The sequence below is a fragment of the Chionomys nivalis genome, chromosome 1 (genome assembly GCF_950005125.1).
Source record: "Chionomys nivalis chromosome 1, mChiNiv1.1, whole genome shotgun sequence".
Lineage (NCBI taxonomy): Eukaryota > Metazoa > Chordata > Mammalia > Rodentia > Cricetidae > Chionomys > Chionomys nivalis.
Window position 1 is genome coordinate 167,295 of NC_080086.1, and position 72,089 is coordinate 239,383.

The following is a 72,089-nucleotide window of genomic DNA, read 5'->3' on the forward strand; positions in this document are numbered from 1 at the left end:
AGTCTCAGGTGGATCTCTTTAATTTTTTATCATGAAAGTTTTGGTTATAATTTTTGAAAAATTAAAACATACAAAGCACTGTGTTATATTTCTGACTAGGACTAGGTTTTTAAGTCTGGAGCAATTTTTTTTGAGTATTTCACTTCTCCATTATAAAAAACAGGATATGTTTTATAAAGTTCTTGTTATATTTTAAAATGAAAAAATTTTCCAACATTTCAGCATATGTATAATGAGGCGTGCTGCATGCTTTCTCAAAGAATTTTCTGTTTTATAAATAGTAGACTTAGGTATTGGAAGCTCCAATAACCTCATACTTTTACAAACATTTAAGCTGAATCTATGATTTTAAAGTGTGTCCTAAAATATTTTGTCTCTTCTGTTGGTAGATGAGGTAGGGCTCTTATCAGTCAATACAAATTTACATTCTGTTCTTCACTCATACCTAGATGGAGGGGGAAGGACCTTGGACTTCCCACAGGGCAGGGAACCCTGATGGCTCTTTGGACTGGAGAGAGAGGGGAAGGAAAATGGGGGAAGGAGGATGGAAATGGGAGGAGGGGAGGAGGTGAAAATTTGTAATAATAATAATAATAATAAATGAATTTCACTGTTTCATTTCAAAAATCCCATAGGGAATGATGAATGCTGACCCTTCAAAGACAGGCTATTGCTGTTCTCTAAGCCAAGTAGATGTTTTAATCTTCAGTATTTTAATGCATCTGTTTTAAGTATTTAAAAATATGACTCAACTTCAGTACTATACGTTATGCATCTCTACAGCTATAAAAGTAACATTTTCTTCTTAATGGCAAAACAATCAAGGAAACACTAACTTGTACATGGTGATTTTATAAACTTGAATGATACATTGTTTTCTCATAATTTCAGATAGAAGTGAAAAGATTTTACTTCAGCATCTTCTTAAGTATAATGCAAAACCAGAGCATTGTCACTGAATTCATACTGCTTGGGCTTTCACAGAACTCAAAAGTTGAGATAATATTGTTTGTTGTATTTTTATTGATATACTTTGCAACTATTTGGGGCAACATGGTAATTGTGGTGACCATCATCTACAGCCCTGCACTGCTTGCCTCCCCCATGTACTTCTTCTTAATATTTTTGTCCTTACTGGATGCGTGCACTTCTTCTACTGTCGCACCCAAGATGATGGTGGACTTCTTCGACGAGAAAAAGACCATATCTTTCGAATGTTGCATTATACAATTGTTTGCTATTCATTTCTTCACTGGGATAGAGGTGATTGTCCTGTCAGCCATGGCCTATGACCGCTATGTGGCCATTTGCAAGCCCTTACACTATACTTCTATTATGACCCGGAGGCTCTGTTGCATTTTGGTGGTCGTATCCTGGGCAGGTGGGTTTTTACATTCTACTGTACAAGTGATCTTCACTTTGCAATTGCCTTTATGTGGACCCAATGTTATTGATCACTACATGTGTGACTTGTTCCCATTACTGAAGCTTGCCTGTACTGACACACGCATATTTGTTATTTTGGTGTTTGCTAACAGTGGATCAATCAGCATCATAATCTTCTTTATTCTGCTTGTCTCCTATGGTGTCATATTGTACTCTCTGAGAGCCCAAAGCTCTGAAGGGCGATTTAAAGCTCTCTCCACCTGTGGATCACACATTACAGCTGTGCTTTTGTTCTTTGTCCCATGTTTTCTAATATATGCACGACCTACATCTGCTTTCTCTTCTGAAAAAAATGCATTTGTATTTGCCACTATCATAACACCACTTCTTAATCCTATGGTGTACACTTTCAGGAATAAGGAAATAAAGAATGCCATCAAGATCATGTGGAAAAGATTGATAATGTTTTCTAATGAGTACTAAAATATTACACATCCAGTGCTGGATAGATAGAACAGTGGAATAGAGCATTCAATGTGCAAACATAAGCAATCATTTCTGATTCCTATTACCAATATCATAATGCAGTCATGGTTGCACACTTTTAATAAAATACTGTTGAAGTGAGGTATTATAGAACCCAAAGGCTTTTAACAAAACCAGTGAAATCAAGTTTCAGTGGAGAGCTTGTCTTAAGGAAATAAGAAAGACTCATTGCCTTACCTTGACTCAACATACATGTGAACAGGTATACATACCATCAACCCCTCATTGTATACCCAGATACACACACACACACACATACACACACACACAAAACAATAATTACACCTAGAAAACTAATCTAACAAATCAAGAAGTCATTATTTATTAGGAAAATTATTTTATTAATTAGTCACTATTTTTTAAAAAGATGACATCATTTTCTATAAGATGCATTAACAATGTGGTGTGAAAACTGTGTTTTTGAAATCACACTTTTACTATGAATTGATTAATTAGCATTAACATGCAAAAATCAAAGTCGGTTTAATTTTATACTTTCAAAATTTCAGTGATTTTTTTAAATATTGGAAGGAATAAATTGGCTTATTAATTAATGTAAATTTGAAATATGGAGAAGAAACATATGGAAATACTTTGAGAGAAAAGGCATCCCTATGTAACATTGTGAAAACTTAGAAACTAGCAATGCATGGGACTGTAGGCAAAGTCTGAAGTCTAAGTTTTGCTGGATCCTTGTACATATTTTAAAGGTGACTTTATTAATTCCTATAGGAAAAATTGAGTTAGATCTTAAATTCTAAAAGAACTAAACAATCAGAATTTTCTTTTGGTGGTGTTACTAACCCATTTAAATGATATTGATAACCTGCTTCCACAGGAGAAACCCATTTTACAGCATAAACCAAAGGCAAGTATAGATTACTTTCTAAGATATTCATATATTGAGTACACTATTCATATATTCCCCCACTATTTACAGAGAAAAAATTCAGAGGAAGTAGATTTTAAATTAATATAAGAGTAGTATATTTCAATTATTTTATGAATTTATTTAGCATTTATTTAGCATTCATTTCCCCATATATATGTGTGTATATATAAATGTTATATGTGTATATATATATTTGTGTATTATTTCATAAATAAATACATTTTTACATCATTTTCTCCATTTCCTACTTCCTTAAATTCCTTGTATGTCTGTCACTCCATCTCAAATGCATGTCCTTTCATTATTCAGTCACTGGTGTTACGCATGTGCAGAAACACACACCTATATGTATATATAATAAAAATGTTTATAAACAGACTGTTGCATTAATTTAGTGATGCTTATATATAAATATATATTTGGGACAGACTTCTTGGAATTAAGTAATATATCATAGACTCATCTTTTGAGAAGACTGGTTCTCCAGATTTTAATATTCTTAGCTTGGTGTTTCCACATAAACAATTACATTCTATAATTAACAATTGATATCAATAATCAATGAAAGTTATACATTTTATGTTTTTTATATCTTTTTATTTTATTTTATTTATTCATGTTTTTGAGACAGGTACTCTATACATCACCTTGGCAGTCCTGAAAACTCACTATGTAGACCATGCTGACCTTAAACTCAGAAATTTGCCTGCCTTTGCTTCCCAAGTGCTTGGATTAAAGGCATGAACCACTATGCCCAACACTTTATATTTTCTTATGCTCAGGTTTCATGTAGAATCTTCAGCAAATTAATTGAATGCAGCATACTTTCTCCCTTTAATCAAAAACTCTAACATTCCAAGGGAATTTTGTCACCCACTGGAAATTCCAGTTATTATAGACATATCTTTTGTCAAGAAATTCAAGAACTAAAATTTTCTGGCATACACGAATGAATTCATTGTAAATGCATTTAGTTCTAAATGTTAATACTGTGATTGTATATCCTTAATTTTATATATCTGAGCTAAGATATAAAATGTGTATGAGATTGTTTTGATTTCCATCAGAAAGTCTATGCATAAAGAATTAGAAGTTGTTTAAAAACCAATATATAAAAAATGGGCATAGATGTTATCAAAACCAATGTGTAGCAAAAGTTTGGATATAGTAGAATGTTTTCCAAATTAATTTCTGTGCTTTTCATTTCTTTCTCATAGCAGGTGAATCTTCTTAATGTCTGTTCCCTACTCATAGATGTTCTTGGTTAAGTCATCCATTTGTCCCTATGAACTATAAATTAGCTTAGGAGATGAAGATCTGATAACAGTGTATTAGGTGTTTATTTGGAAGTTGTGAATGCAAAGATGAAATAAAACTATGAAATAAAATACTGAACACAGTAACTAAAGCACATTTATTTTGTTTCATTATACATTGTATTCAAGAATTATTTTATATTACCTTAAATAAAGTCGCACAATTGTAGATGCTAGTAACGCTATCCTAGGAGGAAAGAAGTTACAGTTTTGGCTATGAAGTAAAAACTGGACCCCATTTACTATTTTTTATTCCTTTTTATTTAAATATTAGAACCTCATGAGCTTCTCTTATACTTTATTAACATACATAAAAACTCATAGAGACTGTGACACACATGGGTTCAAAGAAGATAAAAAACCTCTTTTGAAGATTTTGAAATTAAAATTATATCACTTATACCTTCCCTTTCTATTCTCAAAAAAACATTCTAATATCCTCCTTTTTTCTCTCTCTCATGCTCATGACCTCTTTTTTTTCTCATTGATTTTTGTAAATATATGTATGTATGTATGTATATGCACATATATATATGTATATTCCTAAATACAACATTATCCGGATGTAAAATATTACTTGTATATATGTTTTCAGGGTTCAATATTTGGTATTATAGAATAAGTTTGTGAGATCTTCCCCGGGGAATACTATTTCCCCTACACTCAGCCTTCTTTAGCTGGCTGTAGAGTTAGGCCCAATAGTTTTTTCCCTTCTACTTTGGCATATCTGTTGTTTTGTCTTTGTGTAGTTCATGTCTTTGTGATCATGTTGGTACGATTTTATGGGTTTAAGTTCTGACATTACTAGGATTCACAGTCTTGCAGCCAAGCCCTGATTCTCTGACTCTTACAACGTTGTTGACCACATTAAATTTTTTCCAGAACTCTAGGTGTGAGAAATTATTTTATAGATATACCCACTGAGACTGGGCTCCACAACTATTCATTATGATACCCTTTAATTTTCTTTTTTATTATTATTATTTTTATTCTTTTTTAATTAAAATTTCCACCTGTTCCCGTTTCCCATTTCCCTCCCCCTCCTCCCAAATATTGCCCCTCCCCCACTCCCCTTTCCCTATCCCCACTCCTCTTCTCCTCCCCCCACTCCATTCCCCCTCCCTCTGGAGACTGAAGAGCAGTACAAATTCCCTGCCCTGCGGGAAGACCAAGGTCCTCCCACTTCTATCTAGGTCCAGGAAGGTGATCGTCCAAACAGGCTAAGCTCCCACATAGCCAGTTCATGTATTAGGATCGAAACCTAGTGCCATTGTCCTTGGCTTCTTATCAGCCTTCATTGTCCGCCATGTTCAGAGAGTCCAGTTTCAACCCATGCTTATTTAGTCCCAGTCCAGCTGGCCTTGGTGGGCTCCCAATAAATCAGTTCCAATGTCACAGTGGGTGGGTGCACCCCTCGTGGTCCTGACTTCCTTGCTCATGTTCTCCCTCCTTCTGCTCCTCATTTGGACCTTAAGAGCTCAGACCGTTGCTCCAAATTGAGTCTCTGTCTCTATCTCGATCCATCGCCAGATGAAGGTTCTAAGGTGATATGTAAGATATTCATCAGAATAGGATAGGATCATTTCAGGTTCCCTCTCCTCAGTTGCCCAAGGTACCAGCTGGGGACATCTCCCTGGACACCTGCAAGCCCCTCTAGAGTCAAGTCTCTTGCCAACCTTAAGATGGCTCCCTTAGTTAGGATATATACTTCGCTGCTCCAGTATCCATCCTTCCTATATCCTAACCATCCCAATCCCTCAAGCTCCTCCCATCCTCCCCTTCTCACATTTCTCATCCCATTTCCCCTTAGCCCCAAGCCACCTCACCCGCTAGTTCCCAGTTTTTTACCCTTTAATTTTCTATAACAATCTCCCTGTGTTAAAAAGAGAAACTTCCCTTAAAGAGTCAGGGATACCCTTATCTGCATATAATGACAACTATTTGGAGTGTAGTTAGAGGTTATACTATTTTTTTGTGCAAAATGCTGATATAGGGTCTCCTCCTAAATGAATGACCGTGTAGCTATGGGCATTTGATTAGGTTTGTGATACTAGACATCATTCATCATGCATTGAGCAAGTTTTACATCCAATTAGAGATTTGTCAGTTACTCCAAAAGTATGCACACCACTACCTCACACTTAGTGTAATTTTCCAGACTGGTCATTGTGGTTGATAATCTTTATAGCTAAAACTACTGGTTTTTCCACTCTTTTGGAAGCTTGCATAGTGCCTTCTAGTACCATTAAAACTAGTGTTCATGGAGGAGGTATTTATGTCAGTTACATTGAGGGGTCTTTGAGCCCTGAGCCAGAAATGCATGGTGCCTTCAGCAGTAGGGACTTACATACACCTCTGGGGATAAAAAAGAACATAAGGAATATACTGTATGTTTTGGGAGTATCTTTGACAATTCTAACGAAAAACAAATTGGTAAATGAACAGGAATTATAGATACTAACATAACCAACAGAATACAAGAGATTGAAGACAGAATCACAGACATTGAAGATACGCTAAAGGAAATAGATTCATCGATAAAAGAAATGTTACATTAGTGCCCCACCAGCCTGTGCCTAGAAGAGTGAGTTTCTGGGTACCTAGCTGGAGGGCCCTGCTTTCTAGGTCCTAACCCCTGCAGGCACACCCATTGAAGCCCCTGAGACCTGGCAGCAGCTTGTTCACATCCCTAAACATCCCCATTGCATGAGCAGCCACCTAGTTTTGGTCCCACATTCCTCCACCTGGAAGAGGTGAGTGGAAATATTTTTTTTAATTTATTTTTTTCCATTCAAAAACTTACACTTCCTCCCCTCCTCCCATTTCCCTCCGGCTCCCTCACTCACCCTTCCTCCCTCTCCCTCATTAAGAGAGGACAGAGAAGCCTGCCCTGTGGGAAGTCCAAGGCCCTCCTCTCTATATCCAGGCCTAGGAAGCTTTGCATCCAAATAGACTAGGGTCCCCAAAACCCAGTATATGCAGTAGAAACAAGGCCCAGTGCCTTTATCAACTGCTTCTCATCCAGCACCCATTGTCAGCCACTTTCAGAGAGTTTGATCGCATGCTCATTAAGTCCTGGTCCAGCTGGATTTGGTGAGCTCCCATTAGAACAGGCACACTGTTTCAGTGGGTGGACCAACCCCTCGCTGTCCAGACTTCCTTGCTCATTTTCTCTCTCCTTCTGCTCTTCAACTGGACCTTGGGAGCTCAGTCCGTTGCTCTGATGAGGGGCTCTGTCTCTATCTCCATTCGTCGGAGATTCTATGGTGATATTTGAGAAAATCATCAGTGTGATAGTGGGGCAAGACCAGTTCAGGCACCCTCTGCTATGCTGCCCAAGGACCTATCATGCACAAAACTCAAGTCCAAATGTATTAAAGACCTCAATATAAATCCGACCACACTGAACCTGATAGAAGAGAAAGTGGGAGGTAAACTGCAACACATGAGCACAGGAGACCACCTCCTATGTATAACCGCAGTAGCAGAGACAACAAGAGCATCAGTGAATAAATGGGACCTCCTGAAATTGAGAAGCTTCTGTAAAGCAAAGGACAGTATGATTAAGACAAAAAGGCATCCTACTGAATGGGAGAAGATCTTCACCAACCCTGCATCAGACAAAGGTCTGATCTCCAAAATATATAAAGAACTCAAGAAACTGGACATGAAAATTCTAATTAACCCAATTAAAAAGTGAGTGGAAATACTATATATATATATATATATATATATATATATATATATCCAGTAGCACAGACATTGAGATCAACAATTAATAAATGTTACCTCCTGAAATTCAGAAGCTTATGTAAGGCAAAGGACATGGTCAACCAGACAAATTGGTAAGCTACAGAATGGGAAAAGATTTTTCCCAATCCCACATCAGAAAAAGGGCTGATCTCCAAAATATATAAAGAACTCAAAAAACTAGGAATCAGAATACCAAATAATCTAATTAAAAATGGAGTTCATATCTAAACAGCGAATTCTCAACAGAGAAACCTCAAATGGCCAGACACTTAAAGAATTGCTCAACATCTTTAACCATCAGGGAAATACAAATCAAACAACTCTGAGATACTGTCTTACATTTGTCAGAATTGTTAAGATCAAAATTCTAATGATAGTTTATGCTGGAGAGGATGTGGAGTAAGGTGAGCACTCCGTTGCTGGTGGGAATACAAATTATACAATATTTTTTGTAATACACACATTAATAGTAATGGGCCAGGCAGTGTTTAAAAGAATACAGTTTGTGTGTTGTTATTTTGGGGCATAAGCTAGCCAGGCGGCCAGGTGGCAGGAATGCAGCCCGCAGCTCCCTACTACACAGTTTCTCAGAAAATTTGGAACCAATGTACCTAAAGACCCAGCAATATCACTCTTGAGCATATACACAAAAGATGCACACTCATACTTTAAGGACACTTGTTCAACTACATTCAGAACAGCATCATTTTTAATAGCCAGAACCTGAAAACATCTAAATGCTCCTCAACAGAAGAATGGATAAAGAAAATGTGGTACATTTTCACAATGAAGTACTAGTCAGTGGTAAAAATCAATGACAGCTTGAAATTTGCAGGTAAATAGATGGAACTAAAAAAATAAATAAACAATCCTGAATAAGGTAACCCAGAACCAGAAAGGCAAAGACAGTATATACTCACTAATAAATGTATAATACACATAAAGCAAAGGATAACACTTCACAACCCCAAATAAACTAAAAACGTGTAGGACGCTAAAAGAGACATACATGGATCCCCCTGGGAAGGAAAATAGACAAGATCTCCAGAGTAATTTGGGAGTTGGGGGCCAGGGGAGAGGATAGAAGAGGAAGGGGTGATATAGAAAGGGGGAAGGAAAACATGAGGGATCGAGATGGCTGAGGTGGAGGAAGGACAGAGGTAGAGAACAAGGAAAGAAATATCTTGATAGAGGGAGCCATTATGGGGTTAGCAAGAAACCTGGCATTGGGGAAATTCCCAGGAGTCCACAAGGATGACCCTAGCTAGGAATATAAGCAATACTGGAGAGGATGCCTGAACTGCATTTCCACTGCAACCAGACTGAATGACTACCTTAATTGTCATCATAGAACCTTCATTCAATTAATGATGGAGGCAGATACAGAGATTAATAGCTAAGCATTAGACCGAGATCCCTGAGTCCAGTCAAAGAGGGAGGAATAACAATGCGAGCAAAGGGCAAGACCATGATGGGGAAACCCATAGAACAGCTGACCTGAGCTAGTAGGAGCTCACTGACTCAAGAATGTCAGCTGGGGAGCCTGCATAGGACTGTATGACTGAACTAGTCCTCTGTATTGTTCCAATTTTAGTATATTTTCTGCCAAAGTGAGCAAGAACTAGTTCCTCTGAATGACACTCTCTGGGAGACAATTGTGTGCCTTGGGCAGTTTGTCAGACCACTGGCATTGGGAGCAGGATTTATCCCTAGAGCTTAAACTGTCTTTCTGGAGGGATACCTTGCTCAGTTTAGATGGCATGCGTGAGAGCCTTTGTCCTGTGTCAATATGATATGACACTGTTGACTCCTGTTGGGAGACCTAACCTTCTCTGAGGGGTGGGTGGGGGTGCGATGGGGAAAAGTTGAGGGGAGCATGAGGAAGGGAGAAAGAGGGAACTGGGATTGGTATGTAAAATAAAAGGATGGTTTAAAAAAATAATGAACCAGATTGAAAAAAAAAACTAAGTTGATTGTTTAACATAATTTAATTAAGAACAAAAAGTGTAGATTCTGTGTCCAATAAATGAGAGTATATAAAATATGTCTTGTAGGAAATCTTGTTTTTTGAACACTAAATATTAACAGAAAATCATCTATTTTTTAAATTTTAAAATTGTCAGAACTATTATTTGAAAACAGTTAAATTGTGTATAGAATTGTATACATATGATTTTATGGTACTTACAGTTATTTGTAATATCTAATATACATTTTTATATCTATTTTATCTTTATATAAATGTTTGATCATCCAAAACTTTTTATTTAGATTGATGCCTATTAAACTAAGTAATATACATGTAGAAGTTTGAGTTGAAATATTCTCTCAAAGGTTTAGGTATTTAGATCTTTGGTTTCCATTTGGTGGTCCTGTTTGTGAGGCTTAGGAGGCATAGCCTTGCTGTAGAAAGTATGTCACTTGCCTAGGTTGGAGCATGCTTGGAGATTATGTGGTCTTGCCATAGTTCTGGTTTCCATTCTCTACCTTCTTATTATGTAGAAGATGTGAACTCTCAGCTTTCTGTTCCTGCATTTATACCTGCAACTTGCTTCCAGGTTCCCAAACAAGATGGGCTCTATAGAACCATAAGCTACAATAAATTGTTTGGAAGTTTGGAAAAGAAAGAAAAAAAGTGTTAAATACAACAAATTTTTAGCACATAACCAAAAAAAATTAAAGGAGGGCTTCTCATGCTGATGTTGGGGTTTTTGAGAGCTGGTCTTTGGTTCATGAGTGAGCATTGTCAGCTCAGGTGAGAAAATTTTATTTAAACTGTGTGTGTATTCATATAAAACTTATATGTATTACATTTTGATGGAGGAAGTTCATTGGTTAAATAATAAAGAAACTGCTTGGCCCTCATAGGTTAGAACATAGGTGGGTGGAGTAAACAGAACAGAATGCTGGGAGGAAGAGAAAGTGAGCTCAGACGCCATAGCTCTGCTCTCTGAGGCAGACGTGATGAAGCTCTGACCCAGGATGGACTTAGGCTAGAATCTTCCCGGTAAGCGCACCTTGGGTGCTACACACAATGAATAGAAATGGGCCAAGCAGTGTTTAAATGAATATAGTTTGTGTGTAGTTATTTTGGGGCATAAGCTTAGCCAGGTGGCCGGGAGCTGGGTGGTAGGAACACAGCCTGCCGGCTCCTACTACAGAATGGCGCCCAACGTGGGGAAACTATATCCACAGAAAGCTGAGAAAGCTTGGGAAAGAATAGAGTACAGCATGGCTTCTTGCTAGCAGCAATTCCCGGGTCTGCTCTGCTTGCTAGAGGCAAGCAAGTGCTCTCATCTAAGAGAGGCTTCCTGTGTCAGCTTTAACTGCAAAACCCTGCAGCTCATTAAGAGGTCCTGCCACAAAACACTTAAATGGTATTGATAAAAGCTGGCTGCATGCTTGTTTGTTTTCAGCTTTAGCAGGAAAAAAGTTGTGCTGTTTTAAAAATGCCGGCTTTGTGGGCCATCCTGCCAGGACAAACTCTGGACTCTTTGAGGCAGGAGGTCAGCTACAGAGAGAGCATTTGAGTGTTGTAGCTTGTTTGCTGGCAAGGACCTTGAAACGCCACAGAGTTGTGGTGATAAACATGGCTACAGCCAGTACCTCCGCCATGAGGCTGGAAAGCTAAGGAATGGGCTGGATCTAGCTGGCAAAGCCACGGCTTTAATCCTACCCATATGCACAGTAATTTAAAGGCTCGTGTGGTCAGAAAAAGAGAGAGATACAGTAAAGAGAGATTCAAAGACAAGAAAACCTTTAAATGATTTACAGTGTGCTTAAAATTATATGCAGGCTAAATGTTAATGTTCTTAAAAATAAAAAAGGAAGAAGAAAGTAGTTGGGTGTGGTAGTACACACCCTTTAATCCCATTCCAGCACTTGGGAGGCAGAGGGAGATTGAACTCTGTGACTTCAAGGTGTGGTAGCATACACCTTTAATTCCAATGCTGGGAGGCAGAGACAGTGGATCTCTGAGAGGTCAAGGACAGCCTGGTCTACAGAATTATTCCAGGTCAAAGATACAGAGAACTGTCTCAAAAAGCAAAAAATAAAAGTAAAAATAAACAAAATAGAGGTTAAAATAAAGCGCACAAAGATGGAAAATACACAGAAAATCTGGATACTGTATGCTATTATGCTCTCTTTGAATTGTTTGGATGCTGAGAAAAGAGCAACAGCTGCTAAAAGATATTTGTTTATAAATGCTGCTGAACTAATCCACCATAGATATTTTGAAAATACCTTGACTTCAGATTTGGATCTAAGGATACGATACTTTGGAAAAGAGATTCTTCTTTTGTTTTCACAGATGATGAGACACTTGGATTTCTTCTATTCCAATATGGTATGATGGACCACGCCCTCCTGAAGGGTTGATGTGAACACCTTCAAAAAATTACTTTGTGCTCTATATATTTTGGAGATCAGACCTTTGTCTGTTGCGGGGTTGGTGAAGATCTTCTCCCAGTCAGTGGGTTGCCTTTTTGTCTTAGTGACAGTGTCTTTGCTTTACAGAAGCTTCTCAGTCTCAGGAGGTCCCATTTATTCAATGATGCTATTCAATGATGCCCTTAATGTCTGTGTTGCTGGGGTTGTACGTAGGAAGTGTTCTCCTGTGCCCATGTGTTGTAGAGTACTTCCCACTTTCTCTTCTATCAGGTTCAGTGTGTTCGGACTGATATTGAGGTCTTTAATCCATTTGGACTTGAGTTTTGAGCATGGTGATAGATATGGATCTATTTTCATTCTTCTACAGGCTGACATCCAGTTTTGCCAGCACCATTTGTTAAAGATGCTCTCTTTTTTCCATTGTATACTTTTAGCTCCAAAAAGCATGGGATAAAACCGGACCTGCTGAACATAATGGACAATGAGGACTACTGAGAACTCAAGAACAATGGCAATGGGTTTTTGATCCTACTGCACATACTGGCTTTGTGGGAGCCTAGGCAGTTTGGATGTTCACCTTACTAGACCTGGATGGAGGTGGGTGGTCCTTGGACTTCCTACAGGGCAGGGAACCCGGATTACTCTTAGGGATGATGAGGGAGGGGGACTTGATGGGGGAGGGGGAGGGAAATGGGAGGTGGTGGCGGGGAGAAGGCAGAAGTCTTTAATAAATAAAAAAAATTAATAAAAAAGGAAAAAAAAGGAAAAAAAAATTTAAAATTTATAATTGTATGATATTGGTACAATGAATATGGTGTCTATCAGCATTTAGTCATAGTTATTGCTATCCATGGCCTTTAGAAAACAATTTTCATATTCTTTAATGTTTTTGCTTTCAAAATTGCATATTGTATCCCTTAATATAAAACTTGTATGTTTTATTATTCAAAAAAGAAAAAAGAAAGAAAAAGAACAGAAAAAGAAAAAAAAATTACTTTGTTCGACTGCCAATTGAGATGAACCTAGCAGACAGGTTATCCCATAAAAGACCTGAATAACAGCGCCCCCATTCAGCAGGAAGCAGTTTGGAGAGAAATAATTGCACCCATATTCCCAAATACTGTTTATAAATGTTCTTTTACATTTAAAGGGGGATATGATATAGATATGAATAACTTGCTTTGGTATGGATTTTAAGGTCAATTTTGTTATATGTATATGTATTTCTGATATTGATTAAGGTATAATGATTGTGTAGTTCATTTAAAAATGTATAATAGGAAATATAGGTTGGGTGACTGTCCAGGCAGCAAGATGTCTCTGTCATTTCTAGAGTTTTGTAAGTTGCTTACTTCTCATTTACTTAGGTAATATTATATCCTTCTGGAGTCTTTGATGAAGTTAAAGAATATATAGATAGTTATAGTTTTCCTTAGTTATGATAAAAGATAAAGTAGATGTAAATATTGTAACTGTAATTCTTACTTGATAGCTGTTTTGTTATATGTAAGTTTGCTATGTTTAAGTTAAAGCCTTCCTTTTTTGTTTAAACAGAAAAAGGGAAAATGATGGAGGAAGGTCATTGGTTAAATAATAAACTGCTTGGCCCTCATAGGTTAGGACATAGGTGGGTGGAGTAAACAGAACAGAATGCTGGGAGGAAGAGAAAGTGAGCTCAGATGTCATAGCTCTGCTCTCTGAGGCACATGTGATGAAGCTCTGACCCAGGATGGACTTAGGCTAGAATCTTCCCGGTAAGCGCACCTTGGGGTGCTACACACATGAATAGAAATGGGCCAAGCAGTGTTTAAATGAATATAGTTTGTGTGTTGTTATTTTGGGGCATAAGCTAGCCAGGTGGCCAGGAGCTGGGTGGTAGGAACGCAGCTCACAGCTCCTACTACAACATTTTTAGATAAATAGTTAATAGCTTGATCCATTGTGTTTTTTTTCAGACATCCTTATTTTTGTTTAACCCTCTCCATCCTTCTCTTGTATTTATATATTTCTGCCATGCCTAATTTGAGTCCCACTTTTCTCATTTTCCCATCAGTTCATTTCTATGCTGTTATTCCCTTCACTGTTGTCCCTCTACCACAACACCACTGGATCCTTTTGCTTTCTTTCTTTCCATAGATATTCTAGGATATGTATTAAATTATGATAATTTGAATTTAGAAGCATCCAGTGACATTTGTCTTTCTGAGTCTGGGATACTACACTCAGTATGTTCTTTGGTAGTTCTGTCTAAATTACCTACAAAGTCCATGATTTTGTTTTTCTTTATAGCTGAATAATATTCCATAGAGTATATGTACCACCTTTTTAATTTCTATTGGATTTTTAGGTCTTTACTAGTTATTGTGTAAAGACCAGCAATGAACATGGCAGAGCAAGTTTTTTTTTTCAAGGTCTGATCATTTATTTGTTACCCTTACAGACTTATTTTTGACTGGACTCAGACTTAGAAGTAGAAGCTCTCAGCAAGGACAGTCTTCGCCTCTTGGCAATCTGTTCCTGGCGCTTTTCTTTGGCTTCTTTCATTCTCTTGGCCAAAAGTTTAGCATATTCTGCAGCCTCCTCCTTGTTTTTCTTTGTTCGTTGCTTCTTCAGAGCAATACGCCGGCGTTTGTGTTGCAGGACAGGCGGAGTCACAAGAAGCTGAATCTTGGGTGCCTTGGTCCTGGGCTTCTTACCTTCTTTGTTTAAAGGCTTTCTGACAACATACTGGTGGACATCATCTTCTTTATAAAGATTAAAAAGCTTTCGGATTCTGCTAGCTCTTTTAGGTCCACAGTAGTATCTGTCAGTCCAGGAATATCCTTCTCTCCTTTTTTTACAATAACCAAGTTGAGAACACTCAGATTGGCATCCACAATGCATCCTCAGACAGATTTGCGCTTCCTCTCTCCGGTTCTCCTTGGTCTATAACAAGAATGCCCCTTACTCAACAGCAGGCACACTCTGCCATGGGTCAGGACACCTTGTTTCATGGGAAAACCTTGTTTGTCATTGCCGCCACTGATTCGGACCACGTAACCCTTCCACTCTTCACCCAGGGCATCGGCAGCCACTTCCGTGACCATGTGCTTCTCATAGAAGGTCCGAAGCTTGCGTTCATCGTCCACTTCGATGAGTTTCTGGCAGCCGGTGGCAGGGAAGGAGATAGCTTCATCTTCGCACAGCCGACTGCCTAGGAGGCGCCACGAAAACGAGCCAGAGCAAATATTTATACAGTTGAATGTTGAGGTCTTTGGCATATAACAAGGTTTGGTAGAGCTGGATCATAGGATAAACTTATTTTTAGAGTTTTGAAAATTCTGCCCAGTAATTTGCATACTGACTGCACCAGTTTGTAATCTCACCAACAATGAAATTTTTAACTGCCACCTTTTCCTAACATTTATTTTCAATCCTTTTATTGATTTTTGCCTGAAGTAAGATGAAATAAAAAATGCTGATTTTCTTTGCATTTCCCTAATTGCTAGGGATGATGCTTTCAATATCAATATGGAGAGAATTTATTGAAAGGATTAGTTTAGGAAGGCAACTGGATTTACATGCATATGGACTACTCATACAATTATAATGGCAATGACAAGTCTGTTCTTGATGTTGTTAAATTTACCTCTCTATATTTTAATAGTAAGATATGAGCAGGCAGGCTGTTTATGAGCATATATTGTAGTAAGTTTATATAAATTTCAAACCATCTTTTTGTAGAGCACAAATAAAGTTATATTGTACAAAAGACGGTTGAATATTTATGTCTCAAGGCAAAATTATAGTCAACCAGATATTTCTCATCTTTTTCTTTTTAGTTCTTCTTTGAGATTTTCATACAATTATTTATTAAATTCCTTCCTGTCCCCATTTTTTTCTTCTGTTCTTCATGTGTATTTTTATCATATATAGAATTTGGTCCCTCACATTCTGATTCTTCTTCACTCACTGGTTCTTTGATTGATATGCCACATTCACACATGGACAAAAGAAGATGATTCTTTAAAATAAAATGTCTGTTCACAGTTCTCTTAAGAATCATGCATACCAGAGCCTTGTCACTGAATTCCTACTGTGAGATTTTCATAGAACCCAGAAATTGAGAAAACATAATTTTGGAAACTTTTATCAGTGTGCAATACAGTTTTTTATTATATTTAAATCTTTATTTTCTAGTTTTGGCTTATTTCTCTTTCTTAGTTGTAGCACTAGAGTCTCTCTAGTCTAGTTCACCATGTAGCTGCCTGGAAACTCAGGTGCTAGGTGGCCCATTCTCTGCTGGTTTGTAATTTCCTGTGTAACCTTGAACATGCTTTAATAATTCTGTACTCCAATATCAGGAACTGTAAAAGAATGGAAAAAAACATGAAAATACTAGCATATGTGTGAGGAAAGACCAATAAATTTATCACTCTGCTTGATTTCACTTAGGAAATTAATATGCTAACTATGGGTGGGGCCAGATTTGGAATTCATTACTTCTCAGAAGCCAACTTCTTACCATCTACTCAAGAAAGAAGTTAAACAACTCTGTTAAATTTGGGAATAAGATGAAAACAAATGGCCACTTGGGACATGGCTCTTGTAACATGAAGAACTTTTGACTGAAAAAAAGCAAATCAAAGTATACTTTCCTGTCTGTCAAGGGTTTGTTTTTTCTACAATCATAAAACTTTCAGGCTGGTGACTTGATTAAGTGGGAACTCTTCTTAGGAAGTACAATACAATTTTTTAGGGAACACACATACATGTATATACACACATAGTCATCTACAGTCTTGGACTACTGGGCAGTCCCATGTATTTCTTGTTCCTCTGGGATGAATTCATCTCTTCTGATTTCACACACGAGATGCCTGTAGACTTCTGTGAGAGGAAGTAGTCCCATTAGTATTTCACTACAGTGATATTTTGTTTGTGTTTTCACAAATAAAGTTTACCTGAAGATCAGAGTGCAGAGCTAAGCCACCAAAGGCCAGGGGGTGGTAGCACACACTTAATCCCAGTACATGGGGGACAGATGGACCTCTGTTAACGCAAGTTCACCCAGGGCTACATAAAATTGATTCAGTCTAAAGGAGAAGCAGAGTTCACACAAAGGTGATCCCAGCACCTGTGATCATATGTTTTTAATCCCTGCACTAGGAAGACAGATACAGGAGTGATATGGCTAGATAGAGAGAGGACTAAAGTATGGGAGAAGACAGGAGAGCAATGTAGTCTGAGGAGCAGTGCAGTCTGAGGCAGTCAGTCTAAAGATGAAGTCTGAGAAGTCCCTCTGAGGACAGGAGTGTGCCTTTGATTTGAGCTTTGGTAGAGGTAAGAAAGTTCGAGTGTGGTGTGGGAAGTCCTTCTGTATATGTGTTGATTTTATTGGTTAATAAAGAATAAAGAAGCTTGCTTTGCCTGTGACAAGGCACAGTAGAGCTGGGGGGGGGGGTAAACTGAATACTGGGAGAAAGAAGGCAGAGTCAAGAGAAGCCATGTAGCCCTGCCAAAGACAGATGCCAGACAGAACACTGGCAATAAGCCACAGTCAAATAGCAATACATTGAGTAATAGAAATAGGTTAAATTAAGATGTAGGAGCTAGCCAATCAAAATCTAGAGCTAATAGGCCAAACAATGATTTAATGATACAGTTTATGTGTGGTTATTTCAGGTCTGAGCAGCCAGGAATGAACAATTGGCCTAATACACTAGTAGCTGACCACTCTGCTTCTCTGATTCTTATCATTAACACCTATATCTAACTCTGGGTTTTTATTATTCATACCAATTATAATTTGTGCTGTATTTCACAGAATAATTATTTGATGAACACTCCTTTACTGTGTTAGAGGAAATTTTCCAAACAGCCATGACTAAAATTGTTATGTGGCCACTTGAGAGCCCTAGCACTACTCTTCCATTATGAACTGAAGGCTCTGTAGCATCCTGCCTGGTAGGAGTGACTTGGACAAGGGATTTTTCGTAGTCTGTCATACAGATTAATTTGCAACAGACCTTCTGGGAATTCAATGCCAGTGATTGTTACACGTGTGATTGTTACCATTACTGAAGCTTATATGTACTGACTTGCACATTTTTGTCATTTTGGTCAGTTCCAACAGTGGGTTTATTTTCATTTTAGTCATCTTCTTGTTTGTCTGCTATTATTTCAACTTGTTTTCTCTGAGAGCCCATGGTTTTGAAGGGCAATGCAACTTGATCTCTACTTGTGGTCCCCCATACTCCTATTGTACTAGTTTTGTTCTTAGTCCTTCTGTATTAATTTATAGACTAACTATGTCCCCATTTGTCTTTAAGAAAACATGGTTATACATATTTTTGTCCTGAAGTCTTTGCTCAATACTATAGTTTATCTCTTCGGGAATAAGGGAATCAAGAGTGACATCAGAAAAAATGGGTAAACATTGATAATAGTTTCTTGTATTAAAATGTTATACTTACAGAGCTGGAGAGATGTTTTCTTGGTTGTATCTCCATAAGAGATACAACAGGTGTTAGCTAGTGTTTAACAGGCTAACTTACCAGATGAGTGATTCTCTGATAGAAAACCTCACATGGAAAGAAAGGCCATGGAGTTACTTACTGGCTATGGGATTCAATTGCTCCTGTCTGTAATTTCTCTCATAAGTCACTCCATTTCTTTCATAAGAATAGTCTTGGGTGTTTCTCCAGTATATTCCATGTACTGGGCACATCTATCTCTAGATGGTCATCATATGACTTTTTATTTAGTTATATAACTTTGATATACAGAATATATACTGGGACATGCTTCATTTGTATTCTATTTGTCCCAGCAAGACTCTGGACACAAAACAACCTGCCTTGTATTTTGGCTTAGACCAACTGCATATAGTTAGCTCATTTTCACCTCAGAGCAAATTCAAACTAGACTAAATGTCTTTTGTAAATAGATTATACATTTGAAACCTTACAGTTATGTACAAGGTCAGATCCACAATTGTCCAACCAAGGTTACTAAGAAAAGTATGTCAATTCTTCACTTGCCAGTCTACTAAAAATGGATCTGTGTCTCAAAGTTGCTGTTTGACACTGTTACATACCCCTGTCTAGTTTAAGTTTTGCTCTTATAGCCTTGGAGCCTTATTCTGCCATGGCAATGGCTCAACTACCTAATCACTTATCCTAGGAAAGCTCTTATGACCAATGAAAAGGTAACTCTTTCAAATTCTTTATTGCTTCATGGCTCCTGTAGAAGAATTTTTAGAATAAAAAATAAAGATGCTGGATGATGTAGGAGAGTCTTCTGTTTTGTGTTACTTTCATTGGTTAATAAAGAGACTGCCTTGACCTTTAATAGGACAGAAAATTAGGTAGACAGAGTAGACTGAACAGAATCCTGGAAGACAGAAGCCAAATCAGGCAGTCGCCATGACTCTCCTCTCTAAGACAGGCGCAGGTTAAGATCCTTCCTGGTAAGCCACCACCTCGTGGTGCTACACAGATTACCAAATATAGGTTAAAGCAAGATGTGAGAATTAGCCAATAAGAGGCTGAAACTAATGAGCCAGGCAGTGTTTAAATGAGTACAGTTTCCATGTAATTATTTCAGGTAAAGCTAGCCGGGTGGTGGGAAGCGACCCCCACTCCCATTTCTACAGCTGGAAGCTAGAAGTTAGTATAAATTAGAAATAGGACAGGATTATTAAAGTAGAAACAGAAGAATAAAGAAAATGATACAGAAAAATACATAGTAGAAAATTCATTTTACACTCAGATCATTTTTAGTTAGTTCCCTAGCTCACTGTAGCATCTTGACTTGGCCCTGAAGGAGTCTAAGGGGTTGGTACCCAAAATACCTCAATACTGTGAAAGAGCACATGCTACACAACTATGAGGGACTGAGCTTAGAGAGTCAGAATCCAGGTCAAAGACTGACATAGTAGTATACCTTTAACAAAGGGCTGCAAAAGTATGGAGAATTCTCTAAGGGATAACAGGATAATAATCTGTCAGGAACACAGGAAGTTTAAGGTTCATTCAGACACCTTGTCCTAATGAAATAAGACCCAGGAGGCTAGATGGACATAGTCCCTTATGTGGACTGTGTTGAATTATCCATGTACATGTATACTAATTCCATCATACAAAAACAACAGCACACAAAGAACATTAGACATAGAAATATTATTATTGGGAATAAAGAGCTATTATCTATTTTTACAAATACTTTATGCTTTAATCACTATTTATAAAGAGAACATATTGCCCTACAGAGAAAAATATTTATATTGGAAATTAGGGGAATCAAATTAAAGACACAAACATAAAATCACATGCCTATTATTTTTTGATAGGAGGCCAGAAATATAGTCTGGAAAAAAACGTTCTTCAGCAATTTTTTTTCTGGTCAAACTTGATTGCTTCATGAAGAATGAAAATAAATTCATACTTATTATTCTGTATAAAACTTAAGTTCATATGGATCAAAACCACAACATAGAACAAGATATACTGAACTTGATAGAAGAGAAAGTATACAATGCCCTTATACTCATTGGTACAGGTATAGAATTTCTGAACATAACGGTGCTAGCACAGACACTAAGGTAAACAGTAAATAAATGGGAACTCTTGACACTGAGAAGCTTCTGTATGGCAAAGGACACTGTTATTTGTCAAAACTACAGCTTACAGCACAGTAAAAGGTGTGTTTTTTTTTTTTTTGCATTTAGAGCTCCATTATATGTATAATAACCTTCAATATATAAAGGACCCAAGAAAGTAGATGTCTTAGTTGGGGTTTCTATTGCTCTTCAGAAGTACCATGACCCCAAAATAAGTTAGACTCTACACCTAAGAATTGCTGTTCATCACTGAAGGAAGTCAGGATAGGAACTCAACTAGCGCAGGATTCTAGAGGCAGCTGATGCAGAGGCCATGGAATGCTGTGGCTTATTGGTTTGCTTCCCCTGGCTTATTCAGTCTGCTTTCTTATAGAACCCAAACTCAGAATCACCAACTTAGGGATGGCACTACCCACTATGGGCTGGAACATCTCCCTTTGTTCACTAATTGAGAAAGTACAATAATGTGAAGTAACACACACACTGCTGGTAGGAGAACAAACTTTCACAGTCACTATGAAAATCATGGTGGTGTTTTCATAGGACAATGGACATTGGTATACACCCAATGATGGTTCTTCCTTATGCAAAGACACTTGCTCAGCTATGTTTATTGCTGCTCTATTTATAATTGTTAGATTTTTTTAAAGACAGGGATTCTTTGTGTATCCCTGGCTCTGCTGGTACTTGCCTTTTAGACCAAACTCAGAGAATCTTCTGCCTCTGCCTCACATGTTCTGTGATTAAAGGTTTGTGCCACCACCACCTGACTAATAGTCAGAAAATTCAAACAAACGTTCGCCAACAACTCAATAAATAAATTTTGGTAACAAAGCTAATTGAATATTGTCAATACATTAAAAATCACATCATAATAATTACAGGCAATAGGGGAGAAACTAAAAAAATCATAATGAGTGAAGTATCCCAGACCCAGGAAAACAAATGCGATGTTTATTTGCATAAATGTGGATATTACCTCTGGAGTTTAAAGGTAACCAAGCTATAGTCTGTAGAACCACAGAGGGTAGGAAAGAGTAAATGACTAAAGGGAACAGATATAAATCACACTAGGAAAGGACAATGGGATAATTATAGATGGATTCAGGGAACTTGAATGGGAAGATAAGTGGGTAAAATGAACGTATACAAGGAGACAGAACTAAAATTAAAGGATATTTGATAAGCAGTCTGGAAGCATAATACAGTAGAAGCTTCCTAAAATATGTACATATATGAAGGCAATTTAAATGCAATTGCTATAAGTGGAAAAAATAGAGTCCTAACTGCACATCTCTTGTCATCAATTAAAACTTCCAGAACTGGGATTGGGTATAATATAATTGAGTTTTTGGGCAAAGGGGTCCCATGGGAATTCCCAAATAACCCAGGTTGTCGACAAGAAAATGGGTTGATATCTGCAAACTGACAACAAGGTCCACTGTTGAAGACAACATTTACACAACTCATTGAATATAGAGAAGATAAAGTGGTACCTACTTAGGGCCTTCACACTTAAGTACTAGAGACTTTGGTACAGGTAAGTACTCTCAAAGAGAAACATAAGCACCAAGTTCTCCATAAACCCTTTGATCTATAATGGTGTCCTGTCTGCAATACACACTAGGGCAATGGTGGAAAAGAACTTGAGGGAATAACCAAATAGTAATTTATTAGAACTAAGGTCTACATCATAGGATGCAGCCCATTCACAAGATTGTTTGGGTGATGAGGAACCTGAGACTAGATAGCCCAGGGACCGAGGGTCAAATCAAATAATACTAGCTTGAAAAAAGAAAAAAAATAGTGAAAAATGACTCACAGTGACACTGTATCATACAAATATATTAGTACTATATTCAGCCATCTTCAGAGAAGCTGCCTCCTGTAGCAGATAGAACAATCAGAGAAACCCACAGGCAGATAATAAATAGAGAGTGAGAGACGTGGGAATACTCAAGCCCTGTATAAAATCCCTCCTCTAACAGGCTGAGGAAGCCTGTGGGAAAGGAGGCAGAATAAATATAAGAGCAAGAAGAGGAGGAAGCACACACAAAAAAAACCTAAGACCCTCTAAATCATATGAGCAAAGCTCATCTTAAGTCACCAAGTCTGAAATAGCGTGCAGAGGGTCTGTAGGAGTCTTCACCAGGTCCTCTGAATACATACTATGGCTTCCAGATCAGTGTTTTTATGGGGCTCCTAAATGTGAACAAGTATATCTTTGACCCTGTGCCTTGTCCTGGGCTCTTTTCTATATGTTGGTTTCAATATGTCCTGTCCGACTTCAATATGAACATTATTGTTTAATCTTATTAGAATATATTTTGTCATGTTTGGTTGGTAGCTCTTAGAAGCCTTTACTAATGAGAAACAGAAGGGAGTAGATCTGGAAGGGGGAGTTGGGGAGGAAATTGGGGGAGTAGAGAACAATGTATAATCAGTATAAATTATATTAAAAAATAAGTTTATTTTCTTAAAAGAATAAAGAATTTTGAAATCATATCTTCACTTTGAATTGACTACTAAGTTTGTCATATGTGGATTTAGGTGAGTATGGAGGAGTCAGGGTCAGGGAAGAGATGAAGGATGGGAACCATGATCAGAATGAATATATTTTATAAAAAATATCCAATAAGTGTATTTACTGAATCATGTTACCGCTGCATATTTCTTTCTATATTTTCATGCTACAACATTTTAATCTGTCTAATTATACTATATAATTTTCAAATGAAGATGACACAAATTCAACTGTTCATCTTTAGAAAAAACTGTTTATTGGTTTTTACCAATTTAATATATGAAGATATATCAATGGCAATTTAGGAGATATGAGGTAATTTCCACAGAGTTGACTGATATCTCAAGCCCTGTTTATATTTTCTTACTTATGGCTCCTTATTTCTTTCTTTCAATAAATATTTGATATTTACTGTTTAGATTTATAAAATTATATGTGTATAAATGTTTTGTCTGCCTGTGTATTGTGCATCATGTCTGTGCCTGGTGCCCATTATGGTTATGAGAAGACATTGTATCCCTTGGCAATAGAATTATATGTGTTTTTGAGGCCTCATGCAGGTGCTGTGATTTAAACACTGTTCCTCTCTGAGAGACAAGGTGCTATTACATGTTGAGCCATTTCTCCAAGCCCCCTTTTATCTTTGTTAGTTTTAAGTTTTAGACTCAAAAATTTATGGCATTTCTACAATTTGCATAAATGTTATAAGTAAATATAAACATATTTTTTCTATAATATTCCATAATGAACTTTGAAAGTATTATTTGCACTTCTATTACTCTGTATTTCATTCAAAAATAGATGATAAAGAATTGAGTAATGTAAGAAATTTTTATTATTAGTTTTGTCAGCAAGATTCTAGAAATTTAAACTGAGTTGGGAAAGAAATTGTTAGTATGTGAACACTGAACATTAACAATCTCATATTACCTACTGTGTGATGTAATTCATATCAGGTGATTATTCTGTGTATGGATGGAGTTGTGTCATTTAAGTTAAATGAAGACAATCTATTTCTCTTGCATTCAGATGATGCCATACTAGTGCTGCTTGAGCACCAGTATTTACAATCTTTTAATAAGTTATATAGTTTCTACTTTTAAATTTGTATAAAGAGATTTTTTAAAGGGTAATAATCACGTTTGAGAATTTTACAATTTGGAAAGCTTTTTGGCTTGCTCCATCTCTGAAATGATCTAAAGACAACTTTTATTTTTTTCCTCAAGAAAATGCAAAGAATGCATCCCCTTTGTTAAAGTGATCTTCAAGCAACTTTCACATTTTGTGAAGATACACAATGTCTTTCGACCTCTAGAAACTCTACTTTGATTCTTGACTTATGATATAAGCTATACATTTTCTCCTAAGCCTATAAATCCAGTGTTTTGGATGTTAAGAGAGAAAGTTTGCTAGGAATTCAAGTTTACCCTTGGTTACAGAATGAAAAAGACACCCCAACCCAAAGCCACAAATGCTAGAGGTACACAAGCTCAAGAATCTTAGGGTGAGTAAATAATATTAAAATTAACATATATTTTAAATATAGGTTCTCATAAACTGTTTTTCTTTGAGAAATTGTTTTCTCAAACAATACACATTTCACAGATATTAATGTAAGCATTCCTTATGAAAGAACCCATATTCTATTATGTTTGGTGAGTACACATGCATTTTGCTTAAGGTCATGAGAGAAAGCTTGTATTCCATTCATTTTACAGCACTTTTCTCCCTTTAAATACACGTTGAATGAAATCATCATCAGATAGAAACCTGATCATTCAAAAGAAAAATAACATCCATGAACATATAAAATTAAAAATATATTGAATATGAAAGACAAAAATTACAAAAATCTTTCTAGTGGCAGACATTTAAAATTTAAAAGAACCTCCTATTGAAAAAATTAAACTCTTTCTAACTATATTAATAGAAAGTGTTTAAACACTCAAGTGTTCAAGCACAAAAAAATGTGTTATAAACTCATGCATGAAGAAATCATAAAAACCCAGTGGAATAATTATCAGTCTCCCAGGCTGATGATATCTCTGAGAAATCTCTATAAATCCATTGACAACACAGGAGGAAGCCTTGGCTTCTTCATTTTCTTGCATCCTGAGACCATGCTGATGGCAGAACCCAAGACGCAACACTAGCATGCTTTGCATCAACTTCTGGGATCTCTGCCTTCTCTCTCAGGTGTACAGGGAAGTCAGACACAAATGGAATTTTGTTCACCACTGAACGGACTTCTCCAGAAATAATAAGTGATACCTAAAGTCTGACTTTTCACAGATGGATACAAAATGATCAATTTAAGGTACATTTCAACATTTTCACTGATGGCGTTAAGTTACCTGGAGTGCTTTAAGTTTGGATGCTGTATGTCAGGCTACTCCTTAAAACTAACAGGGAGCATATGACACACAGCTGCGTGTATGGGGTTTCACACACTCTGGTGTTCAGACTCTTCATCATTAATGTGAATATTATGATTATGGGTAATTAATACATTAGTGATTAAAATGCTATCTTCAGAGCTCAGAGTCCTGTGCTTGTCAACTAGTAATTCCTCGGGTACCTAAAACTCTTTCTCCTTTCTTCTCTTTTTTTCTTCCTTCCTTTCTATTTCTTCTTTTCTCTTGAACATCTACTTCGTTAAGTCTAATGAAATTAGATACATTTTCAACTTGTCATCTTGAAGTTGTTAAATGTAAGTAACAGATAAATGTCATACTGCTGCTCTTCGATTAGCTCTCCACTAGTAGTTTGTTAAAAAAAATTTTTAGTAAGTAATACAATAAGTAAGTAATGCACTAAATAAGTGCTTTTACTGTTCTGATATTATTGATTAGAAAATAGTATATTTGAAGATTTGTAAAAACACAGGAGCCGGGTTAGTTGGGGTGTTGTTTTTACTACACAGCTATTGACAGAGAATGTAAAATGTACTCTTTCCATAACTGATCACTAGGTTTGGTACAGGGAAGGACACTAAATCAAGAAGAGTGTGTTAAGTCAGTGTGAAGGCTGCTGATTTAAGAATACTCACTTATCTTCTCTAGGTGGTAGAGAGTGTCTCTGACCTGTTCAGAAAATTCAATCAGTTGAAGATATGAACTTCTTCAGTTATGGTTATGACTTGGTTTCATTAAAACTGAGAAGAATAACCCAGAAGGAAAAAGAGAAGATTTAGAATTCCATTTGCAAGGGTTCCAGGAAGTCCTTACTTGTTTTCCAGAAACAATAAGACAAGCAAAGCTGAGGCATTTTGGAAAAGCTGCAGTGAGAAAAGAGTTAGTATTCTAAAGAAAACTATTTCCCCAAGAGTGGCAGTAAGGAGTTTGCTTAGCTACACAGTAATAAACTTTTTAGAGTTAGATAATAATTTAGGTAAAAATATGTCAGTTTTGTAGAATTTTACCATAAAGTCAATTCAAGTAACTTTTAAATTCATGATTATTCTTTGTGACCACAATATTAAGTTTTTCATTTGAAATCTACTTAAAAGCATCTATCCAGATGATAGTTCTAAATGTTTTATATACTTTACAGTTATCAAAGACATTCCACGATCTTCTGATATATTAATGCTATCAGAATCTCTGTTGCTAAAAGAATGGGAGGGAAGTAATTTGCAATGTGGACAGCAGGACATGGGAGTCACACTTCTTATGTTCACTACTCAGTGACTCAGTGACTACAGCTATCCAGTGAGGGATTCTGAGCAAGACAAGAAATAAGACTAGGTTCTCACAGTGCCTGGTTGTTACAGAAAAGAAAGCAATGGATGAAATACAGAGAAAATGAGTTAGTTCCTTTATAAGAATATGAAAGTGGAAGTCAAAGACCAAATGAAAGTGTTAAATGATTGAATTTATAGTATTGATATTTATGGAAGTATTATACTATTTCAAAACACTAGTAATATTATATGAACTGAGAAGTCTGCATTTAGGACTAAATTTTTATATGCCTACCACTTTATGCATGCAACAACAAATAATGAAAGGAAAGGTCATGAATCTAAAATTGAGAAATAATGGGTATATGAAATACTATGGAGGGAAGAAAGTGAGGGGAAATGATATAATTATAATATAATCTCAAAAATACAATTAATAATTTAAAAAAGGATAAATATTACTGCCAGATGCTATGTGTTTTCCTAGTTGGTTTCAGTTTTGCTAGTGAAAGTTCTTCAAACCTCATAATCCGTTACAAAAATTTAAAGGAAGATAAGTTTTACAGGGTTTGATGTTAGGAATTTGCTTCAAAGATACAGTATCCATCCATGTTATAAAGAAAGTTTCATTTTATGTGTTTCCTTTAATTAAATTACATACATTTAAATATTCATGAGTGGATACTTTATATTTTTGCTTAGTTTACTATTAAAGAGCTTGAGATTTTTATATTATTAGTGCTTTGTCTATAGTTTATGGTATCAGTTTATATTGTAACAGTCTTCTATATATAGTCATTTTTTCATCAGATTTGTAGATATTTTTCTGTTGTCAACATTTTTGAGACACATTTTACTGCAAATTTTCTTAATTTAACTTTATTTTAGAGTATAATTTTGTGGCTTAGTATGCTAATAAAACGAGTATAAACATTTTTGTGCTTCTAAATTTGTTTGTTGATTGTAGTAAGGAGGCCACTAGTTGGTTCCCAGCAACCTAGCTAGTTTAGACCAGAAATAATCACACAGAAACTGTGTTAATTATATCACTGCTTGGCATATTAGCTCTAGCTTCTTATTAGCTAACTCTTACATAGTAATTTAACCCATCTCCATTAATCTGTGTATTGCCACTTGGCAGAGGCTTACCAGCAGAATTTCAGCATGACTGTCTCTGGCAGAGGCTCCATGGTTTCCCTCTGACCCCGCCCTTATTTCTTCCAGAATACAGGGTAGCTTTCCTGCCTAGTTCTGTTCTTCCCTGCCATAGGCTCAAAGCAGTTCTTTATTCATTAACCAATAAAAGTAACACATAGACAGAAGGACCTACCTCACCAATTAATTTATTTTCATTAATTATTATTTGAGTGGATCAATTTTATAATAATTAGTATAATTTTGAAAATGTCATTTTATTTTATTTTTTTCATGGGTATGTGTGTTTGTCTTCTTGGTATATGCACTTATATGCAGGAATCAACAAAAACTAGAGGAAGGAGTTGAGTCCCTTACTTAGAGTTATGGAGTATTAAAAGGCTTGACTTGGGTGTTGAGAACTATATCTAACACCTGAGAAATACAATAAGTGTTCTTCACACCATTGAGCCATCTCAAGCACCTAAAATGGATTTAAAACTGACAATTTTCCTTTGACTGACTCAAATTTCATCAGTTTATGTATGCAGAAAGTGTTTAAATATTCAATATTTTATATTAATTTTTTATTAAAATGTTTTAGAATATATTGATAAGAGCTATGAATTTGTCTTGGTGTGGTAACACAAGCTTGATACGTCAGCTTCTAGAGAGAGAAGAGTTCTGAAATTTAAAGTCATCCTAGTCTAATTGGTGTGTTTGAGTACAGCCTTGGCTGCATAAGACCTTGTCACCCTCCCATCCTCCAGTACTGTCCTTATCATAAAATATAGATCTAGTCCTTTGTCTGTCATGGACCCAAAACACTGAAGTCTAGTAGTTCAATAAATGGAAAATGGCTATTCTACAGACAGTCTTTCTCTCGATTGTTTAATAATAGAAAATAAGCTGCTTTTCTTTCTACTTAACATTTTATTTATGTTAGCATACTCATTTTATACAGTATAGAAGGTTGCCGAACATAACTCACATAGTTTTACATCATCAGATATTCTGCTTTACTGTGAATACCTTTGTCAAGATCATGAAATAAACATGAACAAACCATACTTATTTAAACATTTTATTTATATTTAGCTTAATTTTTAAATACAACCTCTTTTATATTGTGTGAGTAAACCTGTATTATGCCCTGTGCTTAGATCAATTATGGTTTCAATGGTTTAAAATCAAAAGATTTGTGATCATAAACCATGATTATATTTTATTTATTTTTCATAGTGGTTGTGTTAGTATGAGGTTTGGAAGTGATTCACTAGACAAATGATGCTGTCATTTTGTTTGCAACAAAATAACATTAAATATCTTAATTATAATTAAAAATATTAAGCTAAATTTACTTATTTTTAAAATTAACACAGGCCTATATTTTCTTTGGAATTTCTCAATTTTCTAATTACAGGAAGGCTCACGCAGGGGTAGCTGATTTGCAATATTATTTTAAAGAACACGTGAAGGTATTGTGTATTGAAACTGTCATAGCTCTTTGAACCATATAAAGATAATTTACCATGTGAATAAATATGAAGAAAAACTACTGTCAGTTTTGACCACATGTGAGCAAGAATTATGGTTAAAAGTGTTTTAACTTCTCTCTGATTATATGTGATAACTTATTTCTAACATTCATTTTCATCTATGCTTTTGATTCCATCATTATTTTTGTGACTCTTCCCTAAAGCACTTAGGATATATCTCCCTGTAAAATACATATAGGATAAAATTCAAGGCTTCTAGAACATTGGAAACATAATGTGACCCTCTCCACAGTAGAGTATAAGGTAAGAGATTTGGATCTCAGAGTATAGCATAGCTGTACTATACATTTTCATTGTGTGAAATGTTGAGGTTCATTTTGACATTTCATACATTGGTATCATGCCTTAATATCTTCTTACTAAACTCTTTGTCCATCCTGTTTTAGCTCTGAAGGACAACTGGTAATCTAAGTAGTGATTATCTTAATTTATAATAAATGATTACTGCCTGATTCAGTGATTTTATAGGATTTATTTCAGATCACTGTTCCCTTGGCTATAGTGAGTAAATGGAGGTTTAGTGCATATGCTAGTATGGAATTGACCTTAGCACATTATCTAAATGACTGTTGTAAAATAAATAAACAAATTATCACATAGCAGAATTATGAATATGAAGTAATGTCTGCTTTCTTTAGATGTCGGTAATTGAAACATCTCAGTTTTCTTCTCAAAATAAACACATTGTTCTTATAAAAATATTTGTAGTGGTGAACATGCATGCCTAAAATGCATGGATATGTATATGTATATAAATGTATATATTCACACATGAGAATAATTCACAGGAAAAGATATATACACCTTTTGGATTGTAACTACCTGAGGAAAACGAATCAGAAGACTAGAATATTTACACAGAAGATTTGTGGAAACACTTGCTACGGATGAATCAGTCAAGTTTTCTTGATTTAATTACTCCCAGCATTGTAATAAAATGCTACCATGAGTAATATGTTGATGTTTTTCTAATTTGAACATTTAACACCTGGAGATTAGCAGTTAAGACACTGTGATATGTTTTATATAAATGCTTATGAGTTTTTAATGGATGTATCTTGTCAAATAATTAAGTTGAAAGTCTCTAAATTTATTTGAGGTAGAATTTCTCTTTTTACCTGTGTATCGTCATGAATTTTCATTCATACCTGATTGGTCCTTGTCCTTCTGATTCTTCTTCATCGTTGACTCTGTTGACTTTATTGCAATGCCTCATTTACAAAAAGGCTTTACCCTTTAGAGGGTAAAAGAGATTAGAAAGAACACTCATTTCCTGAAGTTCCTACAAAGGAGAAAAATCTCATTCTCCAAATTGTTGATTCGGTGGAGACATCATAGATGTTAGAGTTTGTGTTTCTAAAGTCCCAGGTTGAACTTCTTTTCTTTGTTTGAATATAAAAGCTATTATGATAACTATTACAAAATTAAAAAACATACACCACTGTGACATACCGCTGACTAGGTACTTAAGACTGGAGCAATTGATTTTAATTTTGCAGTTTTTCACATATCTATTATGAAAACAGGGTAGGTTTTGCAATGTTCTTATGCTATAATATGATGAATTTAATGAAATTTCCAACATTCTATCATGTGCATAAAAAGAAGTACTACATACTTTCCCAAAGAATTTTCTGTTTTATGAAGAACATATTAATTAATTCATTGGAAGTTCCAATAATGCCAGATTTTTACAAACATTTAAACTGAATATGATTTTGGACTATACCCTAAGATATAGTTTGCCTGTTCTGGTGGTAGAGGAGGCAGTGCTTTGGTCAGTTAACGAGGACTTACATTTTGACGTTCATTTATGTTTGGAATAGGTTAAAATGCATTTCAGTGCTGCACTTCAAAAACCTCATAAGGACAGATGAAAACTAACCCTTTAAAGATAGACTATTGACTCTTTTCTCAACATGTGGCTATTTAAAGTATTTAATAATTTATCTCAACTTCAGTACTTTGTTACCCAACTATACTATAAAATTTTATGATATTCTTTTTAAATGGCAAAACAATCAAAGAAAAACCAGTTTGTACATAGTGATTACATATATTTGAATGTGATACTATTTTCTCATAATTTCAGATTTACATGAAAAGATTTTACTTCAGGATCTCCTTGAGACTAATGCAAAACCAGAGCATTGTCACTGAGTTCATACTCCTTGGGCTTTCACAGAATGCAGAAGTTGAGAAAATATTGTTTGTTGTATTTTTATTGATCTACCTTGCAACTCTTTGGGGCAACATGATAATTGTGGTGACCATCATCTACAGCCCTGCACTGCTTGTTTCTCCAATGTACTTCTTCCTGATATTCCTGTCCTTATTGGATGCATGCACTTCTTCTACTGTCACTCCCAAGATGATGGTGGACTTCTTCTATGAGAGGAAAACCATATCTTTTGAATTTTGCATGACATAATTGTTTGCTATACATTTCTTCACTGGAGTAGAGGTGATTGTCCTGTCAGCCATGGCCTATGACCGCTATGTGGCCATTTGCAAGCCCTTACACTATACTTCTATTATGACCCAAAGGCTCTGTGGTATTTTGGTGACAATATCCTGGACTGGAGGCTTCTTGCATTCTATCATACAAATTACTTTCACTTTGCAACTGCCATTCTGTGGGCCTAATGTCATCGATCACTACATGTGTGACTTGTTCCCATTACTGAAACTTGCCTGTACTGACACACACATATTTGTCATTTTGGTGTTTGCTAACAGTGGGTCTATCTGCATCATAATCTTCTCTATTCTGCTTGTCTCCTATGGTGTCATATTGTACTCTCTGAGAGCCTACAGCTCTGAAGGGAGACTGAAAGCTCTCTCTACCTGTGGATCCCACATTACTGTTGTGCTTTTGTTCTTTGTGTCATGCATATTAATATATGCACGACCTACATCAGCTTTCTCCTCTGAAAAAAATGCACTTGTATTTGCTACAATCATGACACCACTTTTGAATCCTATGGTGTACACTTTCCGGAATAAGGAAATGAAGAATGCTATCCGGAAAATGTGTAAGAGATTAATAGTGTCTTCTGTCAAATGTGGAGAGACATCCTGATGTTTAAGAGCTTTTGTTGTACAAACAAAAAATATTATTAAAGATTTTCAGCACCCAAGTAAAAGTTAGGCATAATAGCACACTTTTCACAAATGCTGGTGAAGAGAGTTATTGTAGAGCCCAAAGTCTCTTACCAAAACCATTGAGGTTCAGTGGAGATTTTGTCTTAAGGAAATAAGGTAGAGAGAGCAACAAATGGACAGTCAGAGCCTTCCTTTTTCTCAGAATGCATATGGACAGGGACACATACCATTAACCCCTCATTGTATACTCATGTACATACTATTCATAGACACACACACACTGACGTACACACAAGGATCAGAATAGAGAGGGTTATCTAGAAAGTGAAATGCAGGAAGACTCCAGGAGTGGAGGGCATCATGGTGGAAGACCTGGAGGTGGCTAAAATAGGATAAGGGGCCAAGAAACTTCTCAGATTCTTCAGAGGTATATGGGACCATAACATGATTCCCACTGAATGAAAGCACTCAGTCACAATTCCCATACACAAAAAGAAGGACAAGTTGGACCACTCAATTCATAGGGGCATTAGTTTGTTGTTCCATAGCAGCAAGACGTTTTCCTTCATTATCCCTAAAATAATCAAGGGAAGAACAGAAGAAATCTTAGCAGAGGCCCAGTGCAGATTCAGAACTACCAGGAGCACAATTGATCAGAACTTCACTTTGAGGCAACTGGCAGAAAAATATGAAGAATTTGCAAAAGACTTATATGTGTCACATTGATTTAAGAAAGGCATTCAATAGCATTTGGAGAAAGACTTTGGGAAACAATGAGGCTCTTCAGATATCCAGGGAAAATCATAAGAATACTAGAAAATGCCTACAAAGATACCTTTACATCAGTCAAAGGCTGTGGAGAACTAAATGATCAGTTTAAGGTAATCATTGGAGCTTTTCAGAGATGTATCCTCTCACCACTACCCTTAAATATATTCTTGGATTAATAATAGCAATAGTCCTGGAGTATGAGGAGATAGACATGCAGATAGATGATGTGTGAATCAATAACTTGTGTTGTGTCAATGATATATCACTACTTGCTGAAAGTACAAATGAGCTGCAGACAACGCTAAATAGAGTTGAGGAAGTAAGCGAAAGCTTTGGTATGAAAGTAAACATGAAGAAGACTGAGACATAACACATGGGAAGGGCACACAAGGATTTTAACATTGTAATAAAGAATCAGAACCTCAAACAAACAGTAAAGTTTGTCTATCTGGGAAGAAACCTCAGTTCAAAGGAGGGAACTACTTCAGATGTCAAGAGGCAGATAGGGATAGTGAGGGTTACACTCCAGGCACTAGAAAAGGTTTGAGAAAAGGTTTGGCCAGCAAAAGACATAACGACAACAACAAAATGACAAGTATATGAAACACTTGTGTTGAGCTGCCATCTTTAAAACTATAAAATCTTGACACTGAAATGCTCTTCATAACAGTGGCTGAATGTGTTTAAGATGGCATGTCTCAGGAGGACTCTAAGCAATTTAACCAATAATGACATTTTTAACTGACCCCTTCTCTCAGCATTTGTTTGTCTTTCTTTTTTTTTCTTTTTATTTTATTTAACATTTTTTATTTTACATACAAGACCCTTTTCCCCTCCCGGATATTTGCCATTAAGTCTGGGGTAAGAACAAATAAATAAATAAATAAATAAATAAATAAATAAATAAGCAAGTTCACTTGGTTTGCATGTTTCCAACTGCTGGGGATGATAAATAGTTTTCAATATAAATATGGAGAGAACTTATTGGAAGGATTTCTGAGGGGAAGACAACCGAATTTACAAGATAATGGACTACTCATAAATTATAACAGCAATGCCAAGAGTGGCATCAAGATGTTGTTAAATTTAACTCTCTGTATTATAAAAGTAAGACATTTCCTCTGTTCCCCATCTGTTGTTGGATGAAGTTTCCATGGTGATATTTAAGATAATCATCAGTCTGATTACAGGGTAAGGTCAGTTCAGACACCCTCTCCTCTATTGCTTAGAGTCTCAGCTGGATTCATTCCTGTGGGTTCTTGGGCATTTTTCTAGAGCCGGGTTTCTTGTTAACTCTATAATACTCCCTCAATCAAGATATCTCTTTCCTTGCTCTCATATATGTTCCTCCTCCATCTCGACCATCCCATTCCCTCAAGTTCTCCTCCACCCCTCTTCTCCCTTGCCCTATACCCTCTTACTCCCTGCTCCCAAATTTTTGTCTGATTCCAATTTCCAGGTGGGTCTATATATGTTTTTCTTTGTGTTCACCTTATTACTTTATTTCTCTAGGATCCTGAGCTATAGGCTTATTGTGCTTTGTTTATGACTAGTATCCACTTATGAGTACATACCATATTCATTTTCGGGGGGGAGGTCTGGGTTACCTCACTCAGGATGATGTTATTTAATTCTGTCCATTTGCATGCAAAATTTAAGATGTCATTATTTTTTACTGCTGAGTAGTACTCTAATGTATAGATGTGCCACACTTTCTTTATCCATTCTTCAGTTGAAGGGCATCTAGGTTGTTTCCAGGTCCTGGCTATTACAAATAATACTGCTGTGAACATAGTTGAACAAATGCTCTTGTAGTATGATTAATGACCCACATCAGAGCACTGGACTGAATTCCCAATATCCAGTTGAAGAATGGAGGGAGTGAGAGTATGAGCAAGGAATACAAGACCATTAAGGGGTCATCCACTGAGACAGTTTGCATGAGCTAATGGTAGCTCACCAACTCCAACTGGACTGGGAGTGAATGAGCATGGAAACAACCAAGCCCCTATGAAGGTGGTTGACAGCTGGGGCAGACTAAGGGGCCACTGATAGTGACACTGGGATGTGTCTCTACTTGCATATACCGGCTTCATGGGATGCTATTCTCTTTGGATGTAAACCTTGCTCAACCTAGACATAGTAGGGAAGGCCTTGGACTTTCCACAGGGCAGGGTGCATGGCACTCCCTTAGAGTTGGAGAGATAGGGGTAGGGTCTGTGGAGGGAGAGGGAGGGAACTGGGAGGAGGGGAGAGAGAGGGAATTTGGATTGGTATTTTTTTAAGTAATAAATAAAAGAATAGAAGTAAGACATAAGCAGGAAAGTATTTGTGAACATGTGTTATAATAAATTCATATAAATTTTAAATCATGTTTGTTGTAAAACAATATTTTGTCAAATAAGGTTGCATTATCAAAATGATTTAAGAATGCTTATGTCCCTATAAGAGAGATGTCCCCAGCTAGTTCCTTGGGCAGCTGAGGAGAGGGAGCCTGAAATGGCCTGATCCTATAGCCATACTGATGAATATCTTGCATATCACCATAGAACCTTCATTTGGCGATGGATGGAGATAGAGACAGAGACCCACATTGGAGAACTGGACTGAGCTTCCAAGGTCCAAATGAGGAGCAGAAGGAAGGAGAACATGAGCAAGGAAGTCAGGACTGGGAGGGGTGCACCCACCCACTGAGACAGTGGGCCTCATCTGTTGGGAGCTCACCCAGGCCAGCTGGACTGGGACTGAAAAAGCATGGGATAAAACCGGACTCTCTGAACATGACAGACAATGAGGGCTGACTGAGAAGCCAAAGACAATGGCACTGGGTTTTGATCCTACTGCATGTACTGGCTTTGTGGGAGCCTAGTCTGTTTGGATGCTCACCTTCCTAGACCTGGATGGAGGGGGGAGGGAAATGGGAGGAGGGGAGGAGGTGGAAATTTTTAATAATAATAATAAAAAAGAATGCTTATGTCTTAAATCTAAGTTATATTTAGTTATTTCTCACCATTTTCTTTTCAGTTATTCTTTGAGACTTTCATACAAGGTATTTATTTGATTCATTACTTAATTTCTACTTCTTGAAGTTGTGCATACAGATAAGAAGGGTAGAAACCAATACTTAAGAATTATACAATTTCGCAGACTATTTGACTTGTTTCATTGTTTAAATGGTCTAAGAGACAACTTTTAAGTTTTCTCTCAAGCAGCAATGTCAAGGCTGCATCCCTTATCTTAAAGTGATCTTCAAGATCCTTTCATATATTGTGAAGATATACTATATCCATCCAAATCTAGAAAGTCCACTTATGCTTTTTAACTTATGATAAGTGGAAGATTTTGGCTCAAGCCTAAGATTCCAGTGTTTCTGAAGCTAAGAAAGAACAAGTTCAATCTCGACTATAGAGTAAAACAGACAGCCCCCAACCAAGCCACAAATGCTGTAGATATACAACCTCAAGAAATTTAGTTTAGGCCGGGCGGTGGTGGCGCACGCCTTTAATCCCAGCACTCGAGAGGCAGAGGCAGGCAGATCTCTGTGAGTTCGAGGCCAACCTGGTCTACAGAGGGAGTTCCAGGATAGGCTCCAAAGCTACAGAGAAACCCTGTCTCAAAAAACCAAAAAAACAAAAAAAGAAAAAAAGAAATTTAGTTTAAGTGAACAACATTCAAATTAACATACCTTTAAAACAGATTTTCATAAAATATTTTTCTTTGAAGAGTTGTCTCGGATGCTTTATTTCTCAAACAGTATACATTTCATGTAAGAATTAGTGAAAGCATTTCTTATGAAAGAACCCATAAACTATTATGTTTAATGAGTACCCAAACATTGTGCTTAAATTTACTAGAGAAACATTGTATAACATCTATATTATAGCAATCTTCTCTCTCTACAGTGTTACATGAAACCATTATTATATAGAAACCTATTATTCAAAAGAAAAATAGTATATGTGGACTTATAAAATTCTTATTTAAAAAGAATATTGAAGATGAAAGACAAAAATACTAAAGTCTTTCTAGCGGCAGAATTCAGAATATAAGGAAAATGAAAAAGAATCTTTTTTGGAAACATTAAGCTCTTTCTAACCATTTTAATAAAAAGGTGTTTTAAACACTCAAACACATGCAGAAAGAAATACTAAAAACTCAGGGGAATAAGAATAACTCTCCCAGATTGGTCATCTCTTAGAGAAACCTCTATAAATCTACTGATAACACGGTAGGAAGACTTAACTTTTTAATTTTTCTTGCATCCTGAGACCATGCTGATGGCAGAATCTGAGAAGAAATGCTAACATGCTTTCCATAAACTGTTTTCTCTCTCAGGTGTACAAGGTAGTCAGACACAAATGGAATTTTGGTAACCATGAATGGACTTCGCTAGAAAGAATAGGTGATACCTAACTTCAGATTTTTCTCAGATGTGCTGCCTGGTGATCTATTTAAGGTACATTTCAACATTTTCACTAATGAGGTTAAATTATATGGAGTGCTTTTAAGTGTGGATGCTGTGTGTAAGGGTACTGTGTTTAAAGCAAGGAAAGTGCATACTATTCACAGCTGTGTATATGGGTTACATACACTCTGGTGTTCAGACTCCTCGTCATTAGTGTGGATATCATGATTATATTATTGTGAGAAATGGATACATCAGTGATGAAAATGAAATATTTAGAACGCAGAGGACAGAACTTTTCAACTAATAATTTCTCAGATGCTCAAAAAACAGTTGTCAGAGTGAGAACATTGTCGTTCCTTCCTTCCTTTATTCTTCCTCCTTCCTTCCTTCCTTCCTTCCTTCCTTCCCATGAACAGCTGCTTCTTTAAGTCTAATAAAACTAAAAAAACTGTTTCATCAAGTAATACAAGTGTTCTTACTCTTCTGATATCATTGCTTAGAAAATAGTATGCTTGGAGTTTTGTAAGGAATGATGACAAGGACCTGGGTTAGTTGGGGTGTTTGTCAATGATAGATAATATTAAACATATTTTTCCATAACTGGACACTATGTATGGTACAGGGAAGGGTTCTAAATCAGCAAGAGTGCCTTAAGTCCCTGTGTAATCTGCTGGTTTAAGTATGCACACTTAACTTTCTCTGGGCTATAGAAGGTGCTTCTGAACTGTTCAGAAAAAAAAAAAAGATTGAAACTGCTTTGGTGCTCATGGTGGTGACTCAGTCTCTCTTAACATAAACAAAATCACACAAACAGAAAGAACTTTTAGAATTCCTTAGCAAAGCTATAAAAGGAAACAGTAAAGTCCTTTCCTGTTTCACGAGAACAGCAAGACAAGCAAAACTGAGGCATATTAGGAAAACAACAAAGAAAAAAATTAGTAATCTAAAGAGAATACTTTGCCTAGAGAGTGGCAGAAAGGAATTTATGTAGCTATTAGCTACACAGCAATACGATTTTTACTGCAAAATAATAATCTTAGGTAAAAAATATCCGGTTTTGTAGAATTTTACCATAGAGGACAATTACCAGTAACTTTTAAATTTATCAAGATTCTTTGTGACCACAATATTAAGTTTTTCACTTGAAATATACTTAAAAGCAACTATTCAGAATGATATTTTTCTACTAATTCCCTTGATAGGTCTGAATGTTTTATACACTTCGCAGTTAACAAAGACATTGCATTAATTTCTGATATTAATATGCTATCAAAAGCAATGGTGCTAAAGGAAATGGGAAGGAAGATTTGCAATGTGGACAGCAGGACACAGGGAATCAAATTTTTCAAGTTCACTACTCCAGAACATGGCTCAGTGGCCACAGTTGTGTAGCGAGGGATTCTGAGCAAGACAAGAAAAAGATTAGGATCTTACGGTGTCTGACTGTTAGAGAAAAGAAAGCAATTGAATGTCTGGGAATAAATACAGAGAACATGAGTTAGTTCCTATATGAGAACATGGAAACAGAAGTCAAAGAGCAAAAGAAAGTTTTAAACAGCTGAATTTATGATATTGCCATTTGTGAAAAGATTATAATACTTTTCAAAACTCTTGAAGGTAAGATTATATGGACTGAGAAGTCTGTATTTAGGACTATATTTTATATGCTTACACAGACATACATGAAACAACAAATGATGAAAAGAAAAGTAACTAATTTGAAATTGAGAAAGTGTGGATACATGGGAGTCTATTGAGGAAAGAGAGTGAAGGCCAGAAAATGATATATTTATACTATAATCTCGGAAATATCATTGTAATTTTAAAAAGGAAAAATCGTTACTGTTAGATGCTATGTGGTTACCCTGTTGGCTTCACTTTTTCCAGTGAAAGCTTTGCAAACCTCAGAGCCATTTACAGTAATTTAAAGGAAAAAGATTTTAATTGTTATGTTTAATTTTTAAATATTTGGTTCATAAAAACTAAATCCATTATTTATAGCATAAATAAATATTATTTTATGTTTTTCCTTCTATAATATTAAATACATTCAAATATTCATGAGTGGATAGTTAATCCTCTATTTTTCACTTAATTTAGTATTAAAAAGCTGAGGCTTCATATTATTACTTCCTTATTAAGTGTATTTTCTATAGAATCATAGTCTTATTTTAGTTTGTAATAGTCTTATAGAAACAGCCACCTTATTATGATTGTTTTATATAGTTTTCTGTTTAAAATATTTTGAAACTATTATATTCTAATGTAAATTTTCTTCATTTAACTTTATTTTATGTATTATATTCTAATGTAAATATCCTTCATTTAACTTTATTTTGGAATATAATTTAATGACTGGGAATGATAATAAAAAGAATATAAACATGTTCATGTTTCTAAATTTTTTTGTTGATGTATTTTCCTGAATTAATATTTGAGTGTATAAATGTTTTAATAATTGGTATAATTTTAAAATGTGGTTTTCTTTTATTTTTATTTATCGATATGTGTTTTGGTATGATTGATATATGCCATTATTCTGCAGGAGTCTACTACACCCAGACAAGGAACTGAGCTTCTGATCTAGAGTTAGAGAGGGCTATACAACCTGATTTGGGTGCTGCAAAATTAATTCAAGTTCCCTGGATGAAAAATAAGTGCTTTTAACCATTGGACCATCTCTCCAGCATCTAAAATGTCATTTTAAACAGACATTTGTTCTTTAGCTGATTCAATTTTCATCAACGTATGCATGTGGACACTGTTTAAATATTCAAAATTCAAATCGTTTTTTTGAATGATAGTTTGTAGAATGTGTTGATAGGAAATAAGGATTTGGCTTGGTATGGTGACCCAGGATTGAAATACCATCTAGAGAGAAAATAGAAGATCTGAAATTTAAAGTCATCCTAGACTAAGTGATATGTACACAGTTCCCACAACAGTGGTGTCTTTGAGTACAGCCTGGGCTGCATCAGACCTTTTCACCCTCTCTTCCTCCAATGTCTGTCCTCAACACAAAATAGAGATATACTCATTTGTCTTTCATGGACCCAAAACGCTGAAGTCTGGTAGTTCAATAAATGGTACATGGCTATTCTACAGACAGTCTTTCTCTCACTCATTTAATAACAGAAAGTGAGCTATTTTTCTTTTTACTTAAAATTTTATTTAGTCTCATTTTATGTTAGCACATGACAGTATTGATGATCACAGAATATAACTCACATAGTTTCACATGAATCAGACACTGCTTTACTGTGAATACCTTTGTCAAGATCATAAAATAAACATTGAAAACCATATTTACCTAAACATTTTATTTATATTTAGCTTAATCTTGAAATATAACCCCTTTAATATTATATTGTAGGAATAAATCTATACTGCACACTCTGCTTAGGTCTATTATGTTTTCAATGGTTTAAAATCACAACCCCTGTGATCAGAAACCACAACTACATTACATTTATTTTCCATAGTGGATGTGTTAACATGTGTTTTGAAACTTGACTCACTGGGAAATGTTAGTGTCATTTTTGTTTGTAACAAATAAGAATTGACTATCTTAATTAAAATTAGAAATATGAAGCTAAATTCACTTAATATTAAAATTAGCATAGGGTTATACTTTCTTTGGAATTCCTCAGTTTTCTACTTATAAGAAAGCTCACACAGGAGTAACTAACTTGGACCACTAACTTTAAGAACATGAGGAGGCACCGTGTATTGAAATGGTCACAACTCACAAAAACATTTAAAAATAATTTGCAATGTGAATTATTATGAAAAAAAATAGTCAATTTTGACCACATGTGAGCAGGAATTACAACTAACAGTATCTTAACTTCTCTCTGATTATATGTGACAATTTGTTTTAAACACTCATTTATATCTATGCTTCTGATTCCGTCCTTATTTTTGTGACTTTTCCCTAAAACATTTAGGATGTTCCTACTTATAAAATCCATAAGAATGAAACTCAAGGTGTCTAGAACTTTGAGAATATAAAGTAAGACAATCCACCATGACAGTTTTAGATTTCAGTACATGTCTCAGAGTCTGGAGTAGCTCTTGTTTTCATTTGCATTTACATTGTGTAAAATGCTAGGTTCATTCTGACATTTCATGCAAGAGCACCACGTCTTGTTGTCTTCTTATTAAACTTTGTTCTTCCTGAATTAGCTCTGAAGAACAATTGCTAATCTAAGTGGTGATCATCCTAATTTATAGTAAAGGATTACTGCCTGGTCTAGTGAGTTTATAGGGTTTCTTTCAAACCACTGTTTCCTTGATTTTAGCATGTGAGTAGATGGAGGTCATATTAAATAAGGTAGGGAGGAACTGAACTCAAGACATCATGTAAATTACTGTTGAAAAATAAATAGCATGTTATTATCATATGATATATTTATGAACATTAAAAATGATGTCTACTGTCTTTAGATGTCACACATTTAAACATTTCATTTTTTATTTCAGAACAAATACATTTTTCTTATACACACAGATATTTTACCATTAGACATGTGCACATACATATATATGCACATGAATATATTCACATATGAGAATAATTCACAGAAAAAGATATAGACATTTTTTGGTTGGTAACTACCTGAAGAAAATGTATTAGAAAACTGGAATATTTACATAGATTTGTGGAAGTACTTGCTTTGGATGATACAGTTGAGTGGAGTTTTTTTTGTGTGTGAATTAATTACACCTAACATTATAATGGAATGCTACCATGGGTAACATTTTGATATTTTTCAAATTTAAACATTTAGTACTTGGAGATGAGCAGTAAGACATTATGACATGTTTTATAGTGAATTCTTATAAATTTGAAAGCATGCATCATAGCAAATAATTAAGTTAGAAGACTCTAAATTTCATTTCATTCATTAATTTCATTCTAAATTAAATTTTTTAGCTATATGTTGTCACTAATTTTCATTTATAACTGATTGACCCTTGGCCTTCTGATCCTTCGTTATTGACTCTGTTGCTTTATCAAGATGTCTCATTTGCAAAAGGACAAAAGAAGACTATGCTTTACCCTTTAGAGGGTGAAAGGGATTACAAAGAACACCCCTTCTGTGAAGTTTTTACAAAGGAGAAAAATCTCATTCTTGACCCTGTTAATTCTGTGGAGATATCATGGATGTTAGATCTTCTGTCTGTAACAACCCAGATTGAGTATCTTTCTTGTTTGATCATAAAATTTTGGGGTAATTTTTGCAAAACTAAAACTTACAAACCACTATGACAAAATGCTGACTAGGTCTAGGTATTTAAGGTCAGAGCAACTGTTTTTATTTGCGTTTTTTTTGTAGTAGTTCACTTAGTTGTTATGAAAACAGGATAAGTTTTGCAAAGTTCTTTTCATTTTATAAAGTGATGAATTTTGTGAAATTTACAACCTTTCAACATATGCATACAGGTGAATGCTGCATACTTTTTTAAAAGATTTTTTTGCTTAATAAAGAACAGATTAATTCATTGGAAGTTTCTATAAATCAACATGTGTACACACATTTAAGCTGAATCTATGATTTTGAGGTTTGGCCTAAAATATTTTGCCTCTTCTGTTGGTAAATAAGACAGTGTTGTGATCAGACAATGAGACTTAAATGTGTTCTTCACTTATATATAGGATATTTAACAATTAATTTCAGTGCTTTACTTCGAGAATCACATAAGGACTAATGAAAACTGACCCAGCATAACTGACACTTCATAAATAGACTACTGGATTTTAGTCTCACAAAAGTAGATATTTTTATCTTCAAAATATCAAATGTGGCTATTTCGAGTATTTAATAATTTATCTCAACTTCAGTACTACCTGTTATGCAACAATACCTTAAAAATATTTTTTTAAAGGCAAAACAATCAAGGAAGTACCAACTTGTACATGGTGATTATATAAATTTAAAGATTTATTTTTCTCTCATAATTTCAGATTTATGTGAAAAGCTTTTACTTCAGTATTTCCTTGACAATAATGCAAAACCAGAGCATTGTCACTGAGTTCATACTCCTTGGGCTTTCACAGAATGCAGAAGTTGAGAAAATATTGTTTGTTGTATTTTTGATGATCTACCTTGCAACTCTTTGGGGCAACATGATAATTGTGGTGACCATCATCTACAGCCCTGCACTGCTTGTTTCCCCAATGTACTTCTTCCTGATATTCCTGTCCTTATTGGATGCATGCACTTCTTCTACTGTCACTCCCAAGATGATGGTGGACTTCTTCTATGAGAGGAAGACCACTTCTTTTGAATGTTGCATGACACAATTGTTTGCTTTCCACACTGGGGTAGAGGTGATTGTCCTGTCAGCCATGGCTTATGACCGCTATGTGGCCATTTGCAAGCCCTTACACTATACTTCTATTATGACCCAAAGGCTCTGTGGTATTTTGGTGACAATATCCTGGACTGGAGGCTTCTTGCATTCTATCATACAAATTACTTTCACTTTGCAACTGCCATTCTGTGGGCCTAATGTCATCGATCACTACATGTGTGACTTGTTCCCATTACTGAAACTTGCCTGTACTGACACACACATATTTGTCATTTTGGTGTTTGCTAACAGTGGGTCTATCTGCATCATAATCTTCTCTATTCTGCTTGTCTCCTATGGTGTCATATTGTACTCTCTGAGAGCCTACAGCTCTGAAGGGAGACTGAAAGCTCTCTCTACCTGTGGATCCCACATTACTGTTGTGCTTTTGTTCTTTGTGTCATGCATATTAATATATGCACGACCTACATCAGCTTTCTCCTCTGAAAAAAATGCACTTGTATTTGCTACAATCATGACACCACTTTTGAATCCTATGGTGTACACTTTCCGGAATAAGGAAATGAAGAATGCTATCCGGAAAATGTGTAAGAGATTTATAGCAGTTTCTCATGGCTATTAAATTATTATACTTCCAGTGCTTTGGTTACAGTGTTTAGGTAATACCAATGTAGTGAAAACTTAGGATATTTTTTACTGATGTTCAGCACCCATGTCAAAAGTCAGACATAGTAGTACACTTTCAATGAAGTACTGGTGTTGTAAAGTATTACCAAAACTAGTGAAGTCAAGGTTCAGTAGAGAGCTTGTCTTAAGGATATAAGGTAGAAAATAGTAAATGGACAGAGTCAGTGTCTTCCTTTGTCTCAGCTTGCATGTGGGCAGGTACATAGAACATCCCCTTCTCATTTGCATATACACATGCACACTATTCACATAGGTATACATATACAAATCAATAATTACAGTTAGAAAACTAATTTAAAAAGTATCAAGAAGTCAGGGGATTTAGCTCAGTTGTAGAGTGCTTGCCTAGATCCCAGTACATGGCCCTGGGATGGGTCCTAAGCTAAGAAAAATAAAAGTAAAAGAAAGAAAAAGACAAAATAACAAAAAATCAAGAAGTCACTATGTATTAGGAAAAGTAATTTATCAGTCATTATTTTTAAAAGATGGCATCATTTTTTATAAAATGCATTAACACTGGTATGAGAAAACTGTGTTTCTAAGATCACACTTTCACTATGAATTGACTAATTAGCACTGACATATGAAAATTTGTGGAAACACAGAACTGATTTAGAGTACAGGCTCCTCCTGGGACAGATGACATGAAGTTGGGAAATGACTGCTTGGCAGACCAAGCATAAATGGAAGCATACTTTCTCTGCTCATTTCCCAAAATTCTTTCAGAATTTGTACCTTTGATAACAATGTGGCTTTTGAGGTCAGTTCTTCAGGCTTCACCAGATATAGATTAACAAAGTGCTTTGCTTCTTTATACTTTTTATTTTGTATACTGCTTTTTATTGAGACATTGTTTCATGCAGGGTGAGGTAAGAGTATCTCATGGTCATCTATATGGGTAAGCGGGGAGTTGAGAGTTGAGGTAATGCTTTTTAGTCTGTATAAAAAGCCATGCAAAATAAAGCTTGTTATGCAGTTGTTCATACTCTCCATCCCCTGTGTCCTGCTCGAAACTCTTACCCAGGAACTCCAACACACTAGACATTGACAAAAATTGAAACTAATTTAACTTTATTCTCTCTCTCTCAAAAAAAAAAAAACAGTGATTTTTCAAACACTTGGAATGGGTAAATTTGTCTTACTAAATTAGTGTGTATTTTAAGTAAGGAGAATAAACATATGTGAATGCTCCAAGAGAAAATGGGTTCCTATAAGAGATGATGAGACCTCAGAACCTAGAAATGCATAGGCTCATGGCTTAAGCCTAAAGTCTAAGTGTTGCTGGATCATTTGAACACATTTTAAAATTGGGAATATTAATGCCTGGAGGAAAGAAAGTTTGAGTCAGGTGCTGAATTTCTAAAATGACCAGACAATTAGAATTTCTAAGGATTGATGTGGGTACCCCTCTTTTTTATGATTTAACTTTATTTTATGTGCATTGGTGTGAAGGTATCAGATCACCTGGTAGTGGATTTTCAGACAGTTGTGAGATGCCATGTGAGTGCTGGGAATTGAACCCGGCTCCTCTGGAAGAGAAGTCAGTGCTCTTAACCATTGAGCCATCTCTCCAGTCCCATGGATACCCCTCTTGAATGAGCTATGGGACCTGATTCTCTGGGAAAAACCCATGTTACAACATAAACCGTAGACAAATATTGATTATTATCTAAAATGTTAATATACTAAGCATATATATCCTGCTATTTTCAGATGTTTGTTTACATTTAAGGGGATATTATATAGATATGAATAATTTGCATTCATGGATCTTGGTTTATTAATACAAATTTGAGGTCAATTTTGTTATATGTATTTCTGATCTTGACTAAGGTATTGTGTTTGTGTAGCTCATTTAAAAATGTAATGTATAATTAAGAAATATAGGTTAGTGTAGGGACATAGCCCCACCCATTGGGGGCATGTTCGCCTCGGGCTAATGTTTACGGATAAATCTGCCGGGCGTGAGCCCAGCAGCCCTTTTCTTTTGCTCCGCTTTTCCAGTGCTCCGCGGGAACCTGTGGTCCTGTAAGTCTATTTCCTTATTAAAGCTGTATATATCTATATAATCTGTCTGCATTCATTTGCGCCACCACATTTGGTGTCCCAACGTCGGGCTATTTTGCCCCCCGACCCGGCACAGGGGGGGCGCAAGCTCCACCTTTCCCGGCTAGTTGCCTGAGCTCAGGAAGGCGATTTACAGCATGCTCCCTGCTCGCTTTCCCTTCCCCCACTTCAGGCCACTACAGTCACAGAGCAGCGACCCCCCACAGAGCAGTTAATAGCTCCCTGCTTCTTCCAAACCCTCACTGCCTGATTTAAGGGAAGCAGCTGCGGTTTTGAAAAAAAAGCCGCCAACCCCTTCCCTTAACAGGCAGTACAATAATTTTTGTTTTGAGTTAATTGTTTCAGACCGGCTCTGACTTAGACCATGTGGACTCAGGTGCATTTCTTTAGCCACCACTGGCAGGAAAACTTCATTACAGGTACATAATTTTCTTTTATAAATAAGAAAAATGTAGCCGGGCGGTGGTGGCGCACGCCTTTAATCCCAGCACTTGGGAGGCAGAGGCAGGTGGATCTCTGTGAGTTCGAGACCAGCCTGGTCTACAAGAGCTAGTTCCAGGACAGGCTCCAAAGCCACAGAGAAACCCTGTTTCGAAAAACCAAAAAAAAAAAAAAAAAAAAAAAAAAGAAAAAAGAAAAATGTCTGAAAACATTACCATTCAAGACTTTAACAGCCTTTTCAGTTGTACCATGTGGGAGATTTTACAAGAAGTGTCTGTCAGCCCACAGATATGGATCTTTCTGGGATTCGTAGTTTTCCTTGGTACTGTATGGTTTGATAATAGAAATATGATAAAGTCTTTACGAGACGGGGTTGAATGCTTCAAAACAATTGAGAATGACAACAATCTTCTCAAAAATCAGTTTGAAGTTCTTCAGGCAGAAAACAGATCTTTGTTTAACACAACTCGACAAACTGAAAAAAATTTAGAAGAGGTACAGGCTGATGTTAAGGAGAAATTCATTACTATGGAAGAGGGAACAGCTGATTTGGATCGTAAGCCTCAGTCCCTTTCTGTAAGAACTGAAACATTAATGGCTGATATTAAGGAGAAATTCATTATTATGGAAGAGGGAACAGCTGATTTGGATCGTAAGCTTCAGTCCCTTTCAGTAGGAACTGAAACATTAACTGAGAGAATCAAAACTGCTGAATGTGACAATCGGATTTTGTCTAAAGCTTATGACAGATTGACAGAAAGATTATCTATACAAGAAGGCACGGTATATGCTATAAAAATTATGTCCAAAGATGAGACGTTATCTCTAATGGACAAACTTCATACTTTAGAATCCTCAATGAAGGCTTTAGAACATAATTCTGGACAGGAGATTCAGACATTAAAGAAGGCAATGGTGAATAGAATTGAAAAGATTGAGGAATTTCTAAATTCTGAGGAAAAAGAGCAAGAGGTAGAAAGGCATATTTTAACTAAATCTGTGGGTAAATCCCTCCGGGACAATTCCCACAAAGCTCTACCTACAGTTCTACCTGCCTTTCCAGTTGTAACAACAGAGAAAGTAGTTGGTTCCAGAAACCCTAGGGTCATCAAGGAAGATACATGGGAACCTGTCCGTATGAATGATCTCAAAGAAATTAAACAGGCTGTAATGACTTTTGGAATGAATGCCTCTTTTGTTAAAGAGATGCTAAGGTCTTGGGCCACCACGAATAAAGTCACGCCCTCTGACTGGTTTCAACTGAGCTCTGCTGTCCTTGAGAGTGGAACGCAATTGAAATGGAAATGCTTATTCAGGCAAGAGGCTAGACTTTTAGAACAGCAAGAAAGAGCAAAGGGAATTGAGATTTCCATAGATCAAATTTTGGGAGAGGGGCTATTTTCTGAGCCTCAGGAACAAGCTAATTTGGATGAAAACATACTCTCCGTGTGTACTACAGCAGCCTTAAGGGCTTGGGACAGGGTGCAAGACCCAGGACAGAGGATGGAATCATTTGTCAGAGTTAAACAGGGTCAGAGAGAACCCTTTAGTGACTTTTTACAAAGAATAACTGAAGCTGTACAAATAGGGATATCTGACCCAGAAGCAAGACGTATAATGATCGAGACTTTGGCTTATGAAAATGCAAATGTGGAATGCAAAAGGATTTTGGGACCTTTAAAGCTCAGATCAGCGCCATTAGAAGAATGGGTCTTGCATACACTAGATGTTGATACATTTGACTATGGCACTGAAGCATGGGTAGAAGAAGCAATTTCCAATGGTAAAAGGAGACATCAGAATACCAAATGTTTTAATTGTGGCAAAATGGGTCATATGAAAAGGAATTGTAGACAACGGATTTTCAGAAATAATAATAATGCATCTTCTAGAAATAACAGAAATAGGAGGACTCAGCCTTCAGGTTTATGTAGAAGATGTGGAAATGGCAGACACTGGACGAATGAGTGCAGGTCTACAAGAGATAGACAAGGCAACCTGATACAGATGGGAAACGTGAGAGGGGGGGCCTCACAGGCCCCCATGGCAAACATGGTTCAGTCATTTCCAGTTACTACAGAGAACGTGACTCATCAGGACAATTAGAAAGCCCCATGCCTACTGTTACAAGCAATAATGATCAGAAAGATGAGTTCCGTGTGTTTTGGCAAACTTCTATAAATGACCAAAGACCAAAGCTGAGAGTGTGTGTAAATGGCATTTTTATTACTGGCCTGCTGGACACAGGTGCGGATGTAAGTATCATTACCCCAGAATCTTGGCATCCATATTGGCCTCTTCAGAATGTAAATGTTCAGCTCCTGGGAATTGGAACCCTATCTCGAGTAAGGCAGAGCACGAGATGGGTTGAATGTATAGGACTAGAGGGACAAATAGGAAAATTAAGGCCATATGTAGCCAATATTGCAATGAATTTATGGGGTCGTGACCTATTACAACAATGGAATACCCAAATTAACATTCCTGCTACTTCTAGAGCCTATATTTCTGGGGACAATATTAAAAGATATTACAAACGGAGAAAACCGGCCATTCGGGCTGTACAAGAACAAGCAATTGAAGTCCCTTCAGAGATACCAACAGCCTTGCCTTTAAACCAATATGGACAAAGCAATGGCCTTTAGCTGAGGAAAAGTTACAGGCTTTAGAACAGTTGGTACAAGAGCAATTAGATGCTGGACATATAGAAGAATCTACCAGCCCTTGGAATTCTCCTGTATTTGTGGTTAAGAAAAAATCAGGTAAATGGAGAATGGTGACAGATCTCAGGGCTATCAACAAGGTTATTCAACCTATGGGCCCTCTGCAATCTGGAATTCCTTTGCCCTCTTTATTGCCAAAAGGATGGCCTCTCATAGTTATTGATTTAAAGGATTGTTTTTTCACTATACCTTTACAAAAAGAAGATAGAGAAAAATTTGCCTTCACAGTGCCTACTTATAATAATTCTCAACCTTCGAGGAGGTACCACTGGGCCGTCCTCCCCCAGGGTATGTTAAATAGCCCCTCCCTGTGCCAATATTTTGTGAATCAACCATTGCAAATAATACGCAAGAAATTTCCCAAATCGATAGTATATCATTACATGGACGACATTTTGTTATCCGATTCAAACATGGATACCTTGAACAGACTGTTTGAAGAAATAAAAATACTTTTACCAAAATGGGGATTGCAAATTGCTCCTGAAAAGATTCAGAAGGGAGATTCTGTTAATTATTTAGGTTATAAAATAGGTTTACAAAAAATTAAGACACAAAAGGCACAAATTCGGAGAGATCGCCTACGGACTCTTAATGACTTTCAAAGACTATTAGGGGACATTTCCAGTCTACGGCCAGCTATTGGGATAACAGCTGATCTAATAATTCATTTGAACAAAACCTTGGATGGTGACAAAGATTTAAACAGTCCCAGAGAATTAACAGCTGAAGCAGAAAAGGAACTGACGATGATTGAGGAAAAATTACAACAGGCACATGTGGATAGGGTAAATCCAGAGCTCGACTGTATTCTCGTCATACTACCATCAAAAATTTCCCCTACAGGAATTTTAATGCAGAGAGATGATATTATCTTGGAATGGATCTTTTTACCACATAAACCAAGTAAGAAACTGAAAACTTATGTAGAAAAAGTCTCTGAGTTAATTATAAAAGGCAAGTTGAGACTTCGTCAACTAGCAGGCATAGACCCAGCAGAAATTATAGTGCCTTTCACTGCTGATGAACTAAAGAAATTATGGGAAGATAATGAACCATGGCAAAGAGCTTGTGCTAATTTCTTGGGAGACATTAATAACAACTATCCAAAAAGCAAGAGGCTTAACTTCATAAAGAGAACTTCTTGGATCCTTCCTCGAATCGTCCGTGATACTCCAATAACTGGAGCCCGTACGTTCTATACTGATGCCAATAAATCAGGGAAGGCAGGTTACAAATCAGAAGACTTGGGTAAGGTGGAACAAAGTCCTTATGATTCTGTTCAGAAGGCAGAATTATATGCCATTCTTATGGTGCTAAGGGATTTTAAAGAACCTATTAATATAGTTACTGATTCACAATATGCAGAAAGAGTTATTTTACATATTGAAACTGCTGAATTTATACCTGATGATACAGAACTAACCTCTTTGTTTATCCAGGTGCAAGATTTGATTAGGAACAGGCTTTGCCCTATGTACATAACACACATCCGATCCCATACGGGTCTGCCAGGTCCTCTAGCACAAGGTAATGCAGAAATTGATCAATTATTGATTGGTAGTGTGCTGCAAGGCTCTGAATTTCATAAAAAAACATCATGTTAATAGCAAAGGTTTGAAGAAAGAGTTTTCTATTACATGGCAACAAGCTAGGGAGATTGTAAAGAAATGCCCTACTTGCTCTTTCTATAACCAAACGCCACTGCCTGCAGGGGCTAATCCAAAGGGCACCCAAAGGAATGAAATCTGGCAGATGGATGTGTTCCACTTTGCAGAATTTGGAAAATTAAAATATGTTCATCACACCATTGACACTTATTCAGGCTTTCAGTGGGCAACGGCTTTAAGTTCAGAAAAGGCTGATTCAGTTATCACTCATTTATTAGAAGTCATGGCTATCATGGGTATACCTACACAAATAAAGACAGATAATGGTCCTGCTTATGTCTCTAGGAAAATGAAACGGTTTTTTGATTATTACAATATCAAGCATGTTACAGGTATACCATACAATCCTACAGGTCAAGCAGTCATAGAAAGATCAAATCGAACTATAAAGGATATGTTGAACAAACAGAAAAGGGTGAAAAACACCCCCAGAAATAGGTTACATAATGCTTTGTTAACCTTGAATTTCCTCAACGCTAATGAGAAGGGAACATCGGCTGCAGAAAGACATTGGATAATGGAAAAGTCTACTGAACTAAATCAACCAGTTTATTTCAAGGATGTGCTGACCTCACAATGGAAGCCAGGAGATGTGCTGCGTTGGGGAAGGGGATTTGCTCTTGTCTCCACAGGTGAGGAAAAATTGTGGATTCCATCAAAATTGATAAAGGTTCGTTTTGATGAAGAGAAGCCAGTTGGGAAAGATAAATAACAATTCAATCACATGGATGGCAATCATACTGATGGTAAGTAATACAGATAGGTTGGGGGCAGGGTTCTCTTCTTATCTCCACAGGAAAATACCCATCTTCAAAGAATTTAAGGGACCCCTAATATTTAATTACTGATGGAGGGACTTGTTCTGTAAGTATTAATTTTTTATATATATATATGTCTTAAACTTTCTTTGCTTTTCCTCATATCTGTGTCTTTCTTTATATGTCAGTATATGTCCTCGTTGTTAATGTTTAAATTTCCCATAACAAGCAACAAATTTTCCTACAGTAATCTTTGAAGTTTCCAGGATGAAGATGGGGCCCCACAACATCAACTCCATCTGGTTTTTATGACGTCATGAATTTTTTTTTAAAGCGCTAATATTAGACCTGTTTTTTGGTACCAACTACAAGAGACAATTTCGAATGGTGCACATTTTTGACAACACTCTGGTCGGACCTTCTCAAAACGCTCTGAGACTAGTTACAATTTTCTTAGGTCAAAGGTTAATTTGGGAATTTTACCATCATTTGCTTTCACAGGACCCCCTAAGAAGAACGTCGCCCCATGTCAGCTAAAAGCAATCTTAGAGGACGACGTCCCCTCTCCCAACAGAGTTTGCCCTCAGGGTTGGGGACATCTTTTAGTGGTTGGTTTAGGGTTGAGGGGATGGGGTGATAATTTTTTGAAAAAAAAAAGAGAGAGAAGAGGAAGAAGAAGGGGGATTAACTGGTTTTATGGGATGATTGGTATTTGTGACTGTTTCTTGTATATTGATATGTTGAATATTGAATGTGAGTGTTCCTACCTCTATTTTTGTATGAGTATGCTTATAACTTTGTCTATATTGTATTGATACATCTACCATATTACATTGTACATTTCTACCTCTGATACTATGACATTGTTTACAGTTGAAGATCATTGTCTTCATATATTGCACAGTTGTTTATTCTTTTAGTCTTCAAAGTTAGATAGGTATTGAGAATTATATGTTTGTCATATTTATTTTTAAGTTAATCAGGTCTTTTAGTTACATAGAGATTATATTTAGTATAGATAGTGTGATCTTCAGCCTCTTCGAAGAGCTGTAGAAAATGGCCTTTAATCTAACCTAAAATTTCTGTGCCAAAGAGACACAATTACTCCTGGCAACACCACTCTACTCCCGAGAGAACGTTGAGCACCAAAGACACTCCACTGGGAGCATGTCTTCTTGGCAGAACTGGCCTTTGGGTTAAGAAAAGCCCATACCTCAACTTCTGACAAAGATACAGAATATCCCTAAGTGGATGAAACAGGATTGTCTTATCTTGCCAAGACAGGGTAGGATAGTCCTAAGAAAGTTCCTTGCCTTTAATAATGGTATGCCAGATATGTTAGGCCTTAGCCAAAGTTGGTTGACTCAACATTGCAAACGAGACTTTGGGTGATTGCCCAGGTAGTCAGTTGTCTCTGTCAATTGTTGCACATTTTGGATATCTCTCGATTGTTAAGTAATATTTATTCCCTTCTCAGATCTTTGACGGAGTTGAAGATTATATAATTGTAGTTACTCTCTATGTTATTTAGACTCCTTGAGACAGAATGTTTAGCAAAAGTTTTGTTCTCAATATTGTTTGTTATATTTATTATTTGTTATTATTGTATATAGTTGTATTTGGTTTGGTTCTATCTTATTTAGACAAAAGGGGGAGATGTAGGGACATAGCCCCACCCATTGGGGGCGTGTTCGCCTCGGGCTAATGTTTACGGATAAATCTGCCAGGCGTGAGCCCAGCAGCCCTTTTCTTTTGCTCCGCTTTTCCTGTGCTCCGCGGGAACCTGTGGTCCTGTAAGTCTATTTCCTTATTAAAGCTGTATATATCTATATAATCTGTCTGCATTCATTTGCGCCACCACAGGTTAGTAGATAATCATCTAAATAATATTCAAGATTGTAGTCATATTAGTTAGGTTTTCTAGATATATAGAGATATATTTCAGTTAATTAGGTATTCTTTAAGTCTTTCAGAGACCTTCAGAATATGGCATTTAAATGTTTTAAAAATTTAGGACTTTGGACCACTTCTTCTTTTTGGCCTTGCCACCGGACTTACTTACTGGGTCTTTGTCTTTTTTGGCCGACTTTCCGGCATCTTTCTTCTTCTTGTCATCCTTGGGCGGCATGATGAAGATCGGAGAGTGGCGACAACCACTGCAGCCTCCCAAAGGCAAAGTTCGGGACAAGCTCAACAATCTAGTCCTGTTTGACAAAGCTACATATGACAAACTCTGTAAGGAAGTTCCCAACTATAAACTTATTACTCCAGCAGTGGTCTCTGAGAGACTGAAGATTCGTGGTTCCTTGGCCAGGGCAGCTCTTCAGGAGCTCCTTAGTAAAGGGCTTATCAAGCTGGTTTCAAAGCACAGAGCCCAAGTAATTTACACCATAAACACAAAGGGTGGAGATGCCCCAGCTGCTGGTGAAGATGCATGAACAGGTTCAATCAGCTGTACATTTGGAAAAATAAAACTTTATTAAATCAAAAAAAAATTAGGACTTTTCATGACAGTGAGACATATCTGCTCCTGGCAGCACCAATCTACTTCAACAGGAAAATGGATATCAAAGAGGCTCCTTATGGAGTTTATTATATGAACTGGACTTGCAGGATCCACAAAGAAACGACTGATGAACTTTCCTAAAGGTAAGATGATCCTTTGGGGATCCTGCTTCATGAGTCTGTGAGACATTCTGCAGGATACAGGAAAAAGTGACTGGCAAACTGTCAATATAGGCAAACCTGTTTTTGAAATTTCCTGCTTCATGGAAAAGTCTGCTGGATACTATGGGCCTGTAGGCTGAAGATGGATGCCGCAATGGTACAGAAAAACTTTGGGTAATTGTCCAGGTAGTGAGATGTCTCTGTTAATCCTAGAGTTTTGGAAGTTGTTTACAATGTACTTTCTGTTTACTTCAATAATATCATATCTTTCTGGAGTCTTTGATGGAGTTGAAGAATTTATACTTATAATCATAGTTTTCCTTAGTTATGGTAATAAAGTATGTATAAATATTGTAACTATAATTCTTGTTTGATACCTGTTTTGTTATATGTAATTTTACTATGTTGAAGGGTAAACCTTCCTTTTATTTAAACAGAAAAGGGAAAATGGTGTGAGAGGTCCTTCTGTCTGTGTGTTGCTTTCATTGGTTAATTAAGGAACTGCTTTGGGCCTATAACAGAGCTGTAGGGGAACAGAGCTAGTTAGGGAAAATGAAATGAAATTCTTGGAGGAAGAAGGCAGAGTCAGAGAAAGACACCATGGACCTGCCATCAGAGATAGACATGCCAGAACTTTGTTGATAGGCCACAACCTGGTGGTGATATACAGATTAGTAGAAATGGGTTAATTATAAGATGTAAGAGTTAGCCAATAAGAAGTTAGAGCTAATGTGCCAAGCAGTGTTTTAATTCATTCAGTTTCTATGTGGTTATTTCGGGGCTAAGCTAGGCAGGCAGCTGGGATGAACAAACAGCTTCTTGTGACACTAAGGTACAAGCCTTAGAAAAATCTAATAAAACAGATTACAAAAAGTTTCAAACCAAGGAAGTATTTAATGGAGAGCCAATTTCAGCATTGCATTATAAGAATAGAGAAGAACAGCCTAAGATTTTCAGACAACCAACATTAATATAGTCAGTAATAAGATAGAAATTGCCAAATGGCAGAAACTCAGTTACAGCTAAATGGACTCCTGTGCCATTGTTAGATTTAAAGAGATTAAAGGAAGCAATTGTCTTATAAAAGATTGACTTCACCAGTAAAATGAAAGAAACCAAATTTAGAAACTAGACAAATAATAATTGAATCTCTGCCTTTTGAGAATGCCAGTTCTCTATGTAAAAGGATAATCAGGCTGTTCAAGGCAAGGTCAGCACCTTTGAGGAGTGGATCCGAGATACAATTAATCTAGAATTTCATGAACATGATGATGCATAGATAGAAGAGGTGATTTCCAGAGGTTGGAGGAAAAACTGTAAGGTCAAATGTTGTAATGTGACAAAGAAGATCACCTTAAAAGGGATTGCAGATAGTGTATTTCTAGAAACAATTATTTTTCTAATAAAAAAATATATGCGCACGCCTTTAATCCCAGCACTCGGGAGGCAGAGGCAGGCGGATCTCTGTGAGTTCAAGGCCAGCCTGGTCTACAAGAGCTAGTTCCAGGACAGGAACCAAAAGCTACGGAGAAACCCTGTCTCGAAAAATCAAAAAAAAAATTCTTTTAATAACCTAGATTCTTCCATTTTATGACAATGAGACATGTCAGCTTCTGTTAGCACCAATCTACATCAGAGAAGAAAATGAACATTGAAGAAACTCCATATGGAGTTTTCTTTCTTTGTGGCAAAAATAAGCCTCGACCGCTGACAGTATGCTGTCCTAATTGGACAAGCGGGACACCAAAGGAAGTGAATGCCAAACACTGTCATGACACGGAATAATAGCCTTTCAGAATATCCTGCTTCACAGAATAGTCTGTCAGATATATGCTAGGCCTGTAGGCCAAAGATGGATGCTCCAACATTATGGAGGAACTTTGGATGATTGTTCAGGTAACCAACTGTTCTGTTTTTTTTTTTTTAATTTTTGATATTTTCTTGCTTGTGCTTCTTGCTTACTCAGTTAATATTACCTCCTTCTTGAGTCTCTGAGGGAGTTGAAGACTAGATATAGTTTTCTCTGTTCACTAGACACAGAAAGTAAGCTATGATAGTAAATTAGGTTCAAAAATTTTGACTCACCAGGATAGGATTTTCTATGAATTTGTCAAATGCAAATGTACTAGAAGTTGTTGATGTATTTGTTGCCTGTATATAGTGTGTATAGTCATTGTACTTATTGTATGTAGTTCTTATAGTATTTATAGCCTTTCTTTTTGTAGTAGACAAATAAGGGAAAATGTAGAAGAATATTATTTGTATTTCATAAATAAATCTTGTCTGAAGGCCAGATGCAAAACCAAAGCCACTAGGGGTCAGAATATTGTGTCACACACCTTTAATCCTAGGATTTGGGAAACAGAGTCAGATGGATCCCTGGTATTTAAAGGCCACACTGGGTTGTGCAAGATCAGTGCAGAATAAATCCAGGTGGTGGTAGTTCACACCTTTAATCCTAGTCCTAGGAAGTTACACACCTTTAATCTCAGCACTAGAGGGAATATAAAATCGGAGGAGAGAGAGGCTTCGTTTGTTTTTAGTCTTCATTGCCAGTTTTGGACGAGATAAGATACCTCCAGTGGTTTGGCTGCTTTATGTTTCTGGTTTTTAGGCTGAAACCAAATTTCTGGCTCTGGGTTTTTATTATTTGTGCTACAAGGAGTGAAAGAAATTACAAGTGAAAAGATGCTATGAAATCACTTAAACTGGATATGACAGGGAAATTGAAATCACAAATTAACAGCATGTGTTTTTAACTGCACAAAAATGGCACAAAATTTAATCATGTAACATTGCATCATTAATTAGGAATGGACTGATGAGTTCTCTCCTTTCATTGAGGATATACTGACAGTTAAAGACTGATTGAGAAGGGGTATCATTTTCTTTAGTGTTTTTTTTTGCTTGTTTGTTTGTTTTGTAATCACAGTGAAGTTGAAAAAACTTCAATAAATAATTCCACACACTTGCTCATATAAGCAACCTTATAGGCTGTGGGTCAAAATCAGTAGATACAGAAGGACCAGTTGAGAAAAAGGGGCATCATCAGGATTATATGGTGGGCAAAAGAAGGTAATGGGTAGTCAGTATGATCATAAAACATATACAATGAAATTCCCAAAAAGCAAATAAAATAAAATATTCTTAAAGGGAATTAATTTATCTCTTAATTAATATAATAATAGCTAGAATTTCCCTAAAAACATACAAATTATCCTTAAACATTGATTGATAGATTCCTTATGGTAAAACTGGCTTTTATTTTGGCAAGTATACAAGTATTCTATTTAAATTATGCACAGAGATGTTGCATTCCATACATTATATAATAGTGTTTTATTCTTGAGAGTAATATTACCTTAAAAGTTATCAAATAGAAACTTCTCCACGCCAATGTTTTAAACTTGACTTTGGTTGAGAATAAAAGTGTTATAAACAATCAAATACAATTATTACTTGGATAATCCTGGGGCGATAAATTGCACAAACCCTGAGGGAGGTAAGAATAGGTCTCATAGGTGGATTAACTCTCAAGAAACTTACATTAGATTCCATTCACTATTAAAGTGGAATCTTGGGTTTTTTTCATTTTGCTTTTATGCTTAAAACATGATGCAGACAATGTGAGAAAAGCATTGGTAACTTTCTCCTCTGACTCAGTGAGAGCTGTTCTTCTCTATTACACATGGCAAAAAGTGTTGGATACAAACAGTAATTTCATCACCAGTGAATAAACAGGGTAGGAATGTCTTCAGCATTTTTTGTACAATTTACATATGGTTATAAAGATAAAGCAAATGTTTTCATTTTCAGAAATAAATAATTATGATAAAATGATTTATAGTTTTGATGCTGTGGTCAACACACTATTTGTTTCAAACACTAATTTTTCATTTCTTAAGTCTTTTTGAGAGAGTTGTAAAAATTGATGATCAGTGAGAAATTTTACTATGAAATTCAGAGACTATAGAAGCTGATAAAATAATATATACAGAGCCCAAAAAACAGTACTTACAGGTAATAACTGCTCATGTGCCCATAAAAAGAGTTTTCAGATTGTAAATTCTTTCTCACCCTCCTTCTCTTCCTATCATCCCTGCATCACTTCTCCTCCTCCTCTCTTCTCTCTCCTGTCTTACTCCCCTCCCCTCTCCTATGCTTTCTGTCTTAGTTACTTGATTTCTTGTCCTTGATAATCACACATTTCTTAAATTTTAATGTAAGCAATTGGTGTTTCATAATAACACCTTTGTGTTGAAACCATGTCATGGTAAAAAGGCACCAATTTTTGTGTTTTCTATTATTCATGCAATCAAATTTCACTTTTTTTCTAAAGACATGAGTATGTATGAGTATACTCACGATTCTGATATTTCTATGTAAAGACAGCATGCTTTGAGGTTTTGTAAAGAATACTGATATAGGGTTAGGGCAGATAGTTCTACTAAACTCTACACAATATTGAAAGTGATTATTAATATATTATTTGTACAAGTGACATATAGTAAGACAGATATATATTACATCCAAAACTTAACACAAAACATGACACAAGAAATAATATCATGTTCAAAGATACCTATGGTATAAAATAAAGAGGCTTCTGATTTTATGAGCATGAGATTTTTGTCTCAGAATGTTCTAGGAAAATCTAAATTGTGTCTTTGAACTGCATTTAGACTGGTCATTCTTCCAAACTGAGCTAATTTACCAAGTCATCAAAGCAAATTTTCAAAAATCCACTAGGAAAGATATGAGAGGAACCAGAGAAAAGAGCTTTTTTCCAGTGTTTCTAAGATAAGAAAGTTGAGACATGAGTGAGTACATCCCATGTTCCTCTTTTTGGGTCTGGCTTACCTCACTCAGGATAGTGTTTTCTATTTCCGTCCATTTGTATGCAAAATTCAAGAAGTCATTGTTTTTTACTGCTGAGTAGTACTCTAATATGTATATATTCCATACTTTCTTCATCCATTCTTCCATTGAAGGACATCTAGGTTGTTTCCAGGTTCTGGCTATTACAAACAATGCTGCTATGAACATAGTTGAGCATATACTTTTGTTGTATTTTTGGGCATCTCTTGGGTATATTCCCAATAGTGGTATTGCTGGGTCGAGAGGTAGGTTGAACCCGACTTTCCTGAGAAACCGCCACACTGCTTTCCAGAGTGGTTGCACAAGTTTGCATTCCCACCAGCAATGGATGAGAGTGCCCCTTTCTCCACAATCTCTCCAGCAGAGGCTATCATTGGTGTTTTTGATTTTAGCCATTCTGACAGGTGTAAGATGGTATCTTAATGTTGTCTTGATTTGCATTTCCCTGATTGCTAAGGAAGTTGAGCACGATCTTAAGTGTCTTTTGGCCATTTGAACTTCTTCTGTTGAAAAGTCTCTGTTCAGCTCAGTGCCCCATTTTATAATTGGATTGATTAACCTTTTACGGTCTAATTTCTTGAGTTCTTAATAGACCTGGATGGAGGTGGGTGGTCCTTGGACCTCCCACAGGGCAGAGAAACCTGCTTGCTCTTTGGGCTGAGGAGGAAGGAAGACTTGATTGGGGGAGGGGGAGGGAATGGGAGGTGGTGGCGGGGAAGAGGCAGAAATCTTTAATAATTAAATAAATTAATTAATAAAAAAATAAATTAATAAAAGTAAAAAAAAAGAAAGAAAGGAAGAGAAAAGGAAGGCAAAAAAAAAAAGAAAGTTGAGACATTTAAGGATATTACCAAGTCAACACTTGTTAGGGGAAAAACGGGATTAGTCATCTTTGGAGAGCTTCTTTCCCAGAGAATGGTAGAAACAAATTCTATTGAGACACAGAAAAGTAAAACTTCTTTTATTAATAGCTAGCAATAATAGATGAAATTATCTTGGACTTATGAACATTAACAAGAACAGTTTCAAATGTAATTTGAATTTATGATTATCATTTGTAATAAGTGTTTTTTACATAAAATTCAAAAATATCACCCAGAATAACAACCTTTCTTCTCATTATTCTCATTTTTTTTAATTTTAAAGATATTTTATATTAACAAAGAAATTCTGTGCTTTGTAGATATATTGTTGGCCAATTAGCCTTGCCGTTAAGATAATGGACCTTGTGAATAGTTAGGCACAGGAAGGCAAACTTCCCAATTTTATTGCTCAAGGGGATAACTAGTGAAATCCTATATAGGTCTAGACTTTTCAAGAATGTAGCTATTAGAGATAAGAATTTCATGGACTATTTTTCCTCTCTTTTATGTACCCAAGCATTGTTTAAAATAATGTGGATGTCAGCATTTGCAAGTTCCTTTTGACTTATATTTTATAGAATAAGATGACAAAATCTATGAAGTTGAATGAGTATGGTGTCACAAGATTTTAATCCTAGTAGTTTGGACATGGAGGCATAAAGATCAGGAATTCAAATTCATTCAAGTTATCTGGTGAGTTTGATTCCAGCCTGAGTTATATAGGACCATGTTAACACCATTAAAACAAATAGAAAAACCTTATCAACTTTTAAAAATATCTATATAAAGAACAGAGAGTTGGGATGTGGTACTTCACTCAATAATACAGCCATTATTATTAATAAATAATAAAACATCAAGCCATTTTGACACCTTTTTAAAAATACATTTTTATTAATCATTTGAGAAGTTTATATATGTTGAGAATATATTGTGATCATATTCCTCTTCTGGTATGCTTCCTTCAAAGAACAGAGAGCAAACAATATTTAATTGTAATTCTATTACTTTGTATTTAGTCTAATTTTAGATTCATGCTAATGAACCCAATAAAAAAATGGGGCACTGATCTGAACAGAGAATTCTCAACAGAAGAAATTCAAATGGCCAAAAGACACCTAAGGTCATGCTCAACCTCCTTAGCGATAAGGGAAATGCAAATTAAAACAACTTTGAGATACCATCTTACACCTGTCAGAATGGCTAAAATCAAGAACACCAATGATAGCCTTTGCTGGAGAGGTTGTGGAGAAAGAGGCACACTCATTCATTGCTGGTGGGAATGCAAACTTGTGCAACCACTTTGGAAATCAGTGTGGCGATTTCTCAGGAAATTTGGGATCAACCTACCCCAAGATCCAGTAATACCACTATTGGGAATATACCCAAGAGATGCCCCATCAAATGACAAAAGTATCTGTTCAACTATGTTCATAGCAGCATTGTTTGTAATAGCCAAAACCTGGAAACAACCTAGATGCCCTTCAATGGAGGAATGGATGAAGAAAGTGTGAAATATATACATATTAGAGTACTACTCAGCAGTAAAAAACAATGACTTCTCGAATTTTGCGTGCAAATGGATGGAAATAGAAAACACTATCCTGAGTGAGGTATCCCAGACTCAAAAAGAGGAACATGGGATGTACTCACTCATAATCGGTTTCTAGCCATAAAATAAAAGACATTAAGCATATAATGTGTGATCCTATAGAAGCTAAATAAGAAAGTGAACCCAAAGAAAATCATATAGTCATCCGCATGGAGAGGGGGAAGTAGACAAGATTCCAGGGCAAAAACTGGGAACTTGCGGGTGAGGTGACATGGGGCAAAGGGGAAATGGGATGAGAAATATGAGAAGGGGAGGATGGGAGGAGCTCGGAGGATTGGGATGGTTGGGATATAGGAAGGATGGATACGGGAGCAGCGAAGTATATATCCTATCTAAGGGAGCCATCTTAGGGTTGGCAAGAGACTTGACTCTTGAGGGGTTCGCAGGTGTCCAGGAATATGTCCCCAGCTGGTACCTTGGGCAACTAAGGAGAGGGAACCTGAAATGACCCTATCCTATACTGATGAATATCTTGCATATCACCTTAGAACCTTCATCTGGCGATGGATCGAGGTAGAGACAGAGTCTCAATTTGGAGCAACGGTCTGAGCTCTTAAGGTCCAAATGAGGAGCAGAAGGAGGGAGAACATGAGCAAAAAATCAGGACCACGAGGGATGCACCCACCCACTGTGACAGTGGAACTGATTTATTGGGAGCCCACCAAGGCCAGCTGGTCTGGGACTGAATAAGCATGGGTTGATTCCGGACTCTCTGAGCATGGCGGTCAATGAAGACTGATGAGAAGCCAAGGACAATGGCACTAGGTTTCGATCCTAATACATGAACTGGCTTTGTGGGAGCTTAACCTGTTTGGACGCTCACCTTTCTGGACGTAGATAGAAGGACCTTGGTCTTCCCGCAGGGCAGGGAATTTGGACTGCTCTTCAGTATCGAGAGGGAGGGGGAATGGAGTGGGGAGAGGAGAAGAGGAGTGGGGATAGGGGGAGGGAAGTGGGGGGAGGGCAATATTTGGGAGGAGGGGAGGGAAATGGGAAATGGGGAGCAGGTGGAAATTTTAATTAAAAAAGAATAAAAAAAAATCCTGTATCATTTATTATTCTGCTAATAAAATGTTGAAAGCTTGGAAAAAAAAATAAGATAGAATGGAGGTCTCTAGACTACCACTAGCACTGATTCATTAATATGACCACACATCTTTACTGTATGCATTTGTCAATAGTGAAAAGAAAAATGAAAACATTTGTCTAAACTAAATAACAGATTTTATTTATGTTTAGACTAATTTTCAATTTTGATTTTATAACATAAAATTCAATTTAAAATAAAATTAAAGTAAACAACTTTGGTTAATTATACCCTAAATTATGTAAAATCTTAACCCTTGTGATCATAACTATATAACTACACTGTAGTCTCTATTTAGTATGTATCATTAGAAAAATGATAGTGCCATTTTGTTTCAAACTAATATTAACTAAAATGTAAAAGATGATGCTAAGATTTAATTAATCTTAAAATTAACATTGTGCCTGTGTACTTTGGAACATATCAGACAGGGCTTTTTTGCTTGTGGTGTGGTCTTTATATTCTACCATTAATTACTCAGAACTTTAGAAAGTACAGTGGGTGGAATCCATCATATCTCACAACTATCAAATCAAGTATCCTGCCTTGTGAATAAATATAAGAAAACTACTTAACAGCTTTGGTTATGCAAAGCAAAAGTTGTATCTAAAATCAAATTCACTGGTGCATGTCATTGTCTAAGGTCACATATTCTTGGCCTTTAACATCTGTTCTTACAATTTTTGTTTCCATTATTATTATTATTATTGTTAGTCTCTTAAATGTGCAGTGGTGTTTTGCCATGGGTGTCTGGTACCCTGGAACTGGACTTTGAGACAGCTGTGAACTATCATGTGGATGCTGGGAGTTGAACCAAGGTCCTTTGGAAGAGCAGTCAGTAGTCTTAACCACTGAACCATCTCCCCAGGATCCCCCATAATTGTTTTTATATGGTCACCATAAAAAACTTTGATAATTCATTTATTAAATCTGTCTGTGCAAGGGAAAACATGAGATAATTGCCATGCATAACATTTTGACATTTTCATTTGACATTTTGCATCATCCTTGCAGAAGATTTAGAGTTAATCCATATATATTTTAAATCATATACACTGCCAAATTATATTCTCTGAAAAACTCAACTGTATTAATAGCTGGCAAGTAATTAAGTCTCAAGAGTCTAAATTCTATTAAATGAGTACTCTTCTTCTTCTTCTTCTTCTTCTTCTTCTTCAGATATATGGTGCTACCAGTCTCCATGTTTATCTGACAGGATCCTTCATTTTGATTCCTCGCTGCTGCCTTTACCAAGATGCCTTTCCTATATGAAGAAAATCATAACATTATGTAACTTTTGCAGAAAGGGGGAGACAGCAGAATGGAAAAAAAAAACAATACTACTTTCCTTGAGGAAAACAATCTCTGTTTTTGCTCAGTTGACTCTATGGATGCCTCCTGGGTGTTCATGCCTGGTCTCTTAAGATCCCAAATTAGTCATCTGCTCTTTGCTTTATCTTAACAAATTCATTATAAATTTTGAGGAAATAAAATAGAATCAATAACTCTTGTTACATACTTATGACTAAGGTGTGAGTCTTGGAGATTATTGTAGCTTGTAGTTGCACTAATTTCATTTAGTTTTCATGAAAGCAGCCTTATTTATTTACAAAGTTCTGGCCATATTTTAAAATAATGAATTAAAAGTGAAATCTCCAAATTACATACATATAACAGACAGAATTTTCTTTAGTGAAATGTAGGCTGATTAACTTGATATTTCAATAGCCTCCATAGTTGTAAACAAATCCTTAGTGCAGCCAGATTTTCAAGTGAACAATTTGCCACTTCTTTTGTTGGTAGGTAAGTAATCTGATTGATCACTAATCATCTTTGGCTAATTAACGCAATGTCAGACAATATTCTTAAGTTGTGATTCTTTGTTCATATCTAGATTATAGTATTGAATTCTCTTTAAACCTTTCACTTCAAAAACACTCAGATTATGATAGAAGATGACTATTCAAAGATACATTATTTTCTTCCACCAGAGAAAAGATTCCTTCATCCACAGTGTTTAAAATGTGTCTATTTTATGGTATTCAAAAGTTTATTCTCATGTCAAGTCTGTATGCTATATAACTACACATTTTATAAACAATCTAATATTGGGTTCTAAATATTAGTAAGATAGATCAAGATAATTTTGTGTAAAGATACAACAACTTGTTCATAGTGATTTTGAGATTGTATTTTTTTAAATTATAGATGTACTTGAACACATTTTACTTTCACCATTGTCTTATGAATCATGAAAAACCAGAGCTGTGTCACTGAGTTCATATTCCTGGGCCTTTTACAGGACTCCAAAGTTGAGAAAATATTGTTTGTTTTATTTTCTTTGGTCTACCTTGCAACTATTGGGGGCAATATGATAATTGTGATGACCATTATATACAGCCCTGCACTGCTGGACTCCCCCATGTACTTCTTCTTGATATTCCTGTCCTTATTGGATGCATGCACTTCTTCTACTGTCACTCCCAAGATTATAGTAGACTTCTTTTATAAAAGGAAGACCATTTCCTTTGAATGTTGTATGATACAGCTGTTTGCTGTCCACTTCTTCACTGGGGTAGAGGTGATTGTCCTGTCAGCCATGGCCTATGACCGCTATGTGGCCATTTGCAAACCCTTACACTACTCTTCCATCATGAACCGGAGTCTCTGTGGAAATCTTGTGGTAGTTGCCTGGGTAGGAGGCTTCTTGCATTCTATTATACAAATTATCTTCACTTTGCAGCTGCCCTTCTGTGGACCCAATGTCATTGATCATTACATGTGTGACTTATTCCCATTACTGAAACTTGCCTGTACTGACACACACTTTTTTGCAATTTTGGTGTTTGCCAACAGTGGGACTATCTGTATCATTATTTTTTTCTTATTGGTTGCTTCCTATGGTGTCATCTTGTTCTCTCTGAGAGCCCAGAGCTCTGAAGGGAAATTTAAAGCTCTCTCCACCTGTGGGTCTCACATTACTGTTGTTGTTTTGTTCTTTGTCCCATGCATATTAACATATGCAAGACCAACATCTGCATTCTCCTTTGAGAAAAATGCTGTTGTATTTACAACAATCTTGACACCATTGCTCAATCCTATGGTTTACACTTTCAGGAATAAGGAAGTGAAGAGTGCCTTCAGGAAAATGAGGAAAAAACTGATAGTGGTATCTGACAAATATTAAATATTATCCTTGCTATGCTATGGAAATGGATAAGTAGATAAGAACATTTCATGCTGTGCAAAGAGAAAAACATTGGTTTTGATATCCAAAACTCATTTCAGAAGCGGGGCATCACAGTGCCTCATAACCTAGTGCTGGTTTAGAACAGATAAGTAGATTCCAGAAGCTCAGAGGACTACTAATCTATTCAAACAAAGAGATATAAAAGTTCATTCCAGAACTTATCCTAAGGCAATCAGGTAGTGCACAACAGATGAACATAATCAATGTCATTTTATGTACTTGTATATATACATGCACAAGCACAAACAGCATACTATCCTTATGTGTACAAACATGTATATGCTCCCCACTCACTTGTTCGTTCATCTCCATACAAACATCAAGAAATAAAGGATATACTTCAATGATCAAGAAGTCAATATTTACCTATGCATTTACTACATTATTTAGCTATAATGCAGAATAAAAAAAATTTTTTTCTTTAGAGGGTCCTTCAACATTTGAGATGAGAAAACATTTTAATGTTTGTTTTTGAGATTATAATATGAATACATTATTTCTCCTCCACCTTTTCTCCCTTTAAAAACTCCCATATACACCTCTTTGTCCTCTTTCACAGTCATGACCTTTCTCATTGATTGTTGCTATGTGCATATATGTATATACATGTATATTCCTACATATAACTGTCTCAGTCTACATAATGTTACTCATATGTACATTATTAAGGCAGAACATTTGATATTGGATGGCTAATTGGCATGCTCTTTCCTAAGGAAGACTATTTCTCACTTCTGTCAGTCAGTTATGGTGATAAACACTGGTAGGATATGCTGAAGAGGCAGAGAGGCAGGAGGATACTAAGACCTCTCTTTTTGAGATTATATATTAATGATAAAATGTCTAGTTAGTATTGTTACTTGACAACACAAGTTAGCATGACAATGAAATCACAGTTTTATACTCTCATAGATATAATAAAACACTGGAAGAGGTTGAAGTATTAAAATGCTTTTCATTTAAACTATGCCATATTACAAAATTAGGTTGATAACCTGCTTGTGTATTGAAATTAAAAAAAAATAACGAATTTACTCCAAGGGAAAAATAAGATTCTAAGTGATACTGTGAGACATCATATCCAGGAAATGCATCGAAAGAAACATGAATTTGAGCTGAATTCTGGATGTTCCGGTATCATTTAACTTTATTTTTAAATCCATAAGTAATTTCTCCTAGATGAAGTAATAACTCATCTCAATGAGTTCTGTCACCTAATTCCATATGGGCAAAACCCATAAACTCTTCCTCTTCCAATTCATGCAAAAGCAGGTGTGACAAAGGCTAAGATGCTGACAACATATCATATTTTTCCTACTCTTTACAGGGAAAGAAAACACAGAAAAGCCAGACTGAAGATTAATTTTCATAAAAGCCATGCATTTTGAATTATTGAAGTATTTTATCTTTCCAATTTTTTATAATATATACATATATAATGATTATCATTGAAGATCATTGAGATTTAAGTATATTCTATATCACTATGGATATCTTATGCTGTCTGTAGCTGGTCAAAATGAATTAGCAAGGAAATAATTTAATAAAGCATGCTTTCTCTTTGGTATGACTGACAGGTCAATTACATTTAATAGGCAAATTACTAAATACTTATACTATCTTTGTCTCTCCTTAATTTTACATGGCATATTCAAAGTACTAGAACCTACAGAAGATAGATGACATTATATTGTATTCCCATTAGAGAGGGTATAAAAATTAATATCTAGATTAAAACAATATCTGAATAATGTGTATAAAATCAATAACAGACTAAATGTGTGATAGAAGTTCAGACATTTTGGGGTGATTCACCCATGTATTTTCTGTTAGTCATCAGACTCAAAGGAAATTCATCTTAATGTCATTATCCTACAAAGAGAACATTTTTTTCCCAAAGTTGTTCATTTGTCCCCAAGAATTTCCTTAGAATGATCATCTGCCATCAGTGACTCAAGTGATTTATGAAGCTACTAATGCAATGTTTAAAGTAAAAGCATAAAATAAATTATTTTTTCCATAGTATACTATTCAAAACAGGTTTGTTTTTTCCATCACATATCAAAATCAAATATTTTCCTTTTATTATTTTAATTCTGAGTATTCAGTTGTAGATTCAATACTGGTAATGATGTGCCAGGAGAAAGTGATGAGAGGTTAGGGAAATCATCTCTCCTGATGGATGTGGAAGAACTGAAATGGAAAACTGACAACTCAAGGCTGGAGACCACAAGAGGCACATTGCATTCCAAGGTTCATTTATATTGTTACAACTCCTTTTGTAACAATTAACAAGTATAGAGCTAAGTGGAGAATCATGATTCATGGGTCACTATGTTCAAGGTGACATAAAACACACATTGTTTTTTTAGTAAAACATCTAAGGTATGTCTTAAGTATTATTTAGAAATTGAAGAAGGTATTAAACATTCTTGAATTAAAATATTTTTCTTCTTATCCTATAACTTAAATATAAAACTACAAAAATGATATTACCAAGTAATTTGTATAAATATACAAAATAAATTGAAAGGTGAGATCTTCAAGATAACTCAATTGCTATCGTACTTTTTGTCTCATAATTTGTGGGACTTTTAAATTTGGCTCCTTGGTAGCCATTTAAATAGCCAGGACAGTAATGATGGTCATGCCTATAACTTTAATTCTAGCAAAATGGGACTCAAGGATGCATGAAGTGCACTTGCCAGTGAGTCAAGCTAAACAGCTGAAGTCCATGTTCAGCAAAAGACTCTGTAACAAAATTATAGGGGATAGAAGAAAGAGACGTTAATGATTGTCTTTTGCCTGTGAATGCACATGTGGGCCCAAACACACACGTACTTAGAGGTTACACAAAATTAATTAGTTAATCAGATTATTTGGGTCAATGAAGAGAAGAAATAGAAGCAAACAAGCTTTGATAATAAAATAACTGGAATGACAGACATCATAATGCGAGGTGTGAGTGTCCCTGTAATGAGAAAAAATAAACCAAGCTTTAATGGAAATGAGAAAAAAGGTGCTGTAGGAAGCAGATATAAAATCAATGTAAAGTCACTGTTATTCAGGCTCTAAGTCATCCAAGAAATCTTGAACAGAAATAATCCACCTGACTGAAGGGCATGAAAACATGCTTTGAAACCAAGAAATTTTTATATGGGAAATTCTAGGGTTTGAAGGTATGAAAACAAATTATCAGCTTTTATAAATACTAATTTTATCATTTCAGAAAAAAAGTCGAGTCTTATTTCACAGTCCTAAATAAATATAAGGCTTTGAAAAGTGTGAAAGGGTTAGAATCCCTACAAAATAGTACCTGAGAAGCTGCTGTTTAAAAATATGTAGGTAAGCCTCAGCTACAATGGAGACACCAGACTATGGGATATAACAGAAGACAAAATTACTGTGTAGGGAGTAGAAAGAAATCAGGAGAAAGGTTTCTTTAAAATAGGAGGTATAACTAGAGACATGGGGGCCTATTACCTATTAACTCCAGAACATTGTTGCATAATGCTTATAAGTTCTAGAGGGTGGAGTATATGGAACTATAGTAATTGGAGTTTATACTACTATATTTTGCTATTTCTTTCATTGTAGCATTCTGTTCTATGGCCTTTTTCTTACCTTTTGGAATGGGAACATTTATTCTGTGTTCTTACATATGTAAATCATGTACCTTCCTTTTAGTTTCATGGGGTTGCCCTTTGGAATGCTTTTAATATATGTTCTCTACACTGGTAAGAATTCATCATCAAAAAAGTTCTATTCAGTGTGTTAATAGGGAAAAATCATCAAAGGTCTTAACCATCTTTGGACAGTGTATACTAGAATATTGATTGGCCAGGGAAGATATGCCTGCTACTGCAATAGTTGCATGAATGTTTTAGAGGTAACCAAACTTCTTCATATTAGAGTTTTTAGTCATTTCCCATATGCAGAGATTGAGACTGCTCATTCATTTCCCGGCTGTCCAGATCCAAATAATAACACAGAAACTATATTAACTATAACACTGCTTGGCCAATAGCTTAGACATATGTCTAGCTAACACTTACATCTTTAATTAACCCATTTCTATTATTCCGTGTACCACCCCGAGGCTGTGGCCTACTAGTAAGTTTCTGGCTGATGGTTGGTGGCTTTCTACTTTGGCAACTACATGACATCTCTTTGACTCTGCATACTCCCTCTATATATCTCTTGCAGCCTGGATATATTCTGCCCGCTATAGGTCAAAGCAACTTTATTCATTAACCAATAAAAGCAACATATATACAGAAGGACATCCCACATAAAGGGAACACTATAAATGTAGTGTGAGGAGTAGGTGAAGTTCAGAGTGAATGTGCATTATTGAATTAATAATGGCCATGTTATGGATGCCTGTTGTGGGACAATGGTCTGTATTCTGTAAATCATATTTTAAATAAATGCGGATTGACCAGAAACCAGGCAGAAAGTATTGGTGGGACAACCAGACAGGAAGTAGAGGCAGGTCAATGAGAACAGGAGAATTCTGGGAAGAAGGAAGCCCATTCCTCTGCAGTTCTTTACCCAGCCACAGAAGAAGCCAGATGTGACTGCCTTGCTGAATATAGTACCGAGCCATGTGGCTAGCATAGATAAGAATAATGGGCTAATATAAGTTGTAAGAGTTAATAAGAAGCCTAAGGTAATGGCCCAATCAGTTTATAACTAATATAGACCTCTGTGTGATTTCCTTGGGAACTTAACAACTGTGGGAACAGAAAACTCAGTCAGCAGATGTCAATGCCTCAAACCCATGGAAAGCTTTCACTGGGTCAGCCTCAGAGAAATGGAAAAGTCATCCTTTTGTTCTATTTTGGATATTTATAATCAACTGACCCTTAGTTAAAATCAGTGTTTGCAGAAACAATCAACTACAGTTTTCTCTTTTAGGATGATTGCAACCTGATTCGGCTCACCTGCAGAGAACAACTACAGAGATTAGCTAATCCACTTTCTCCTCCTTCCTCA

At 36.1% G+C, this 72,089-nt stretch overlaps 3 protein-coding genes and 2 pseudogenes across 3 annotated transcripts; 4 read left to right on the forward strand and 1 right to left on the reverse strand.

The window, feature by feature from the left end:
- The first annotated feature begins 903 nt into the window (after nt 1-903).
- On the forward strand, nt 904-1,869 carry LOC130880415 (olfactory receptor 4C15-like). The gene has a single exon (XM_057779431.1). It carries the CDS (start codon nt 934-936, stop codon nt 1,867-1,869), a length of 936 nt encoding a protein of 311 aa, XP_057635414.1. The 5' UTR covers nt 904-933.
- Nucleotides 1,870-14,697: 12,828 nt separating this feature from the next.
- On the reverse strand, nt 14,698-30,968 carry LOC130877710 (40S ribosomal protein S6-like; annotated as a pseudogene).
- Nucleotides 30,969-31,884: 916 nt separating this feature from the next.
- LOC130877783 (olfactory receptor 4C15-like) lies at nt 31,885-32,868 on the forward strand (annotated as a pseudogene).
- An 11,182-nt stretch (nt 32,869-44,050) lies between these two features.
- Nucleotides 44,051-45,010, forward strand: LOC130879060 (olfactory receptor 4C15-like). The gene has a single exon (XM_057777057.1). It carries the CDS (start codon nt 44,081-44,083, stop codon nt 45,008-45,010), a length of 930 nt encoding a protein of 309 aa, XP_057633040.1. The 5' UTR covers nt 44,051-44,080.
- Nucleotides 45,011-66,092: 21,082 nt separating this feature from the next.
- Nucleotides 66,093-67,028, forward strand: LOC130879064 (olfactory receptor 4C15-like). Its single transcript, XM_057777070.1, has one exon. It carries the CDS (start codon nt 66,093-66,095, stop codon nt 67,026-67,028), a length of 936 nt encoding a protein of 311 aa, XP_057633053.1.
- Nucleotides 67,029-72,089: the final 5,061 nt, after the last annotated feature.

Bases quoted from the DNA above. Each gene is read 5' to 3' on its own strand.
- LOC130880415 (XM_057779431.1), top strand. From the start codon at position 934: ATGCAAAACCAGAGCATTGTCACTGAATTCATACTGCTTGGGCTTTCA.
- LOC130879060 (XM_057777057.1), top strand. From the start codon at position 44,081: ATGCAAAACCAGAGCATTGTCACTGAGTTCATACTCCTTGGGCTTTCA.
- LOC130879064 (XM_057777070.1), top strand. From the start codon at position 66,093: ATGAAAAACCAGAGCTGTGTCACTGAGTTCATATTCCTGGGCCTTTTA.